General features: G+C 35.3%; 2 protein-coding genes across 3 annotated transcripts; one reads left to right on the forward strand and one right to left on the reverse strand.

Annotated features, from left to right (window-relative positions):
- The first annotated feature begins 1,871 nt into the window (after nucleotides 1-1,871).
- Nucleotides 1,872-46,196, forward strand: LOC122051435 (ferredoxin-dependent glutamate synthase, chloroplastic). Of its 2 annotated transcripts, none has more exons than XM_042612579.1 (33): nucleotides 1,872-2,616; nucleotides 5,043-5,355; nucleotides 5,768-6,210; nucleotides 6,294-6,425; nucleotides 10,022-10,120; nucleotides 10,278-10,348; nucleotides 11,115-11,211; nucleotides 14,996-15,088; nucleotides 17,494-17,639; nucleotides 21,205-21,364; nucleotides 23,762-23,872; nucleotides 23,943-24,158; nucleotides 28,442-28,599; nucleotides 29,780-29,909; nucleotides 32,926-32,984; nucleotides 33,098-33,203; nucleotides 35,765-35,861; nucleotides 36,434-36,549; nucleotides 37,058-37,255; nucleotides 37,343-37,453; nucleotides 38,585-38,824; nucleotides 38,933-39,031; nucleotides 42,107-42,202; nucleotides 42,283-42,480; nucleotides 42,585-42,659; nucleotides 42,830-42,958; nucleotides 43,032-43,130; nucleotides 43,906-44,048; nucleotides 44,131-44,224; nucleotides 44,304-44,542; nucleotides 44,616-44,694; nucleotides 45,465-45,548; nucleotides 45,653-46,196. In XM_042612579.1, exons 1-33 carry the CDS (start codon nucleotides 2,335-2,337, stop codon nucleotides 45,815-45,817), a joined length of 4,878 nt encoding a protein of 1,625 aa, XP_042468513.1. In that variant the 5' UTR covers nucleotides 1,872-2,334; the 3' UTR covers nucleotides 45,818-46,196. The 2 variants fall into 2 exon arrangements, with proteins under 2 accessions (XP_042468513.1, XP_042468514.1); XM_042612580.1 differs by having other exon boundaries at nucleotides 1,874-2,616; nucleotides 10,022-10,158.
- Nucleotides 46,197-46,481: 285 nt separating this feature from the next.
- On the reverse strand, nucleotides 46,482-51,896 carry LOC122051437 (probable glycosyltransferase STELLO1). The gene is made up of 3 exons (XM_042612581.1): nucleotides 49,771-51,896; nucleotides 47,423-47,549; nucleotides 46,482-47,345 (listed from the first exon to the last, which is right to left on the reverse strand). The coding sequence occupies exons 1-3, from the start codon at nucleotides 51,504-51,506 to the stop codon at nucleotides 46,869-46,871; spliced, it is 2,340 nt and encodes a 779-aa protein (XP_042468515.1). The 5' UTR covers nucleotides 51,507-51,896; the 3' UTR covers nucleotides 46,482-46,868.
- Nucleotides 51,897-56,638: the final 4,742 nt, after the last annotated feature.

Genomic DNA, 56,638 nt, shown 5'->3' on the forward strand with positions numbered 1-56,638 from the left:
AATAATTTTAAAAAATTCATAAATGGTCAAAGTTGCATATTTTTTTTTAAAAATAAATATATTTGATATGTTAAAAAAATACAAATGACTATAATTAAATTAAAATTCATGTTAATTAAATATTAAATAAAGATTATAAATTAAATTAAATTAGAAATAATAAATTTATTAATTATAAATTATCAATGAATTAAATTAAAGATCATAATTAATTAAAATATTAAGTAAAAATTATATAAAAATATTAAATGAAAAAATAATACATAAAGCTATGTGATTTAGAATCGAAGTGAGATTTTTCAATTGGGGAAAGAATAGTAATTTTTTTAAATTTTTTATATGATATTAGTATGACGTATTAGAAACTATAATAAAAAAAATTATAAAGAAATTTAACTATTAAAGATGCTCCTTAGCGTAAGGATAAATTGACGAAACTCTAAAAACAAATAAATCACCATTTTTACCGTTAGACAGGGGCAAAGGCCATTAGACCAGAGTCGCCATCAAAATTATGCTAGCGTAATTGATTTGAAATGAATATTCCAAAACCGACACAGCATTGCCACCCATGATCATTCTTTCACGCATGTGACTTATTTTGTCCATAGTTTCAGGTGCCTTCGCCAACCATACAGCTGGTACACCGCGGAGTACACCTTGATGAAACTGCTTGCCAGAATCCTCCTCCTTCCCTTATCCGACGTCATCCCAGACGTCTAGCTTTCTAGTCAACTCATAATAGTATATAGGTAGAGCGGTTGTCATTTTTGTCTAATTCTTTATCGGCTTAGCGTTCTCAATTTGAGTTCCTGAGTATTTTATGGCAAAATTTCGTCAACACCCTCATTGCTTTTTATAAACTTTTTAATTTCTCTCTCTTCTAGATTCTAGAATCGGAATCGACCAGCCCTCGTGTTATAGAATATTTAAATTATCATTCAGACATTCACGATTTAAATCATGAAATTATAAAAATTTTTCTTTCAAATGTGATACATAATTAAAAGATGTTGAGCTTCTGAGTTACTCATTGCGAGCGCTTTCTGATTTACCTTGATGGTCGATGAAAAATTTTCATGAAACTAAACTGATAACCACAGACTCGATATTACTTAACCTAATTAATCATTTTTCTTATAATTGAAACCGACCAAAGGTGCATTCAAAATTTAAAACATACAATAATTATTATGATATAATTTTTAAAAATTAACATCATAATTTAATTATATTAGTTTTTTTTTTGATGATTTGAATACTAGAGACTCGAATTATATTTTAACTGAATTTTTTAATATTATTTTAACACTTTTGGGTAGATCGAAATAAATAATGAACTTAAAAATTAGTTCAATCACATTTATTTATGTCCATTAATGAGTTTTAAATAAAAAATGACTTATGAGCATAAATAAATATGATCGAATTCATTTCAAGTTATGTGACTTTCTGGGATGGCAAAGAGTTTATTAAAATGTTATTATAAAAATTAGTTAGAATAAGATCCTATTCTCCCCAAAAATCAGGTCCACGTCGTAATACAAACTAGCACGAGTGCTAATGCAATTAAGTTTAAAAATCAGAGCACCATAATAATTATGTATACATGTAAAAAAAAAATTTAGGAGTGCAGAGAGTAAGAGAAATAATCCTATTTGATAAAGGAATAAAATGAAAAAAATACGCATTTTCAAATTTTGAGGCATTTTTTTGGATAAATCTAAATGTTAGGTGCGTTGTTTAGGCAATTCCCGTTTTAAAATTATTACCAAATGCGGTGTATTTTTGTAAGGGCCGAACCGAAAAGTCGGTCCAGCGCAGCGTGCAAAAAGGAATTTTTAATAATACACTTGTAATTTATGTAAGGGAGTCGGATTCGGGTCGCATCAGGGAGGTGGCACGGCCAGCGTGACGATCTCCTTCGCTGCATCTCTCCCTCCCTCTCTCCTTGGCAGTGGGGCGATTCGAGGGGGCGGTTCGAGGTCAACCAGAGCAAAGGGTTTTGTATTTTTGCCTGCGCAGCCACAAGTCTTTATTGGACGCCCCGATTCCTTCCCCGGCCCCGAGCCCATCCCCTGTCGTTTCCTCCTCCATTCGCCACCTCCGCGGAGAGAGACGTGAGGGGGAGCCTTTTTTCCTCTTCTCCGACCTCTCTCTCGCTATCCTCTCCCCTTCCACACACTCGCTCCTCCATCCTCATCTTATTGCCTCCACACGATCCCTCCCTCCCTTGTCTCCCCCTCCTTCCCCTCTCTCTCTCTCTTCGCCTCGCACCCGGCGAGTGGTTTAGTCGGCGGTGAGTGGAGGGTTTGCGAGATTTCTCGATCGCGAATGGCGATTCCCGCCGGTCACTTGGCCGCGCCGTCCGAGATCCTCCTCCGTTCCTCGCACTCGAATCCGCTCTTTCTCTCCTCCACCCGGAACTTGGTCTTCCGCGGTGACTCGGCTCATCTCGGGCAGCGCCAGCGGCGCCGCCGGGCCGCGGCCCTCCGATCGGGGGCCGGTGGCAGGGGGTGGTCGTCTTCGTGCGCGGTTAGGGCGGTGCTCGAGCGCCAAGGAGCTGCGCTCGCGGCGTCGGAGGTGAAGCGTAGCCGGTCGGATGATCGGCCTAAGGTAAATGCTTTCTTTCGTTATGTGGAGGTGAGATTCAATGATTCGTGGTTGATTGGGTGATCCGTGCTTCTCTAGTAATAATCTTTTCGTTTTTTTATTTATTGTTGTTGAACTACTGTACATCGACGTTCGAATGGCCATGAGTTAGCTCTTATGTGAATGGATTAATGAATTTGATTGCTTAAGGTCTGTTGAGTTTTCCTTCTTTGGTTAATTAGGAAAACTATTTTAGATTAATACACGTACTTATTCTCCTCTGCGGACAGCGAGTGTTTGTGCATAAGCTTTGTGCTTGGCTCACAATGAATTGGTGCTGAAGTATTGGCTATCTTGTATGGGGCTTTGCTTTGACTCTGTTAGTTTTTGTTCTCTATAGAATGATGGAGGGTATTTGGTAGACTGCAGCTTAGATAATAATTGACACCCCTTTTAAGGAAAATCATTTCCAATTTGCACTTGTTTTTGATCATTAAAGGACTTCTCTGAACTTTTTAAAGAATCTGTGACCATTTACTCATATTCATTTACTAAAAGCAATCTTAATTTATAGATTAAATTGATTATATCAAGGATTAAATCAAATTTTAAATTACAATTGCATTAAATCAGATTTTAGCTTGATTAAATTAATTTATTCATCAGATTTTTAAATCATTGATTAATTTAATAAATCAAAATTATTTTAATTAATCAAACTAATTTGAATTAAGTTAGTAATTTTTTAAATTGATTAAAATTATTATTTTATTCTTTCCATAATTATTTTTGTGTTTTTAAATTTTGTATATATATATATTTTTATCGATTTCAATCCTACTGACCCTAGCAATTCAGTTTGGCTGGTTCTTAATTTTTTGAAATTTTTGATACTGATATTGATATCACTGGCCCTGACAGATAGTTATCTCGTTATTGCCTTACCTTACCATAGATTATGACGATACAACACAATACTCATCTACGAACAACTGTGTGGTTTGGATCTCCAGTGTTGTGGGGGGAGAGAACATGGGTTAAGGAAGGTGGGCTAGGCTGTGGAGAGAATCTGTGGTTGGGTAGGTTAGGTTTTAAGATTAGAAAGTTGTGTGATTGGGAGGAGGTGGCGGGGTGAAGCAGCTAATTTTTTTTCCTGATGGAGGAGGAAGTGTGTCTACTCAACAAGAATTGTGGCGAACAACATTTTTTTTTCATTTCTATATTTTTTATTTGCTTTTCCTTTTTCCATATAATTCAATGCCTTGACAGCCGGACACTACGTTTGTTGCCTCCTTTGGTTTCTTTTATCATAAGTTGCATCACTTTCTGCTTTTCTTCACGTGGAACTTTAGAAATTTACTTGTAGTGCTAACAGATAGATAAATCTCAAGCATAAAGAATTGATTTAGTTTCCTAGAATATTATCTCCTGAAAATATACACAGAAGTTACTTTTTTTCATGAAAGAGAACAAATTATATTTTGGATAACAAATTATATTTTGAATTTTGTATTATGTATGGAGATTGTAGCGGGAATATGTTCAAAAATATGTGTTCTTATATTCTTATATATGATTTTGTAATGAACTTGTAAAATTTTATCTCGAAAAAATGAAATATATATTGTTAAGTAATAGATAACTAGTTTTATTATGAATATGACATATGACTTGGAGGAATTTTAGACTAAGACATTACAACTTCTGTTGTCTAACCGTTCAGATACAAGAAAGATGAAAAATCATTTTTGAATCTTGTATTACGTTTGGAGATTGTAGTGGGCGTATGTTGAAAAATATCCATTCTTATAAGATCAAATATCCATTAAGTAATAAATAACTAATTTGACATAAATGTGTCATATGACTTGGAAAACTTTTGGACTATGACATTACAACTTCTGTTGTCTAATTTTAAATTTAATCCATTCAAAAACAAGTAATTGTATTAAAAAGTTTTAGCAAGCATTTAAAGCGGCAATTGTTTTAAATAGGTTCATTTAAAACTACAATAACCACATAACGAAGTAATATATCTCCCTAACCAACATAGAAATCCATCAAGTTTTTGAGATTGATATGCTATAAAAGGAAACTCGTATTTGCATAAAATCTCAGCATCCCAAGATCACCTGGGAGGGTTTTGTACTTCCACAGATCCACTTAATTCTATGTATAGAATTCGACTATTCTACTGAATAGGTCTACAAAACATTGGGTTTTGGACACTCCCACAAAATCCCGTGCCACAAAAATCAAAATCCACTAACCAAATATTACTTTAAGCATTTTAGTTAGGTCTTTACTTTTCAGGTAGATGAATCATGAGAATAGTGTTCAAACCTGTATCACATTTACTTCTCAAATGTCTATCCTTAGAGAACCACAAGGCATTGCCAATGTTCCACTTCTGATATTCCATTTGCAATAAACCACTGGTTTGCTATCAGGTTGCGAGTTTGAATGATATCATCTCAGAAAGAGGAGCTTGTGGTGTTGGTTTCATTGCAAACTTGAAAAATGAACCTTCTCATAAGATTGTGAATGATGCCCTTATAGCGCTTGGCTGCATGGAACATCGTGGAGGCTGTGGGGCTGATAATGACTCTGGTGATGGGGCTGGTCTAATGACATCTATTCCCTGGGATTTGTATAACAACTGGGCTGTGAAGCAAGGACTTGCTTCTTTGGATAGGTCAAAAACTGGTGTTGGAATGATTTTTCTCCCAAAAGATGAAAATTTTGAGAAAGGAGCCAAGTCAGGTATTTCTACAGAAAATGTTTTATTTCTTTGCTGCTTATCCTTTTAATGTTGCTTCAAGTATGTAAGTAGAGAAGTTACTGTTATGTCTGTAGCTTATTACTGTATTATAGCTATATTTTTTTTAGCTACCTAACTTGATTTTGTTGCTTATATACATGGATTCTTTAATATAGTGCTGAAATATGTTATGTGATAAATACTGGTAATTTAACTGCATCACAAGTTATATCCACTTCTTCAATTAGGTAATTTTGTTGTTTTTTGTCGCCTTTAAGTTAAACCTAGATGAATTTCTTAATTTTTATTTTGATTTTCTCTTCATGCTGTTGAATTTTTTTCTGCTTCTGTTCTCTTCAATTTTCTTTATATGAACTATATTATTTTAAATTTTGTGATATTTTTTCACCGCAGTTATAACAAAGATATTCTTAGAGGAGGGTTTGGAGGTCATTGGTTGGAGACCTGTTCCTGTAAACACATCAGTGGTTGGCTACTATGCCAAGGAAACAATGCCCAACATACAACAAGTGTTTGTCAAAGTCCTTAAAGAGGAAAAGGTTGATGATATTGAGAGGGAATTGTATATTTGTAGAAAGCTGATTGAAAGGGCTGCAAAATCTGAAGAATGGAAAGATGATCTATACTTTTGCTCTTTGTCAAATCGGACTGTAGTTTATAAGGGGATGCTTCGCTCAGAAGCTCTTGGACAATTTTATTTGGATGTTCAGAATGAACTTTACACATCTTCGTTTGCAATCTACCATCGAAGGTACAGCACTAATACTAGCCCTAGATGGCCTCTTGCACAACCAATGAGGATACTTGGACATAATGGAGAGATCAATACTATACAGGTTATTTTGTCTCTAAATTAGCTGCTGAGTATTTAGCATCCATAACAGTGATTTCCTGATTATTTAAATTTTTCTGGTTGAAGGGAAATTTGAATTGGATGCAATCACGGGAAGCAACACTCAAGTCCCCTGTTTGGAGAGGCCGTGAGAATGAAATTCGGCCATTTGGGAATCCAAAAGCATCTGATTCAGCAAATCTTGATAGTACAGCTGAAGTATGTCTTCTCATTTAGATTAGCTTCCTTCAACTTTGCAATAACTGTTATCCATCGTGAGCTTGGTTATATTTATTGTATTTTTTTTTTTGGCTTTGTATGTTTTCTCATTTATATTAGCTTCCTTCAACTTTGCATTAACTGTTATCCATCAGAAGCTTGGTTATATTTATTGTTCTTTTTGGCTTTGTATTCTATTGAGTGCTCTAGACAGACATGTTTCCTTCTGAGCTAAATTAGCTACCATTGGTTTCACTTTAAGAACATGGTATCTTGGCATACATAGGTACTGTGATTTTGGATCTTTTCAATATTATTCTTCATTGAATATGTTAACTGATTATCTTTATTGAAACTTTCAAAAAGGTGTTTTTTTTCCCTTCAATCATAAAGAATTGAGCTGGTGCATGTATTTTAAGTTTATATCAATATCATGCTTACAATGCTATGCAGTCAGTCTTCACACACATCATAGTTGAAGATGGAATTCTAGATAATATGAAGAATAATTTCAAATTTATGTTGATTAGAAATGTGACAATTTGCAGACTACTCGAATTAATTGTGTTGTTTAAGATATTATATATCATGCTTGATGAAGCTGATCTTGATTTTGGAGATTTATGATTTACTGAGCTAATAATAAGGCAGCAAAAACATTTTTTGAGAGGATTTTATTTCAAATTTATGTGGATATATCTCAACTTTTATAAATTAGGTGGGCTTGAATTGAATTCTGTATTTTTCATGTTGATCTTGGTTCTTAACAACATCTTCAAAGTCAAAGCACTCGAACAAATATTTCTGCTCTGATGCCTCATAATATCAAACCTATCCTCAAAAACTGGAACATTAGCTGAATTACTTTTCCAACATATTGATGGCATTAAAATCCCTTATTTTGTTCAACTTGATTTACTTATAAGATGTTTCAGAAATATGTTTTGTAAAGTATTTAAACATTGCAAATTCTAGTCTATTGCCTAATAATGCCAAATTTATCCTAAAAAAACTGGAACATAAGGTGAATTACTTTTCCAACACAGTGATGACATTCAAATCCCTTAATTTTGTTCAATTTAATTTACTTAGTTTTTTTAGAAATATTTTTTTAAGGATTTAAACTTTTCAAATTTTATTTTGTTGAAACTGATCTTATAATTTGGTCCTTTGGAATGGTTTGTGACAGCATTCAGAATTATTTTGGATAGTTCACAAACAACTTGAACTGGAATCTACCAATCTGTTCTAGTTTATGTTTAGTACAGCTTGATTTATGAGTTGATTTGACTGACTTTATATACATGCTCATGCTCGTCTTTACACGACAATTGGATTAACCTATATTTTAAGTCACTGCTGGAATATCAGATTTATCAGTATGATAATTTTTTATACTGAAATGTTAGTTAAGGCAAATTTATAGTCAAATACGAGTTTTTGTTATGTATTCACTTAAGGCATATTAGTTATCATATATGAGTTTCTATCATGCATCAACTAGAAGATTATTAACTTTAATAATCATATGCTACCGACATGACTTGGTAGTTGGTATCAGTGTTCAAAATTTCGTTTCGTGTTAGGCGGAACAGGCGAAACTTTTCGTTTTCCCGCACACTGAAACCGGCACCGGAAGAACGACGGTTTCGTTGTGCGTCATTGAGAGCGTCACGCGACAAAGGAAGGAATCGCGCGCGCTTGTCATCCCAGGCGCCTCGCACGCCTCGTAGGCAGCGCCGGAGGAGTCGCGGGACTCTTCTGGCTCTGCTGGACAGTCTCGGGCTCCTCGTAGGCGTTGCAGGAGTCGCGAGACTCCTCCGGCAGTGCGGAACTCTTCCAGCGGTGCGGGACTCCCGGTGGCGCCTAGAGGCTTGTCCTGCGTGCTCTGTGAAATCACTGTTAGAAATTAAATATTTTAATTTAATTAATTCAAATATTTTCCAACTTAAATGTGATATCTCGAAGAGGATTTAATAAATCCTAATTAAATTATCCTAATAAAATATAAATGTATTTAAAAATTTTAAAAATAATAAATTTTATTAATTTATATTTAAAAAAATAATTTTATTGATTTAAATTTTATTTAAAAATTTAAAAATCTCTAATAAATCATTAATAATCTGATTTTTTAAAATTAATTTTACTGTAAATATATTTAAAATTTTAAAAAAATTATTAAATTTTATTTATTAACATTTTAAAAATTAATTTTACTGATTTAAATTTTATTTAAAAATTCTAAACAAAATTAAAAAATTCTAATAAATCAGATTAATAATCTGATATTTTTTTAATTATTTTATATTTGTTCATGGTAAATATATCTAAAATTTTTAAAAAATTAATAAATTTTATAAATTAATATTTTGAAAATTAATTTTACTGATTTAAATTTTAGTTAAAAATTTTTAAAAATTCTAAGAATTTTTTAAAACAATTCTAATAGATCAGATTAAAATAAAAATATATCTTATTTTTAAATTATACATAATAAATATATTTATCTAATAATTACTATATATAAATAAAAAAAATACCGAAATCGTATCGGTACGGCACGATACAATACCGAAACTGTATCGTTCCGATCTAGGACCGAAACCTTGGCACGGGTCGAGATTTTAAACCTTGGTGGTACCATATAAAACATTTGTCTTCCTCGTAAATACCCCATTCTTGTACCAAAAGGAACATTTTTCTTTATTCAGAGCTACTTGTTGTTGGAGGCAACACCATCTAGAACCTAGAATAATAGTGTTTCTCCGCATCCATATTTGTAAAAGTCGTGGTTGGTATCAGTTTGGTTTACGAGGAACAATGTTCATTGAGTTTTAACGTGTATAAGTTACTTGTGGTAACTGTTAAAAATTGTCATGTTGGCTGTTAAGAACTAATATTCTAGCATTCATACTGTCATACCAAATTCTGGCCTTTGACATCCATCCATTTCAGCTATTATTAGAATTTACAAACTCAATTCATTCAAATATAGCTTTGCATAAAACTCAATGGAGGAAAAGATTTATGTACCTATCCCAAATAATTGGTGCAAACATGCCTTGACAACTGTTACATCACAATTCATTCAACTAGGTTATATGGATATCTCAGAACATGAGTATCAACAAAACAATTACTTTGCATGCTAAGCAGTATAAGTTGGTGGCAAACCATTCTGTCTTGTAGCAGTGCTGTTGTAACTAGCACGCACATGCAGTTGGTGGAATGTGGTTATTGGTAGGATTTTGGGACATTAAAGTTTGACCACCACTGGCAGCCAAACAAATTTTGGATTTCCAGATTCACAACCATGGACATTCTTCAAGCTTTTCTTTTTATTATCATAGGAGAATTTACCTTTTTGACATTTTTGCTGCAACATTGCAACTCGTGGGTCTTGGGATCTTGACTATCCTAAGATACTTTTTTCCCTGTCTTTTAGTTGATTATTCAGTGAGAAAGTTCTCTGCATGTTCCACTGCAGCAATTGGTTGCCTATAGCAGCAGGAATACCAATTCCTCATTTTTTTGAACTATATGTGATTTTTTCTTGTAATTTGACCCATAACATTCATGTTTTCCTTGATCAGTTATTGTTGAGAAGTGGTCGGACTCCAGCAGAAGCTCTTATGATTCTTGTTCCTGAGGCATATAAGAATCATCCAACATTGACCATAAAATACCCAGAGGTGATTTTTTGCGCAAACTATATCATCAGGAAACATTCGTGAGTTTGTTCCTTCTTTGGTTTCAGAATGAATGCCTCTCTTTGAATAAAATAGTTTTCTGCTTTTGTCTTCCCTTTTGCATCCTTATCTAAAATAAAATAGTTTATACTCATGTTAGGTTGTTAATTTTTATGACTACTACAAGGGACAAATGGAAGCTTGGGATGGACCTGCATTACTTTTATTCAGGTATCATATATCAACTTTATCAGTGTTGTAGGCATATACATTCTAAATGTGGCTTTTTGACTCCATTAATGGTTTTGAAGTTATTTACTGCTTAGTTAGGGTTCAACTCTTTTTCATATATACATACAATACATGGAAAGTGCAGGTGCAATTTTTTATTTCTCGATCAATTTGTTTTCAGAACTTTGTATCCATCTTTCTTAAATATTCCACAACTATGTTTGTCTCTCTCCATCATTAGTTCCTCTATGTTAGCAAGCAAACCTAATGTGAGTTGACATCCTATCAGCTGGCCAAACACTAGTAGTCTTTTAGCATATTAGTATTGCTTAAGTTACATATTGGAATTTTGATTGGCACATCAAGGTTGTATCATATTGGTCAATCTAGTAACCACTAGTTTTGGAAGAGTTTGGTGTGTGCACATGTACTGCTATTTAGAGTCTAGGACTGATTTATTATAGGACAAAATTATTCTTTGAGTAGCAACTGCTTGACAAATTCTTTGGAATTGTTCTTGTTACAGTGCACCCATATGCATTAACCAGGAGTTTTACAGATGAAAATTTGTTTAGTAGTGAATTAGGTAATTTACCTAGAATTTCCAAAACTTTAGCTATAATCATTATGTATTTGTCGTGTTCCTCAATCCTCTTGATTCTTTAGAAAAACAGATAATAAAATGTCACTGTGATCAAGAATATCTTCCAAGTACTCTTATTGATATTTTCCACCCTAAATTAAGTGCTTATTTTAATTGCCATAGTGATGGAACGACTGTTGGAGCTTGTCTGGATCGAAATGGTCTTCGACCTGCTCGATATTGGAGAACAGTGGATGACATGGTTTATGTTGCATCTGAGGTACCTGATATTTAATTCAAGAAGGATGAGTTTTTATGATACACAGTATTTGTAATTTACATTGTCACCATTAATATATCTATCATGTGGATCTTGAGAAGATAATAAATTGAGTCAGTACAGACAATTATGAAGACCAGAAGCACTATACAATTTGTAATAATTTAGCTATTTGTTCTAGAAAAATTTCATTTGATGTAGTGGATGTCAAATAATGGTGTAACACGAGGGAAAATGAGGTTGTCTCTCAACTTCACGACAATTTCATTTGTCACGGAGGTCTATAGCATAGTTTAAAAAGGTTGTCCATGTGGAGGGCCTGGAGGCATATGGAGCCACGTATATCCTTCAGCATGTCACATCCCTGCATATGTATATATGACAATGTTTTTTTTTTCAGCTTCAGTTGATTCATCATTTTATTTTTCTTATTGGTTCAATTGAATTTTAATCTATTCAAGAATAAACTTGAGGAGACATGATGGATTTAGTATTTCTTTAGTTTACTATATATATAGAGAAGCTATGAATGAGAATGGAAGCCCCTTTAAAGGAATTATTATTTGATAGTAGTTATAATTTATGATCACACTAACATAACACTTTGTTGGGTGCAAGTTTTTATTTCCAAAGTCTACATATAAGGGGGCGTTTGGTTTAGGGGAATAGGAGTGGGGAATGAGAATGAGAATCATTGATTGTCATTGTTAATGTTTGGATTATAGGAATATGAATGCAAATAAGGGAATGAATTCTTGAAATTGGGTAATAACTCATTCCCATGTACCTCCTCTTCAATGAGTCATTACCCTATTTTCATCAATCAAAATATTCCCTTATTCCAAAAATACCCTTGACGTAAAACTAAAATTTTCTCCCTTAATATCAAATATCAAAATATATTTATTTATTTTTTCTTTCATATCACTTCTCTCCCCTTGTTCTCTCTCATCATTTTATCACACACTTTCTCTCTCCTTAATCTCTCCTATCACACTCTCTTTCCTCTTTTTTTTCTCATCACACATTCTCTCTCATCATACTTTCTCTCTCCTCAATCTCTTCCATCGCACTCTCTTCCTTCTTTTTCTCTCATCATACTTTCTCTCTCCTCAATCTCTCTTGTCACACTCCTTCCTTTTTTTCCCTCAACACACTTTTCTCTCTCATCATACTTTCTCTCTATTCAATCTCTCCCATCACACTCACTGTTTTCTTTTTTTTTCTCATCACATTTTCTCTCTCACCATACTTTCTCCTCAATCTCTCTCATCACATACTCTCTCCTCATTTTTCTCATTACATTTTCTCTCTCTTCATCCTCTCCCATCATACTCTCTCTCACATCATATTTTCTCTCTCATCTTCTCTATCATGCTCTCTCCTATCACACTCTCTTTTCTCATTTTCTCTCACACTTTCTCTCTCTTCATTTTTTCTCACCACACTTTCTCTCTCATGAGACTTTCTCTCTCATCATTCTCTTTCATCATATTTTTCTCTCACACTCATCTTTCTCTCACATCTAATTTTTTCTCTTATTTTCTTTAAAGGGTAAAAAAGGAAATTTTGATTTATTCCGATAGAAAATATGCAACTAACCAAACATTGCTTTTAAGAGTGATATCCATGCTCATACCCATTCCCATTCCACAATACAATGATTCCCATTCCGATTCCTATTCCTAGGAAAGAACCAAACGCCCCCTAAAATCACATTTTGTTTCAAACGATGGTAGAAAGGAATACTATGATTACAAGCAACATGGTAATGATTTTCTTTTGCTAAAATGGTTTCCAACATTTCCATATCAATTTTAAATATTTTCATCATGAGCATTATGCATAAATAGTTTTTTACTTATCATTATGACCTAGATGCAAAATATTTTCAATGGCTTGTTTATTTTGATAAAGTTCTTAGTAACTGCTATTTATTTAATTTTTTTTTTTGTGTGTGATCACACTTAAATCTTAAAAAAAAGTTCATGGAAACTACATAAATTTGGTTTGTAATTTGTCCCTGAATGATAACTTCGTAGCCTTCAGACTGATCTTGACTAGTAAACAAGCTGCTAAGGTATATATTTTCTTTTGTGAGTCGAGGAAGGAATTATTTCAAAATTTCAAAGTACCTAAAAAATCGGCATCAAGAGAAATCCATTATAGAAATATTCAAGTTCTAGTTAAAATCCACAAGCCAATCCATTTTTTAAAAAGAGCAGACTATATCTTATCATTTAGAAATGATATATATTTTAGTTATTTATCTTTATTGTTCAATCTATCAGTTCTTCACTCGGAGTAAATCTGGAAATTATTGAATGCTGTTAACCATTTTCACTTTTCTCACTAAATATTAGACACTGTCTAATAGTAGATACTTTTGGTTCTACATGAGGGGATAACTAATAATGCTTCTTTATCACTTTCTATGACTATGTATTAACAATGAATAGCATGGATCTTACAAGGGAATTGTTTATAACTTTATATGTGAATTTCCTGAGTTATCAGATCTTACATGTCAAATTTAGTTGGTTTTTGCAAATTGAAGGGCAACCTGCACATGCTGGGGCAACTTAAGTGAAAGCATAGTATTTCATGTGGGATTTTCTTTGCTGGATGATGGAATTTTGTTTTTGAGTGTACGCACATTTGTGAATATATAAACAGACATGTCTCATCTTCCATGTTTATGTTGAAGATAGAATTCAAAGAGATTCATAAAATAAGAAAACAAAAGAAGCCAACAAGATAACCTATCCAACCAGGTCCTATTTGATCATGTATCATGGATTCTGATCTTATTAGGAATTTTTAATATTTTCTTAACATGGCATGATTTTAGTAGATGTTGCATCTTTTTTCATGCAGAAATAGGCAGTATCTAATTTGTAAAATGTAAAATAATAAGACAGGATGCAGAAAGACCCAAAAAATAAAAGGAAAACTGGAGGCTACAAAAGACAAAATGGTGCATGTATGGAAAGTGCAACAGTTATAGATGAAGTCTAGAGTCTATAAGGAATTTAAGTTCGTGATGGGTCCTTTGGCTAGAAGATAGAAGCTGGAAGATAGTGTTGTTTATATCTAGCTAGATCCTCCACATGAATAACTTGACAAAAGAAAGTTGCCATAGCCAGTGGGCTGTGCCGCCTGTTCATAATCTTTCCAGTTGGTGCATGTAGTGGGTGGAATTTGATGTGAGAGTTTAAATCACACAGAATTGTGGCAAGTGTTTAGAATACGAGTCTCATTTCAATGTCAGTGAGTTTTAGGATTGGCACTTACTGGGTACTGGACTAGTCTGACTGTATTGACCATAAACATAGAAATGGATCACAGGCAATTATTTTATAGTATACATCTGTAAGGTGTTGTGCTTGCTTGCAGTAGCAATATAGAAAATATTGTTTACTGTAGTCCACTAACGATCCTTGTCTATTTCATAAATATTGGCCATACTAGTAGGTGGAACCAATATTTCGAACCCTAGTGCTGATTTAACTCCAGAATGGATGTCCTTAGTTTTCTGGCCTGACTTTTCAAAAAGCACATCGAGTAAAAATTTGAAGTCCCATAGCAAGACAAGCGCATCATTGTGGGTAATGGTTGACTTGAGAATATTGGAATTTCTAAATTGAATTAGCCTATAGAACACTAATGCCCTTTCCAAAGGATGAGGGTGAATATGAAGACCCTTGTGGTCATCTGGGTAATTGTTTGCTTGAAAACTTCGAAGTATGTTTTGTTTATCATTGTTGCTGCTAACTGTTTTCAGGTAGGGGTTCTGCCGATGGATGAGTCAAAGGTTATATCAAAAGGGCGATTAGGTCCAGGAATGATGATAACTGTAGATCTACAGAGTGGTGAGGTGAGCACGCCTTTTTCTTTCCTCATTTCTTATAGCTAGAGTATGTTATAAAAGGAATTAATATCTTTTCATGATTATAGTTGAACACATGCAATATGATTTGCCATCATATGCCTATTTATTTGGGCAAGTCTATTCTGATTTAACATGAAAAACTGATATGTAATTAGAAACTGTATGTACATAGCTAGAACCGAGTTTCACTGAAATTTTGTGACTAGCTTTCAAATTGTAAGACTAGTGTCACACGGATCAACTTGTACTGATAAGTACCAGTTAATGGTCTCGGTATGATGTTGCTTGATTAGTATTCAATTTTGAGATTAGGTTACTTTAATCTGTCTAGTTGGTAACCAAGTTTAATTGTTTTAATAAGTGTTGTTAAGGAATGGAATATAAATGGATTTTTATTTGAAATGGCATGTCAAACAGAACAGTAATACAAACATTGGGTATCTATTTAGAAATTATTGGGAGCTTTGTATACATCATCATTTTCTTCACCATTGTCATGCCGTGTTGGTCTGAAGAACTATTTTGGAACATTTACATAGGTCTTATTTTTCTACAAAATTTGATGTGAGGCTATAGCATTAGTAATATTTGCACAATCAAATTACTTTTTATTTCTCAATTAGAGTTTTCTGTAGTCTTCTTTTACCTCTTCTATTTTCAACTTTAATGATTCACCTTGGCTACCTATAGAGTGTATTGGTTCCTTTCAAAATGTAGATATCATCTCAATATGTTTTTATATGAGTTGTTTCCTACCTATTCGTCAGGCACACCACAATTTCAATAAAATTTCCTGGTCTAAAGGGCACATGACAATCACATAAGATTTGAAAAGTTTCTCCCATTTCAACCATCCACTTTATCGTGAATGTTTCTTTTTTTTGAGTGGTATATTCAACTCTATCACTCTTATAGAAATCTCATGTCTATCCATGTTAACTAGTCCTTTGATTCTTTCTTATTAGTAAAAGTCTGTTTCATTATTATTCAGTTTTTATTATGTCCTGTTTAATCAATCTACCGGCGTGACATTGCTTGGATGCACTCCTAATTTCGACTCCAATTATTATTGCTAGAGCATACATGTTAAGTGACCATACCTTCAGTTGTAACCGCTAATTTTGAAAACCTAGGGCAATCAACCAACATTTTTTGCTGAAATAAGAGGTAACGAGGGTCATAGTAAAATACAATGTAAGAAATAAACAAATCTGAATGCATTTGAGGAATCCAATAGTCATGAGTACTAAGAACATTCCTCATATGAGTACTAAGAGCACTCCGACCATGATCTACTATTTTTTCTATCCAATCAGAGTGTGTTTGGATTTTGGTCCAGGTTGGGTTTCCTCGCACATTCCCACCAATGATCAAAGAAGTGGTACCAGGTGCCTGCTCTAACATGGGGATGTCTACTGAACAACCAGATATTTGAAACAGTTTTCCATCCAACACACTGCTTCCACCAAGTAATGTGCATACTGGAATACTCGTGAGGATTACTTGATGAGCCATGAACTATGTGCAATGTTGTCCATAGCCTCAGCCTTAGTCATCGGACATATTACTATGTGTTAATATGGATGCCAATCAACATTACGTTGGTTACTTAGTATGAGATAACAGCAGTAATCATTGTTTTCAACATTAATCACACAATTGATATCATCTAGTTATATGATTTCAACTATACAGTGATAATAATAATTTAAATTTGCATGTGTAAAACTAAACATCAGCAATATCTCTAGTATGCCAATGATGACGACTGAAGGATAAAAAAAGCTAAAAACATATAATACGATTGAAGAAAGCATCAGGAGTTTCAGAGGGAGGAGAGTGGTGCAAATCAAGTGGTGTTTGAAACAAGTTGCATGGATCTTTAAATATTAGAGGATGAGGGATAGGATCCTATGTCCAATTGCAGTACTTTCACTAGAATGGAAGCACATCTTTGATCCAAACATAATTTGTTGTCACTTATCACTCTCATTTGCACAGCTCAATGCAGTTCAGTTTGACAATAGGCCAACCCACAATATAAATGAATCATTTTTAATCACTTGAAAAGGGAAAATCTTACTATAGATATATCAAGTCCAAATTGATTGCCTCAGCATTTTCACCTGTCGTCAGCTAGCATCATTTAGCTTAGAAAAATTCATTAAAACTATGAATTTAAATTTTAGATCAAACTGAAGCTCAATTCATTTCAATTAGACCAGTCTAGTTAAATTCCAAGTCATACTAAATTCCCTATTTTTCTCATTTTTTTTTTTATTATGGGTGATAAAGTTTTGTGACCAAATAGTTGAATTGTGTCACATTTTAGCTTCTTCCAACTTTTAATTCATGTTTTTATTGCTATTCTTGTTTATTACTTTTTTTAGGTTTATGAGAATACTGAAGTTAAGAAGAGAGTTGCTTCAGCTCAGCCTTATGGTGACTGGTTACGTGAAAAAATGCGCAATATGAAACCAGGGAACTTCCTTTCTTCTGTTATCATGGATAATGAAACAACCTTGAGACATCAGCAGTAAGGATCTATCACCTTTTACCTAATTTTCTGTTATGTATGCACTTCATAATGTAAGTCTGGGAAGCGTTAATTATTGAAATGCGGGCTTAGTTTAACAAAATCAGAATGTTTGCTCTTTAAACTTTCGCCTTGTGTTGCAGCATTTCTGGCAACCACCCAACTTAGTTGTAGTAACTTGACATTGCCTCTCAGCTGCATATTTTATATTCGTCAAGATGGTTGTCCTTGATGATTTCCAAGGTTTTCCATGTATAAATTACAGATTGTGGAATTATTTTTATTGTGATTTGTGCAAGGTTTAAAATATTTTTCTGGCTCAAAGTTTCAATCATTGACTGAAATATTATAGGTTTAATACCTTGTCATGCCAACACTTAGCACACTTGCATTCTTCAAAGTGTACTGAGATCAACTTAAAGGTGCTGCAAGACTATATTCTTTCCACTTAACTTGTTTTCCTCCAAATATAACCTTATCACAATTAAAAAGTCTATTTAATTAAAATTTTAGAGCATCAAGTGCAAACATATAATAAGCATTTTGACTATTGATATTACCGTATTAATAACTACATGAGTATTGTGTATTGGATGAGAGCATAAGCTTTTTAAAATCCTAGAGATCAATCATAATTTTTTGAGATTTAGATGAGATAATGCTCTTAGAACATTTGATATTAAAATTGGTTTCTCGGCATGTCTATAAATATATCCTGGTTAATTAGTGGTAATGAGACTTGAACTAACACAATTAAAACTAAATATAGACTCATACAAAATTTGAACTCATCTCAATTTCTTCTAATTTTAGCATCACTCCTTTGTTGCTATTAGTGCTTCTCCTCTCCCCCGGCCCCTTTCCTGTTCTTTTTAGTGTACCTAGATCATGTTTGTTAGAATTCCATTATGGTTGGTATGATGGTTTCACTTGTAGCGTTGGACCAGTATACATGGTAATATGGTAAAACATTTTCACTGTTAACATTATAACATAATTAAACCAAAACACTGAACATTTATTGAAACAAATTGTTGAAGCCAGAGCGCTTCATGCCCTTAGTACCACATGATCTGGCATTTTGGTAAATGCATGGTTTTAAATGTCATTTGATGTCAATAAGCATGACTGAAGTGATGTTAATACTAAGACGTGTAAATGCACCTGTGCTACTCATGTTGACATGATTTTCATCGCTTGCAACCAAGACAAGACACGTCTGAACCTGTTTCACAGCAGGTTTTTTATGGTGCTTACCAAGAATGTGCTTTCTTGGTTAGTATAGTTTGGAAATAGCTGTTACTGCACCCATAACTCATCTTTGATTTGATTCCTTCTGGTGATCCAAGGTTGGAGTACTAGAAGGAGAGTGGATGAGAAGAGAGAGTGGGGAAGAGACAATAAGATTCTACTCATGATTCATGCCTCAATTTCATCTACTGGTCATGAAAAATTGAAGTGGAAGGGACAAGGAGATGCACCAATCAGAGCACTCTTGTTGCAAAGAAATTGAGATGAATCTCCTTCAGTTTTAATTGAGACAATTGAAGTCTTCCTATATCCTATGTTTTAGGACCATTATTTAATATGAATCTACATATATTGAGAAATGAATTCCTATATCCTGTCTTAGGACCATTATTTAATATGAACCTTAGAAATTATCAAATTAATCCTACTAGGTTACTACAAGAACTAATCCTCCCATCCAATACTCAATACTCATTTTGGTTTTAGGAAGCTATAATCATTACTCAAAATGCTTTTATATTTTTGATAATTTATTGCTTCAGAATAATCCAATTAATTTTATAATTAGTATAGGCTTAGAGGTATAAGTGATGAGGATTATAGGGTTAAAATTGAGTTGATCACAGAATACTTTGAAGTGTATCGAGAGTCATCTCAGCACTGTATTGAAGTTGTTTGCAGTTGAAAGACTAAGGGCATGTTTGGTTCAGGGATATCACTGATAACCAAGGTTATCCGCTCACGGTAAGCTAGGATGCCCGTGTTTGGTATGAGGTTTTTCTAGATTTCAAAGTTTTTCTCGATTTCGAAACGTTAGCAAACATCATCAATCTCGGCATCGAACCTGGAATAAGAAAACCATGGGTCACCCAAGGTTTTTCTCGATTTCCGAGGTTATGCAATTTTTTTTTTCCGAAGTTACCCTCGGAAGGATCAGAGCCGTCGAGCGAGCTGTGCGGTGCTGGATCGGCAACAGGATGGTGCGGAGATGGCAACAAGCAGATCGCCGTGAAGCTTCATGTGGCGTGCGGAGGAGCGGTGGCCGGAGGTGGCAGCGACAGGAGGGAGCAGTGGGCGGTGCTGGATCAGCAACGGGGTGGTGTGGAGGTGGCAACATGCAGCGGCAGCAGCGGAACATTCCTTCACGTGTGCAGATTGCCGCGAAGCTTCCTGTGGTGGCCGGAGGTGGCAGCAGGCAGCGGCTGCAGCGCAACATTCCTTTACGCGTGCAGATTGCCGTGAAGCTTCCTGTGGTGGCCAGAGGTGGCAGCAGCTACACTGGGCTGTGGAGGTGGCAGCAGCGGCACTGGGTGGCGGAGGTGGCAGCAGCGTGCAGCGGTGGGCAGCGGCGGTAGCGCAGTGGCAGGCGTCAAGATGTGTCAGGCGGTGGGCGGCGGCAGCGGAGGAAATATGACGATGTTTTTTTTTTTTTTTTTAACTTAGGTATTTGATTAAAACTTTGGCTAATTAAATCAATCAACTCCTAGCTATAGTTGGAATAAATTAAATAGACAATCTAAATCCCAATAAAATTATCTAAAAAATTCTAAAATAATAAAAAAAATTATCCAATTTTATTTATTTATATATATCACTATTAATAATAGTATTATCATTATTAAACCAAGGATAATAAGGTAAAGTTATGTTTTATTCCTATAACCAAGGTTATGTGATTGCTAGCCAAGGTTATGTATGATAATTTAAACCAAACGCACCCTTAAAGTTTAGCATGAAACAGTTTTTTAAACTGTGAAATGATGTGTAATAAATTCAAATGAGGATGAATAGCTCCATTGTGAAATCAAATTGGATAAGGATAAATTTGTTAAGATTGGATGGTTAGCATAGATTTTGTTAAACTAGTAACATTTTGTAACCGACTGTACTAGTTAATAACTACCTTATGTAGATTATAACGTATGTGAGATCCATGATATCAAATGTGTTTTATAATCTCGTTCCACACTGAGATATGGGTGCTAACAAGATGGCTCCTGTACCTATTGATTTACCTCAAAGCTGTGTTGGTTCCAGTCATTTATCAGAATGGTTTTCTCCCCGCTTTGAGCAGTATTGAATGATATTTTAAACTATGGTACCAAGTTATTAAAAATCCATTTTCTTGCACAGCAGTTTTTTTTTTTAATTCTTAATTTTGAATTTTGAATATTTTCATCTTTTATTCTAATATAAATATTTCCATAGGAAATTATGGATCTATGCTATAATTCTGATATATGATGATTATGGTAAGAGATGTTTTATTTGTTTTTTTTTCAAAATGTTGTTCCTTGCTTTCTGTTTGGATCAGGGCATTTGGCTATTCAAGTGAAGATGTCCAAATGGTCATTGAAACAATGGCTTCACAAGGAAAGGAGCCAACATTTTGCATGGGAGATGACATTCCATTGGCAGTATTATCTCGGAAGCCACATATGCTTTTTGACTACTTCAAACAACGCTTTGCTCAGGTTGGTTGGTCTAAGTTGTAAGTTTGGTGTAAATGTAATGTGATTATCTTTCTTATTTGGGAAATTAGTTATAAAGTAGCAAGTTATTCATGCATCTCCAACATGGCATTTTATGATTTGTTTATTACATATTTCTATTAAGTGATCACATACCTTTAACTTGATAAATATTTAAAATCTTTTGAAATTTTATTTATTGAAAACTGAATTATTTATCCCTTTAAATCATTTTAAAAACCCAAAATTGACATCACAAATCAATTTCATTCATTTTTGATCCTTTTAGATCATATATATTGTTATGGTTAAACATTTTGTTTCGTGAGATTTATGTTATTTTCAGAGATATTATATTGAGGTATTAGATTCTAGATACTGCATTATACTCATTTCTTAGAAAAATTTAATATCGTTCAATATCATCAATTTCTCTTAGAGAAGTTGCTTTATATTTATACTGATAGATCCCTTGTCTTATCTTTTTCTTGGAAGTATGCAAATTGAGATAAGGCCCTCTCTCACAGAGTCACAGTCAACTTCTCTTCGCACTAAAATAGTTAGAAAATTATTGTGAGATCCAAGTTGAGTCCTTTTGGAGAGTTGTGGACCAATAAAAGGGATTTGTAAATGTCAAGAGATCAAGGCAACTGATTTATTAATTTTCTAGGATCAACTAGGGGTGTAAACGAATTGAATCGAGCCGAATATGCAGAAAAATCTAAGGCTCGAATTCAGCTCAAAATAGGTATATTCGAGTTCAAGCTCGATTCGAAGTTTGAAAAATTCAAATTTTTGGTTCGAGTTCGGTTCGAATTAGGGCTCAGGTTCGAGTTCGGCTCGAAAGATTTGAATATGTTCGCGAACTATTCGAATTATTGCTTGAAAATAGGTACTCAAAAGACTCAAAATTTATTTATTTAATATATATTTAACTTATATTAAAAAAATATTAAGGCTTGTGAATTATTGAACAATATAATTTGGGCTCGAGTTCGGCTCGAAAAAAAGTTCGAACATGTTCGAGTTCGGCTCCAATTCGATAAATTCGAATATGAATCAAATATTTTTTGAGCGGGCTCAAAAAGCTCGCAAGCGGGCTCGATTCGTTTGCACCCCTAGGATCAACTGTTGACCAAATACTAAATAATTTGCTGATGTAATCCTATGAACCCCTTAATTTCTCCACAATCTACATATGAGCCTAAAATTAAGTGCCATAAGCTATGTGCTTCAACTCAGGCTGCTTCAGCTTATGCATTTCATATCTAGGTATAGGTTCTATTTGGTGCTTTTGTATTAGTTTTAGCCAGTGTCAAATGAATTATTATGTTTAATAAGAAATTAGAAATTTCTGCAGAAAATTCAGACTAATGAGACTGTGAGTCTTCTCATTCATGTTCTTCTGTTTTACACATTCGTAAATTTTGAGCTACGTAATGCTCATATTGCTGAATTTTGAGATGGATGACATTTGATCCTTGGTTACTAAATTACTTATGTTTCCAAGTAGACATTTATTCAAATTTAATTAAGCCTGCAAACAATCCTTTTTAATGAACATTTTATATTAGGAATTTCAGCATACAACAACAACTACCAAGCCTTTTCCCACTAGGTGGGGTCGGCTGTATGAATCCTTTTACGCCATTGAGCCCTATCTCCTATTATATCATCAGCTATATTTAAATAAATTTTATCTTGTTTTATTGTTGCTAACCAAGTCTTTTTTGGTCGTCCTCTTCCTCGTTTGATATGCATGTTTATCAGAGTTTCACATCGCTTAACTGGAGCATTTATTGGTCTTCTAAGTACATGTCCGTACCATCTTAAACGTGTCTCTCAGAGTTTGTCCTCAATAGATGCAACTCCAACTTTCTCTCTAATGTTCTCATTCCTTATTTTGTCCATCTTCGTATGCTCACACATCCACCTTAATATCCTCATCTCTGCAACTCTCATCTTATGCTCATGTGCTCGAGTCATAGCCCTCTGTGTAGAGTGTAAACATTCATCTTGAAGTTCCATCCACTGCATGTTATCTAAACATGATTAGATCCTAGATTATGCTTAACATTCGTTTTTTCTTCAACACCTAAAATATATTAGGCACTCTCACAAACAAGCTTTGTAAACTGTTTTATGCCATGTAAAATGGTGACTATCCTTCTACATTAATTTAGTCTGTAGAATACTTGCATCATTCCCATTTTCCATATGTTGAATTTCTGTCATCTGAACTCCTATCAACACAAATTCAGATGATTGTTTTGTTTTGACTAGTTCAGTTTGATGTGTCCTCATCCCTGTTTTCTTCTTCATACATTGACTTCAAATTTATGTTGATTCAGTAGCTGTTTTTCCTTCTTTGTATGTTGCTGATCATGGTCGTCTCCACAGGTCACAAATCCTGCAATTGATCCACTTAGAGAAGGCCTAGTGATGTCTCTTGAGGTCAATCTTGGCAAGCGTAGAAACATTTTAGAAGTTGGTCCAGAAAATGCATCTCAGGTCTGTGTTATTGATTCATCTTTTGTAAACTTTGTAAGCTATTTGGAATTTATTAATACGTCTTTTCCAGGTTATTTTGTCAAATCCTGTTCTGAATGAAGGAGAACTTGATTCACTGATGAAGGACCCAAATTTAAATGCTCAAGTATTGTCCACATATTTTGATATTCGAAAAGGTTTGGATGGTTCAATGGAGAAAACATTGCAGAAGCTCTGTGAAGAAGCTGATGAAGCAGTTCGGGATGGTTGCCAACTTCTTGTTCTTTCTGACCGTTCAGAGGAGCTGGTGAGTATTTGGCTACTGCATCTTTCTTCTTTGTTAACATAAGTCTTAGGTTATTACATTAATTCTTTCAATAAACAAGCATGAAATAAAATGTTTTATTGTATCTTATTGTTTCAATATCTAAAGGTGTTCTATATCTTTGATCTCATGTGTTCCTAATCATACCACAATGAAATGGATAAGTACATAAATAAATTTGCCAAACCATTCTCTTGGAGATTGTTTCAATCTATAAAAGACTTCTTTAATTTGCACACAACAGGAGCAACAAACTTAGGTTACTCCATGTGACCTCCACCTCCAGATTACCATAGAAGAAAACATACTCGATACTTAATTGATGTAGAGTCCACTAAAAGATGTAGAGTCCACTAAATTACAACTGCTATTGTAAGGAAGAAGCAAACTAATGCAAGCTTAGTCACTAGTGGCAATGTGGTCCATCCCATATGCTTTTTCCTTCACCATTTATTGAGCTTCAAATTTGTCAATAGAGCCATCAAAAGATATCTTAATAGTAACACAACCATTTGAAGCCAATAGTAGACTTACCAAAGGAAGGAGTGCCAAGGTTCTTGTATTCTTAGAATGTAATGTAGTCATCTGATTGTTATTGTCTGTCTTGACTTTGAATAAATAGAACTTCTGGGATAATCTGAGGAGTCATTACAGAATCTAAAGCAGAGATAAAAGAATACTGTGGAGACGAGCAAGCATAAAATATGTAACGATAAAGAGGATGTATAATTGTTGCACTTTCAGCTACTCTTTGGGAAATACGAAGGTCATTGTCTGAGGTAGTATCCAGATCCAAAGAAGTTTATGGTTGGGCAGTGGAGTCTGCCAAAGCAGCTACAACTTGCTCAGTACGTGGTTGTCTGATGTTTGTCTATACTAGTTGAGTCTCTGGTATCATTTGCTCTTTAGTAAAGGATGGTTGAATAGATGAAGCACACATAAAAGAAGATGGTGGAATATACTAAGTAGTAGGCATAAGAAACATCTGAGCTTGTTTCATGTATGGTAGGAGGGATGAAGTATATTAGCAGAAACAAGAGCTGGATGTTAACTTATGACGATAACAAAAATAGTCTTTCCCATATTTAGAACACCCAAGAAAATACACAATAAATTGGGGTGAAATAACATCATCCCAAAATTGCAAGCGAACCAAGCAACAAGGTTCTTGCTGTCTCAATTGAATGCCCACTCTTCCTTTTTACATTACCATCCTATTATGCGTATGGAAATTAGATGACTGATGAAGAATACCCTAACTAGAGAAGAAAGATTGAAAGACACTTAAGAAGTATTCTTTAGCATTGTCATTTCTAAGTACAATAGTAGGGATTCCAAATTAAAGACAATGGGGAAAGCTTCAAAACTTTCTTCTTTTTCAAAAAAGTCATGCATGACTAATCAACAACGAAGGTTCTTTTCTAAGTACAATAGTAGGGATTCCAAATTAAAGACAATGGGGAAAGCTTCAAAACTTTCTTCTTTTTCAAAAAAGTCATGCATGACTAATCAACAACGAAGGTTCTAAAGTACTTAAAAAGCAAGTTTTGAAGGGATGGCTAGGGTCCCAATTATCAATATGGACTAAAGAAAAAGGTGCAAAAGTATGGTCATGGACATCGTAGAAGTGACAATCAGACATGCTCTCCTAAATGACACTGCACACATTCAAGAACATGTTTGATTGAGCAAGTTAAGAACTGTCTTTTGGAACTTTTTTTACAGACATAGATGCCTCAGACAACTGTGGGTTTGAAGTGGAGAAATATTGGTCACTAGACTAGATGTATGTATAGTCATTGTCAGTTTATATATTTCTTCAAATTCGTGAATCTTGAATGTTTACAAGTCAACATTAAAGGTTACTGAGAATTTAGCAACTCAGTAAGTTTTTCCTTACAGTACATTTGGAGGAAATTTAGGCAATTGAGAACTGATGAAAGTGGTATAGATGCTGTAGGATCTGAGCAACACCCTTGACAGATGAGAGGGGCCTATCTACTAGAGTGACATGAATAGGATGAGATGTTGGTGTAAGGCCGGACAAGAGAGACAACTCTTGAATTTGTCATCCAAGTGTTGGACTTAGATACATGTGTCATACAAGAACTAGAGACATTGTCTTCATGGACTAAAAATGTCAAGAGAGTGAGATTATGCACTCTGAAATGCACCACTGAAGGTGATTATACTTCTCAGTTGGTATATCAATAGTAGAGAGCTGCCATGAATATCTTCTTGACTGTAGTTATTATTCTTGACACAAATTGAATACACAGCACTCACACTACTAATATTTTTCTTGTTTTTGCTTTTGGGTGAGGTTAACTCCACCTATGATGAATAAACTCCGCGATGGCCGGCCCTAAGCCTGGATAAAAGAAGAGAGTTGCGTTATTTTGTCGGTCAATGTCAAACAAAGGCAAATGTTTTGTCTGGATCCATCCAACTGTTATTTGTTGTGCGAGGTTCAAATTGGTTTGGGTGCACCATCCTCTCCTACTCTTAACCGAACCTTCCACATGCAATTCTAACAGAAAATTCTGCCATACCCTTGTTCACACACATTAAATAAATAATACCATCAGTGTGAAAATATGGATGATAGATGTGAAAATCTCATTATCAATTACTTTGATACATAGATCAATAAGAGCTAAAATTGACAGTTTAGTTGGGTTGGAATGTTTACTGATAGACTACTACCTGATTTACTAGAAAAGAGCAGCACAAACAAATTACCATCAAGAATATTACCAACTCACAACATGCATATTAACTCATTTCATTTCATCCCATGTTTAGAAGGTCTATGACAATTTAGGATCATGATGAAAGCACAAGTTAAATCTACAAGTGCCTAGGACCGAATTGTATGACATGACAAAACTTGATAGTTGAAGTTCCTTATTCTTAACGGTCAATTAGATCCAAACTTATTCTTTAACTTTTAGCTGATAGGAATATTTGGACTTGTATGTCATGACAATCACTAACAAGCACAATTTGCCTAAATGAAGCTTGTTGGAGCCCCTTTGAAATTCTAGCAAAGTGTCCAATTCAACTTAGAGTGATTATTTGAGCCACATGTTGAAAATGACATGATCTTTGGATTGAAATAAAACTTGTTCCCTTGTGATTTAAGGATTAATTGTACATCGTGGATAAAATTTTAAAGACTGGTCATTACTGTCAGAAAATATAGATGCTAGTTTGTGCAATCTACAAATGCATTGTGAGGGTAAGAACCTGCACTTAATCATATTGGTTAATGTTCATATATATAGAATCAAATGTTTCAAGTTGTTTGCATTTGATTCACTGAAGATGTCTATGGTAAGGTGGTATAGATGGAACAAAATATTTCCAGGTTCTCTACATTCAAGTGCACATTCCCTAAGAATGAAAATACACTACCATAGTTTCAAATGTGGTAGACAAATCGACACCGCTGCTCCTGTATTCTTTGTCTAATTAGATGCGAACTCCCATGTTGTCACATAGAATTTAAATAAGTACAGAAATTGCTAACTTTATCCCAACTGAAGGCCATGACATTTGATGTTTTTATTGTCGCAATAAGTGTCTAGTCTTAAAATGTCAACATCGAGTATTAGGCTTGTAGCCATTGAACTCAAACATAGAGATTCTGAGAATCCATATGGCAAACAAGTGGTTAAACCTTTAAACGAACCACTAGAAGAGGGGGAAGATAAACAAGAAATAATGAGACTTCATGTGGTATGTATTTCATCTACACCGACACTAGATAATATGTGTATGTGTGTGCGCACACATGCATGTGTGCATGTTTGTGTGTGTATTATTGAAAAAATAGGTATAAAAATCCATAAGCACTCACATTTTGGTGAAGGCGGTTTTTGAACCCAAGACCTTTGACAATAAACCCTCACCATTCTTGGTAGTTGGCACCCTCAACAGTAGATGATATATGGAAACACAATAATGTTTCTGATAGATTGTGAGGCATAGATATAAAATATGCAAGATTGTCTTAGATTGTGGAAATTGTTTGAATGTAATCCCCCCAACACAAGAAATAACTCCCATTTAAGTCTCTCTTACCCATATAAAGATGCTGGTGCAAATCTCTTCAAACCTCTTTATTAGTCAAAGAGGTGTTTAATCCCCTCCAAATCTGAGACCACAGCATAAATGTAGTTTATTTTGTGTCTAACACAGCATTCTGAAACTGATATTTGCCATTAACCTTTCCTTTTTCTTTTCCTTATAATTTTGAATAGATACCTACTCGTCCTGCCATTCCTATACTGTTAGCTGTTGGTGCTGTCCACCAACATCTGATTCAAAATGGGTTGAGGATGTCCGCTTCAATTGTTGCTGATACTGCACAATGTTTCAGCACCCATCATTTTGCATGTCTAGTTGGATATGGAGCAAGGTATGATTCATCTTGTTAGTCATGCATATGTTCTTGTGTAAAACTTCATACTTACAATCTGTTCTGCTATCCAGATTGTTCAGTTTCTTAAGTTATTTCAATGAGGCTTGCATTCTTTTATTTTATACCACTTGAAGTCTGTGAGCTAGAAATCAATGGACATCATGATGAATATCCATATGTGATCCAATTACATGCTGCCCTACTGTATCTTCCCCTTTGGCCAGTCATATCAACATGTCAGGGTGCGCCAATCTGAGGATTTGCTAGCTGTTGATTGTTTTAAGCATGGAGCCACTATTATCATTATAAACCATAGGTTTTTGGATCCATTCATTGACTACTATATTGATAATTGGACTCGATCAGAATCTTGTGATTGTATTTCCTACTGCCTGCAGTTTGGTAATCTTTGATGGACTCTCACTACTTGTTGATCATTGATTCTAATTTTTTTTACTCCTAAGCATAATTTTCAGTCAATACAATACAAATTTTAGTAAGAAGTGGGGCATGTGCGAGTGTCTCTATTGTTCAATGCATCATATACAACAATTTTCACATTGAAGTTGCACAAGTCTGATGGGAGTAATATTATATGACTAACAACGCTCTCTTTTTTTCAACTAAGCCTATCACTTCTCCCATATGATGCTGCGGAACCAAACCATTTAGTGTTTTACTATTTGATACTCCTTTATATTGGAATGAGTTAAAAATGTTTTGACGTTTTCTTGTGGGGGATAAAGAAATATAATTTAGCTTTTAAGGTTTATCCTTTGTAGTAATCATATGTCTCAGATAATGATGATAACTTGGGGTATCAACATGATGATCTCTCAAGGTGGGTTTGTATTATTGAACCATAGCAATTTTGTAGCTTGCTATACTGTTGAAAAGATCTGGGATGATGTGATTAAAAATAAAAAATCTATTAATTAAGTTGTGATGTACTGTTATTGTGTCCTACCATCATCATCAAGTTTGTCGTAACTATTTAATGTCTGCTAAATAAACCTTATCTCTCCATTGAGCACTATGCATGGCTATATTGTTAGAAAATTTCAAATTCTAGGTTGTAGCAACAGAAGTTGTACCAACTATATCATTTTTCATTGTTGTCTCATAAAGTTGTAAATTCTGGGTATCAAGTTGATACCATTAAAAATGTGCTTCTCAGTGCGATATGCCCCTATTTGGCACTAGAGACGTGTCGCCAATGGAGACTCAGTACCAAAGTTGTTAACTTGATGCGAACTGGAAAGATGCCTACAGTGACAATAGAGCAAGCACAAAGGAATTTCTGCAAGGTACACATTTATTGCAGCTAGCATACTTATTGGGGTAGTGTAAGTTTCATTTTGGACCACATTTAGCTTGGTCAATGGATATAATACGTCTGTGAATTCTCAAGTATCTTTCTTTAAGAATTCTGATTATAGCATTTGAAGCAGGTATTGAAATTTGCAAGTTTACATGTTAATTCGAATGATACATTTACACTCAGGTATATCTATGGCTTGTAATCAAGTTGGTCAAAACTTCCATAAAGCTTAAACTCGTCATATCCTGTATATAATGTTGTCAAGACAACTCGATATTCACAAGTTTCAAAATCCTTGAATACCTAGACATTGCAAACCTCAAATAACTTTGGGCTGCTCATCTTGGAATATGAAATATAAACAATAGTTAAATGTTACTACAAGTTCTGCATCAAATTATTTCAATGTTACGTAGTTGGGTGAGTGCTCACCCTAACGTCTGAACTATTATTAAAAGGCTATATCGGTATCAGTATCTTGATTGCGCTTATTGGAGAACTAATTATTGTCTTGTTACATTCATCTAGGGTAAACCTACAGTGCACGTACACACGTAACCTTGATCTGCACAATTACTGCCTGTGTCTCGATCAAGTGCCGCAACACGTCTCGGAAATCTAGCATAACGAATTCGGTCCTAGACCGGAACGATGTGATTTCGGTATTGTATCGTGCCGTGCCGATATAATTTCGGTATTTTTTAAATATAAAATATATTAATTAAAAACTAAAATATTTAACATAAATATTTAAAAAATAAACAAGATAAAAAATAATTTTTTTTAAAAAAAGGAAAAGATATGAAAATAGATAAATAAATAAATAAAAATTTTATTATAATTTTTAAATTGAAATAAATGAAATATAAAATTAATTAGATAATTTTATTAGGGTTTAATAAAGTCTCTTTAGATTATCTCTATCATAGTTAGGAGTTGATTAAAATAATTAACCTAAGTTTAATTAAAAAAATTTGAAATCGTCGAGCGGAACGAGACGTTTCGCCCGTTTCGACCATTTCGGCACGACACTTTAAACCATGAGTATGTTTAATATTTCACTCTAGAACCAGGCCTAGTTGACTTGTTGGAACAAAATGTTTTTGGTGCTGATCAATGTCCCTTGTGTCAGTACTGTCAATCAACACTTATTATAAGAATATGATTATGGAGTACTGGAGAAGGGACAAGAATAAGAGTAAGAGGAAAAGGAAAGACAAATAAGAAGATTAGGAAGACTTAGCTGCTACTTAAACAATACACAAACCAGACGCAAACTTCCTGATGCCCTCAAAAAATCTTACGTTTATAAAAACAAATTGATACAATTTAATAAATAGGCATGTAAAATTCAATTTGACATTTTATTCTTTTTAGCTAACTCAGTATTAGTTTTCACGGCCTTTAAAAGACCAGATTATCGTGAGTCTTATAAAAGAGGCTCCTTTTAATAAATATTTTAGCACTACAATACTCTTCTCTCTTGCATGAGATCATAGATCAAGGCACTCAGCTGTGTGAGCTGACTAAGACTAGCAATACTAGGATTCGACAAAACCCTTTCCTGTACCCATTTTGGAATGACACAGCATGGGGGCAATTGAGAAAAATGAGCCTGTTGGTTTCATCAGATGAATTGAGCAGATGAACAATGGAAGTGAGGGATGGAAGTAAACAAGGAAGAGAAAAAATGTGTAAGAAGAAAAGGGGAAGTAGTGAAGGCGTTACTCTTGTTTCCATATCTCCAAGGAAGAAGATTCTGGTGATTGCTGCTTGAACTTAAGAATGTGAGGGGATTTGGTGGAGATCTTTTTCTCATAAAAGAAGGGGAGAACATCTACTGCTCGGAGATGCCAAAGATGGCTAGCTCTCATAGAAAGTAATTAGAAGAGGAGAGTTTGCGAGGGGAGGAATTGCAATATTGATAAAAGAATGAGACAAGATCTCGAGTAAAAGCATACTTCTAAGGCAAGGCTGTGAGGACCGAGATCCAACCTAGGAATAGATCCGAGTGTAGGTTTGAATGATTCTAAATTTTTTTGTTAAAACATTTTTGAAGCATGGTCGACAAGTTAAGACATGTATTATTAGCTTTGGATATATAATATTAATATGAAAATTTTAAACAGTTGATTCTAATAGATGAAGTATTATTAAAATTATTGGTATCTATGTGTATTCAAAATACAATATAATTCTTAAGGTGTTCCATCTTTATATAGCAAGTCGCAGCTTCTATAAGAAAATTTATAATTAAAATTGATGTCAATGCCAATAGTTAAAACATATTCTTTGGATATATAATATTAAATGAAAATTTTAAACAGTTCATTCTAATAGATGAAGTATAATTAAAATTATTGATATACTATGTGTATTCAAAATACAATATAATTCTTAAGGTGGTCTATCTTTATATAGCAAGTAGCAGCTTCTATAAGATAATTTATTATTAAAATTGACGGCAATACCAATAGTTAAAAGTTAAAAAATATTCTAGTCTAGGTAGTGGGGTCTGAGATCCTACCTAGGAACAATTAGGACATGTTGGATCAGGAATGTAACATCCTAACCCAATTGAAATCTTATTTTGGTTTTGGAATCTAGATATTGTCTTATGGAATACTATACTTAGATATCTAAAACTATTACTTTGTATGAATTTCATGGCCATCCATTTGAAATTATTTTCTCAAATCTTTTCTTATTACATGTTTCATATATTCAATATTATTTCTACATGAAACCAGTTTTGAGGAATATGATGCTAAATTTGATTGTTAACTAGTTATCCTTAATATGGAAGCTTTTAGAAGGGGTCAAAGTACATTTTTTTTTTACTTTGTTGATATTCCTCATTTAATATGCACTGCAATTTATCATTCAATTTTAGATTATGTTGTCTATAACTATGGAGTCTTATAAATTGAGAGATTTCATTTGGTACTTTTCCATCTCTTTTTGGGCTAATTGTAATGGTTATCAATTCCAAAATTTCCCAGGCTGTTCAATCTGGACTTCTCAAAATATTGTCAAAGATGGGAATCTCATTGCTCTCTAGGTATGTGCAAAAGAAGATGATGCATGAAAAATATAGATTGGAATCTGAAATGGAAATGTTATATAATGATCTTTTCTTACCCAATTGTCTTTGGTTGGTTCCTCTCAAACCAGTTATTGTGGGGCACAGATATTTGAGATATATGGACTTGATCAGGACGTTGTTGATGTTGCATTTTGTGGAAGTGTGTCAAAGATAGGCGGATTAACTCTTGATGAGGTAAGACACTTCAAAGAAGGCATCTCTATATCTGTTTATGTTAAACAAGTATCAAGTGTCTCTCTCTTAGACATCTTTTCACCAATACTATTTTCATGGAAAGGTTAAAATGTTCTCATGAAAACAGTGAAGTGTCCGGAAAATCACAGAAATTTAGATATGGTAGCTTGGTCTGTCTTGGCAGATAGAAATAATGAGATAGTATACAAGAAGGCTATGAAATGATGATTGTTTGCTTGGTGTATATGTCAATTCCAGTGATGGGTGAAAGATAATTTGGTTAGCATTTTGACATGTAATTTTACCTTGAATAACTATGCACTTCAAATTTTTTAGCACATCAGACTTGATGGCTTCCTTGTTCATTATTCTAGTATAGCCTTTTGAACTGACGCAATTTTGTTAACATGGATAGCAAAATACACCCTCCAGTCAACTCTGACTTTATGCAGTATGAATACATTATTATAGGATGAATATATGATCATAATAATCATGTTGATGAGTATAGTTTTAGTTCTATGTAGAATATTTGTTGGATATGTTGGTAGATTCCACGTTTGTGTTAGTGTCAATGTAATTATTATCTTTTGATCATAATCAGTGTTGAGAGAAAAATTAGGATTTCTCCTTCCCAAGAACCTTATGTAGTTATCCCTACTTTTATATTATTGATGGTGGTATTATAAATAATTCTTAACTCTTACGTATCTGTGCTACTCCTTTACTACAGAGAGTACTAGTTACAAATATATCCAATTGATGTCCATGGAATGAACACATGGAGAGAAAATAGATCCAACTTGAAATTTCTACTGAATGGTGCACGTAGAGAGAGGACTTATTTGGTTTGAGGTCCACAAAATGAAATTCACAGAGACATGAGGATCAATTTGACTTCATGTGTGAGGAATTTTGCACACGGAGGGAAGAAGATTGATCCAACTTGAGATCTCCATGGAATGGTGCACAAGAAGAGTTGGGAGATCCATGGAATGATGCACGTAAAGAGCGAGAAGCGAACGTTGGCTTGGGATCTGTCGAATGACATGCTGAGAAATGGAAACTAATCCAACTTGAGAGCTCCATGAAGTAATTCATGCACAGAGAAGGGAGATCTGTTGAATGATGCACACAAATAGAGAACACATGTCGACTTGAGATTGGAGGTAGAAAAATCGGGTGACAAAGATACATAGCCATTGGAAAATGAAATGATGATAAACGAAGCAATGATGTGGTGGAATTAGGTGATGAGCCTCGAGGTCATTTGGGACTCGCATGAAGGGTGAAGTGAGTCTAGGAGTCATTTGGTACTCATGCCAAGGATAACATTGTCTGAGAATCATGCAAAGGACCTTGCATGAAGGAGAAAGACATCGCGTGTTACACATGGAGGAGGTTGGGGAAGACATGCCATGTGTAGAGGTAGAGGGTTGGCATTAAGGGTTAAAATTTTGTATTGTGTCAGGCGAAATGGACAAAATTTGCCATTCTATTTACAACCTAGCACACACAGTGGGCTTCCGGGGGATTGTGGTGACCTTTACCAGGTCACGGAGGCATCGCGATCCTGTGGCGACCTCCGTAAGGTCGCGGAGGCTATCACTATTCCCCAACGACTTTCGCGGGGTCAATCCCGCAATTTTTTTTAAAAAAAACTATTTTGGTTTTTTTTTAATTTTTAAAAATTTATATATTTTTTAAAATTTAATTAATATATTTTATATTTAAAAAATATCAAAATCATATCGGCTCCGAAATGGGTCGATATTATAAACCATGGTTAGCGCCCACATAAAGATGCATTGCATGTGTGTGAAGGTTGGGGAAAACGTTTTGTGCATGGACACAAATTGTTGACACAAAAGATGCATCACAAAGGACACGGAAGATGCACTATGGTAGCCAATCGGGGAAGATGACTCGTGTTCATGGGAAGGGTTGTTATGCGAAAACTTGCTCATCTATGTTATATTATTCTTAATCCTTGTCTTATGTTCTCCAATCGAGAAGTTGAAACTTGCTGCATGGGTTACATGGTGGAGATAACCATAGCACAGAAGACGCTGTATAAATAATAACTTGTATCTAGTGCTTGATAGATTTTGATGCTTGAAAACATTCAGGTTAAAAGGCATAACAATCAACCATTTTGTATGTAATTGGGTGAAATTTTGGTTGATTGATTAAAGTTTTATAATATTTTTATGTCAACCATTTATTTCCTATTTTCCCATTCTAATTTACATTATATCCCTCCAGTAATAGTACATTTTCTAATCTGGTGGCATGCCCTTTGCACTTACTTGGTACCAATTGTTTTTTCCTTCTTTCACCCTCGAAATACTAATCTGTTTATTTGGCTCTAAATTTCCATCAGAAGGTTATTCTTAGTTTTTTAAGAATGTGCTGAGTTACATATCATGTGCATGCATTATGTGTGAGAATAATTGCAACCTCATTTATTCTGGAAGTTTTGTTTCATTCTCTATTTTGTTCCTCATTTCAAGGGAATATTTTTTTGCTTCCTCTGACGGTCTTCTTTTCCATTTTCAAAGTTAGCAAGAGAAACATTGTCCTTCTGGGTGAAAGCATTCTCAGAGGATACAGCTAAGAGACTAGAAAATTTCGGATTCATTCAATTCAGACCCGGAGGTATAATTATATTCTCTTAAATCTAGACACATAATACTTGGAAAAATGTGTAATACAATTACTGATAATTTGATGATTGGATTATTTGGCAAATTGTCTCCATTAGATAATCTGTCACCATATATTTGTGCATCAACAAACACACCTTCATATCTTTTATTCATCTGGTTGTCATTTGGCATGCCTCAGAAAATACATCTTTTATTGGCTTTCTAGTTTATTGTGGTTATTTTCTTGTATACTATTGAAAATGACTATTAATTCATTTAGGCTTCGTGGTTGTCATTTATTCTATACGAGCACTTTTGGATTTACTGAAAGATGGTCTTGGGCTGCTTCTCCTTTGTGATGTATATGCCGCTAAATCTTTTAAAGCTGAATGCTATCTTTGCATTTTTTCTTTTACTCATCCAACAATTGTTATGCAAGCATAATAGAGAGATTCTTTGTTGTTTGACATGCCAGCATATATTTGTCAACATTATAGAGAATCTAATCATTCAATCTACTGGCTGATGGTAAATGTATAATGATCATAACTGCTGATGTATATTCCTCTTGTTCAAAATCAGGTGAATACCATGGAAATAATCCAGAGATGTCGAAATTGCTACACAAAGCAGTTCGTCAAAAGAGTGAAAATGCATATTCTATTTACCAACAGCACCTTGCAAATCGTCCTGTCAATGTGAGTTTGAAATCTGCATTCATTTTTGATGCCTGTTTTATCTGTGACTTGAATCAAGAAGCTAATTGGAAAAACCAATAAGTACTTCCTAAGCATCGCTATTGAAAATTGGAACATACACCTATGCACTGCATGCTATACTGCATTTGTTGTTTCCTGAAATAAGATCAAATATTCAGGTGTACATGTCAAAATAACACTTGTTATCTTAATATCATTGTGGTATCATAGGTGGATTAATTGTGATTGGTGTTAATTAAATAGTTGTATCCATGGTTTATCTTCTGGTTCTGGCATTGATTCTAGATTAGGCTTGATGTGTGCATTGAGTAGTATACTGATATATGCCTTCCAAACACAATGGTTCATACTACATAGAAAACCTATATATATCTATTGTTTGAGAATTAAAACTGTGTATATAAAAACATGACATATTTGAAGCTTTATAAAGTTTACCGATCAACTCTTTCTGTGTGCGTCAATGATAATGACTTCACTTTCTTAGGTTCTCCGTGATCTTCTTGAGATTAAGGGTGATAGAGAGCCTATACCAATTGGACGAGTCGAATCTGCATCATCCATTGCTCAGCGTTTCTGCACTGGTGGAATGTCTCTCGGAGCTATTTCAAGGGAAACACATGAAGCAATTGCAATTGCAATGAATCGATTAGGAGGGAAGTCAAATTCTGGAGAAGGTGGTGAGGTCAGTTTATGGTGAAGAATCATTCTCCAATTTAATTTAATTTCATTTGAAGAAAATATTTTAATTAAATTATCAACTATTTTCCAGGATCCCATTCGATGGAGCCCTCTAACTGATGTCATTGATGGGTATTCTCCAACACTTCCTCATCTTAAGGGCCTTCAAAATGGAGATACTGCTACTAGTGCAATCAAACAGGTAAAAATATTTATATCCAACCTTCTTGACCTTTTAGTTATGATGATAAATCTCGATTTTTTTTTAAAAAAAAATATAAGATAGGGATTTTTGAGTCTTTGTTTTCAAAGCAGAATGTTTCTTGTATCATTTGAAGGAAATTTTACTGCCATTTTTAAATTCACTATTTTCTTATGGCATTTATATCAACCCATGCTTTGAAATTTCATGTCATGCTGGGCTGCATGATTGGAATTTCACTTAAATTTTATATTAATCAATGCAAATAATCTCTCGTTACTACTGTGTTGATCATGCTAATGAGCATCATGTCATACTGACATTGGACCTACTTTGTTACAATTTGTCATGTGTAAAGATGGAACTCATCTCTCATGTACTATCATAGTGATCATGCTAATGAGCATCATGTCATGTCGACATTTTGGACCCACTTTGTTACAATTTGTTATGCATAAAGATGAATTCCAATTATGCCTATTTGTAGCTTATTTCTCCAAAAATTCTAATTCAATCGAATATTTAATTGCTATAGTCATTTTCAAAAACTAGTGGGAGAAAGAAGATTATAAACATAAAATGTAAATTCATCTCAAGGCATTGAAGTTAAAAAAAAAAAAAAAAACTCAACTATCTAAATGATATAGTGCTATTAAAAGTATAAAATGCAAGTGAAAGGGGATTAATTGAGTAAAATTTATTTGAATTTATCCTACACACTTGAGCACATGTCAAAGCTTGTCGAGTATGAATATAACATAGTACAACAAAGATGTAGTTGTTTCTCTATTTTCTAGCTTTTTTTAGCAGATAAATTAAGTGAAAGAAAGTGTTTTAAAAATGTAAAATTCATTTAAATTTATCTCAGCATATGCTAGATGCTCGGCACAACACGGTACTAAAACCTTACAATTATGACTGATGACTGAAGCTCCAGAATGGAACTGCTATTTTAAACCTTGCATCTATCCACAAAATATATACAAATAGAAGGTTACTGAAGTGGTACATAAGAAAAAGAGATTATGATTTGCAAGTTCGCTTACTGATTGTTCTGCAACATGTTTCATGCTGTTTAATTATTTCCAATGTGTCATTTGCATGGTGGATTAAATATGGAAACACTTACAGGTTGCTTCAGGTAGATTTGGTGTCACTCCAACATTTCTGGTTAATGCCGACCAATTGGAAATTAAAATTGCACAAGGTGCTAAGCCTGGTGAGGGGGGGCAGTTGCCTGGGAAGAAAGTCAGTGCTTATATTGCTCGGTTAAGAAACTCTAAACCAGGAGTTCCACTGATTTCTCCACCTCCACACCATGACATTTATTCAATTGAGGATCTCGCTCAGTTAATTTATGATCTTCATCAGGTAAAATTTTGTTTCTAAAAGGAAATCAGTGTTAGACAAATTGTCTTTGGATTCTTTCATTTTATGCTTGACTTATGACTGCATACGGGGACATTTATATATTATCAGGTCAACCCTAGAGCCAAGGTATCTGTCAAACTTGTGGCAGAAGCTGGAATTGGCACTGTTGCTTCTGGTGTAGCTAAGGGCAACGCTGATATCATACAGGTATTTAATATTTACCAAAATGATAGTACCGCTGCATATCTTTTCTTCCAATACGGATTTTCCTGTGATGATTGAAAATCAGTATAACTTGCTCTAATAGGACTAAAATTATTTATTCGAATAGGAACTGTGATTGGTGCTGGTCCCGCCATTTTAGAACAATGATTAATATGTAATTTTTTTCAATAAGTTAATAAACTAAATTTTTTGTTCCCCAACTCTTATTTGTTGGCATTCTCATTAATCCTCGTATGCTGGAGAAGAGCGTTTGAAGCACATAACAACACTCTACCCCACCCCACTTGTATTTAGTTTACGTGCGCATTAGCATGTATTTGTCATTTTTTTGCTAATTTTTACATCTTTTATGAGTGTCAAAACCTTTGCTATTTTGTTGCAATTTTTTTACATCTTTTATTAGTTGCAAAACCTTTGTTATTTTCTCGATTTTTTTACCTCATTTGTTAGTGGCAAAACCTTTGTCATTTTCTAGCTATGTTTAACATCTTTTATTAGTAGCAAAACCTTCTATAGGTTCGAATGACAGACTAAAGAGGAATAGTCGGTGAATTGAAAATAATTGTGTTTTGTTGTTCATGTCAACGGTGTAAGCACGACAGGAATAAAAGATGTAAACACAATGCTAATTGTAAGAGTTTATGTAGTTTGAAATCCCCCCTCATACTCCACTGCCTAGCAATTCATTTAGCGACTCACTGTCAAAATAAGCATGATATAAAAAAGCAATGATACTTAACAAAGCTTGAAATCTTTGAAAGACATAGAGCCTTGATGATTCCTAAATTTTTTTAAAAGCCAAATAACTTTCAAATTGTATTTAAAAAAGCTCTAATGACTCTTTCCTCCATGCTTCCAGTTGACTGGGAACATCCCCAGTTGACTGATCATGCAAAAATAGTCATTATATAGCCAATAGTTAGTTAGGCAATTGACTAGAAAACTTGTTCAAATGAGTGCTCATGCATCTATTTGACTGGATCTAGAATAGTTTCGATCTCAAGCTGAAACAAAAGCATTATGTTCTATGGATAGAGAGTTTTTAGTCAACTTTCAAGTTGGCTAATCGACTATGGATGTTCTTTAGTAAACTGAATTTGCTTGGAGCCTGAACAAAAACTTTTGGTTCTCTGAATATAGAGTTTTGAATAGACTACTGAGTCAACTAAACACTCCATTCAATTGAGGTTACCTTCAGTCAAGTGAATTTGATCAGAGATTTCTATTTCAAATTGCTTATGCTTCATAAACGTATGCAACACTCAAGATTGAATTTAACTGCCTTTTACGACCCAGAACAAATTGTTCCATGATCGAAGAGTTTTTATAGTCACTGGATATCATCTCAAAAGCATAAACCCAAAATTACAATCTCTCTTACATAATCTCTCATAGCTCACATAGCTTTTACGTCTTCAACCTCACATTATCCCTCAATGATGTTGCCTAAATACTTGCTCTCTAGGTCTTCAACTGCTTCATTCTAGGACACTACTTCACTAGAAATTCTCGATCCCTTAGATACCATATCCCTTCTGTAATCACTCCAAGTTCACCTTGCTACATACCTTTGAGCCATCAATCACAAACCATCCATCTTTACTACGTCAAGTCAATCATAACAACTTGACTGTGTCAAGCTATGAACTTTGTGATCTCCATATGTACTCAATTAAGCCCCTATTTACTTAATTTGACCCTTTTCCAAACACATCAAAACAACTTGGTTGACTCGACCACTAAGGAGCATTGTTGCACCAAACCTTGCCTGCCTAATAAGAAATCAGAGATTTTGCTTTTACTTATCAGAATGCATATCGAGAGAACCACATTTCTTCCATGAGAGAACCACATTTCTTCCATGGTGACTTTAATCCAGTCCATTGAGACTCAAAGAAGATGGTCACTGTGTAGGGTTTGCTCATCTCTGAAATCCTCATGTTGGTGTTTGACCACGAGGTGTCTCTCCGCACCACATAGCATGTGATATACTCCTTATTTGAAGTGGGAGTGATAAGCTCAAACCCTTCCTAATAATGCAGCTATACAGATTCAAATTCCCAACCTTTAGCTGGAAGCCTTTTGGCTGCTCATTTTGTAAATTTGTGTCAGCTTTTAATTGTTGGATTCAGAGATTGAAATTGTTCTGTGCTGCACAACACACAACACAGAGGAAACATTCATTCCACTTACTGACCTATTCATCCTTTTGCTAACTGATGAGCATGAAGTTGCAAAGTGGAGGTCACCAAACAGAAGATGGAAGATAGGGGTTCTCTTTTTTCCATGGAGGCCCACATCTTGTCCGGCAGCTTTTTTTCTCTTCTCCATGGATCTATTGACCTACACTCTTCTTGTGGTGACCACAAAGTCACAGGATGAGGTCTTTTAGCAGAAATTGGATTACAATGATTTATCTCTTCCTCTTTTGATGGAGGCTTGCAGCTTGTCCATCCATCATTTTCTCTTCTCTTCAGACTTGTAGACAAACTGAAATCAGCAACCTCATATCCGACCAGCAGATGGATGTCCACAGCTTGTTTGGTCCATGTTCCCTTGCCTCAACAGGCCAAGCAACATCATCATCCTAACTGTTGTCGATCTGCACATGGTTTAATCATTGCTTTATTTTATAATGAAAAAAATTATTCATCATCAACAGGCAAGTGCTATAGAATGCTTACTTTTATGAAAATGATTACTGAATTTAATGCTTACAAATGCCTGTTTTTGACCTTCAAAAGATAATACCAAATTAATTGGACAAATTTGTGGCTTGAGATCTTTCCTGTGAATACTGTTATCTCATTTTTGTTCCACTGGATTCTTTATGCTTTGATCAGTATAAAAATTTGTCTATGTTCATAGACCACTAGTGCACAAATTAATTGGAAAAATTTGTGGCTTGTGATCTTTCCTATGGATATTGTAATCTCATTTTTTCCCACTGGATTCTTTCATTGAATGTTATGATTACAAAAATTTGTTTGTGTAAAACCACTAGTGCATAAATTGTATCCAGAAAATGATTAAAGCAAAGTTGTTTTCTTGACAAAGATTTCTGGACATGATGGGGGAACTGGAGCAAGCCCTATAAGCTCAATTAAACATGCTGGAGGACCCTGGGAACTTGGTTTAACTGAAACCCATCAGGTTTTCAAATACTTCTGCACTAGGTCCTTAAAGTGTTTTGTTCTGTTTTCTCCATGTGATCAACAAATGATATCTTCCAGACACTTATTCAAAATGGTCTGCGAGAAAGAGTCATCCTTAGAGTTGATGGTGGATTTAAGAGTGGAATTGATGTTCTCATGGCTGCTGCCATGGGTGCTGATGAGTATGGTTTTGGGTCTGTGGCTATGATTGCTACTGGCTGTGTCATGGCACGTATTTGCCACACTAACAATTGTCCTGTTGGTGTTGCTAGTCAGGTAATAACAATATTCTTATTTTTTATATTTTTTGTTTGAACATTTCCCTTTAAATTTCATTGTTGCTTGTCTATACATGAAAAATATACTGCTAAACATTTCAGAGAGAAGAGCTTCGGGCTCGTTTTCCTGGGGTTCCGGGAGATCTTGTGAACTACTTCTTGTATGTTGCAGAAGAGGTAAATTTCCTTTTAGTTAAGCTTGAAAATGTATTTCCACATAACTTGTAAGTAATCATTCATTGAGGTACTTGCAAATTTGGTTTCTATAAATTCGTAGTTTTATTTATTTGTTTGTTTTTTCTTGCAATTCCTAGTTCAATTCTTTTTTCCCTAAAATTTTTGGCCAGGTCAGGGGCGTTTTGGCACAACTTGGATATGAGAAGTTAGATGACATTATTGGACGAACAGATTTGTTAAGGCCGAGACATATCTCTTTGACAAAAACACAACATCTTGATCCCAGTTACTTCCTTTCAGTATGTAATGAACTCCAGTGTCAATTAAACTTGTTGTTTTATTTCCTATCAATCCCTAAATTTAATTTTGCAGAATGTTGGTGTACCTAAATGGAGCAGTTCTGAGATAAGAAATCAAGCTGTTCATACAAATGGACCTGTTCTTGATGAAATCATACTTTCTGATACTGAGGTAAAGAATGAAGTTGTTTAACTTTTTTATTTGCCTAAAAATTCAAATAACATCAATGCTATGGTTCATAAGCTTGGATGCCAAATTTTCATTTGTCTTAACAAATTCTATAGTATGTTTCACTATACAAAAACACAAATTTTCATTTGCCTTAGACTAATCGTATGTATTTAATCAGCTACTAAAGCACACAAGCCTTAAAAGTATTTTTGTTACAAATAGTTGTCTAATGTTTTTTTCACAAACATATCTCCCTATTTGTCATTATGCTGCTATCTTATATGATTTGTCCCAATATCTTATCCTTAGCCATATAACCCTCTATTACTTAGACTCATCATTATTCCCACTCATACCCCTGTATTTTTAATTTTTTAAATATTTAGATTATTTTTTTTATTTTAATTAATAATATTTTATATTAAAACAATACCAGCACCGCATGATATGGTATCGAAACCATATGGTTCCAGTCATTAACTGAAACTTTGAAACGGGTCAATAATTTAAATCATGTGTATACTTCTTTAGCACCTAGTTGCTATTGCATGTAGCATCATGTGTGTGGGCTTGAGTGTGTGTTATGAATCCTTGTTCTCATGTCCCGAGCTTCAAGAACATGTAAATGATGTTGACAAACATAATTTCACTTCTAATTCTAGTTCCTAATGGCATCGAGATACTACCTTGTGCATGAATCTTAAAGCCTTGCAGTGATGGTACATTTGGTGTAGTTCCTTTAGATGCAAAAGTTGTACTAAAAGTACTCTTGCAGATTTCTGATGCCATCCAGCATGAAAAGGTGGTCAACAAAATTTTTAAGATATATAACATTGATCGAGCTGTTTGTGGTCGCATTGCTGGTGTTGTTGCAAAGAAATATGGAGATGTTGGTTTTGCAGGACAGCTTAACATCACGTATGTTGTATGATTTCTATGTATATGTATTGGCAGTTAACATTGACTGAAATACAGAGTAATAGGATGTTATTATGCCCAGATTTACTGGAAGTGCTGGACAATCTTTTGCATGTTTCCTTACTCCTGGAATGAATATTCAACTAATTGGAGAATCTAACGACTATGTAGGAAAGGTGCAGCACTCTCTAGCCCCAAGTGAACTTGCTTTTTTCCTTTTGTTGATTGAGATGTTCCATAACTATGCTTTTTTAGAGTATGGCTGGTGGGGAGCTGGTTGTAAAACCTGTTGAAGGTACTGGCTTCATCCCGGAGGATGCTACAATTGTAGGTAACACCTGCCTATATGGTGCAACTGGTGGTCAAGTTTTCATTAGAGGCAAAGCTGGTGAACGGTTTGCAGTTAGAAATTCTCTTGCTGAAGCTGTAGTTGAGGGCACTGGAGATCATTGTTGTGAGTACATGACTGGTGGTTGTGTGGTGGTACTGGGAAAGTGAGTATTTCTTCTCCCTAGTTCCATGTTTCACATAGATGACTAGTCTAATAATAGAAACATGTTAATCCAGAGTGGGTCGAAATGTTGCCGCTGGCATGACTGGTGGTTTAGCATATATACTTGACGAGGATGACACTCTTATTCCCAAGGTTTGTACAAAATTTTCTACTTTCTTGACAAGTTGTCACTTCTCTGCTTTATAAGGACCTTAAAACGTCAAGACTAATAAAAAGCTTTAAGCGCCTGTTGCAACCTAGATCAGGATTAAATAGAATTTGAAATGAAATGGATGTTCAACAGTGATTGCAAGCAATGGAAAATGTATATAACTGGACACTGTGGTATTAAGTTATGCCAAATATTTCTTGATTCTCTCAATGTGCTCAACTCTCAATATCATTCTGTCTTGCTATTGGAAAACATACAATTTCTTTACATGGCTATCCTTCTTAGATTCTTCTAATCACACAAACAGAAATTTCACCAGTCTAGTGTCATTAGCAATGCGTGCTAGTTTTGCCAGTCTTGCATTTGAATGCATGCATAATTAGTTTTGAGTTTGAACATTGTGGCAAAAGGCAAATACGCTCGCTCCCAGTACCTCCGCCAATCCGTCCTAAGACCAACACGGAGGAGGTAAATCACGGGTGACTACTAGCTTTTGGAATAGCGACTAGCAAGTTTTGAGTTTGAACATGACATTACTATACATGGTTATCCTCCTTAGATGCTTCTAATCACACAAACAGAAATTTCACCTGTCTAGTGTCATTAACAATGCGTGCTAGTGTTTCCAATCTTGCATTGGAATGCATGCATAATTAGTTTTCTATTTGAACATTACAAATAAGCATTTGGATTCCATTCTCTATTCCATGTATTACAATCAGGTATGTATATAGTTATCCTTTTGTGACAGGTCAACAAGGAGATAGTAAAGATTCAAAGGGTTAATGCACCTGCTGGACAAATGCAGCTGAAAAGCTTGATTGAAGCTCATGTTGTAAGAATGAACACATCATTGTGCTCTAAAAAAAAGGAAAAAAAAAAAATATATATATATATATATATATAGTGAAGTCTAATTTTTCAACTTAACTTTGCCAGGAAAAAACTGGTAGCAGTAAAGGTTCTGCAATTTTGAGCGAGTGGGAGGCTTATCTTCCTCTCTTCTGGCAACTTGTACCTCCAAGTGAAGAAGAGACACCAGAGGCATGTACTGAGTTTGAGAAAATAAAAGCAAAAAGAGGAATGTCGCTGCAATCTGCTTGAACAATGTCGTAAAAATCGAGTTCAAGGTATTTCAAGTGGCAGAATAAGACTCCTTAGTTGCTACAGTGCTATCGACGACCTACATTGTCTGTGGTCAATGCAACTAAATCAAGAATGCACAACAAGACAGAAGAAGCAGCACTTGTACAGCTACCATATGCGCTTTTTCTATCTTCTCATGTATGCTTTTCAACACGGTGAGATACAAGTGGTGTGCAACCCATTGTTCTGTACATCATGTTTGCTTTAACAAGGAGTCATAATTTGGCATAAGTTGATCCCAGTGTACTCCAAACGTCCTATTTAGATGTTCACAATGTGATCCCTATAATTGGCAGGTGTTCGTTCTGTTTAAGATATTGAGTGTGGTTCCTATTCATAGTGTGGTTCAACATTGTGGGTGTTAAACAATTGATGTGCACTTGCACAAACCATATTTAGTTTCCTTGATTTTATAGTCATTTATTGGAGGTAAATTAGAAAATCGAAATAGATCTCCATATGAGAGGGTATGATTATGTGATTTTTATCGGGATTCGACTTTGCTTACAACAGCCATTGGACGATATGGTAATCAGCTTGACTATGGTTCTGACGCATCATCTGCTAATTTCAGTCTGCTATCAACATTCTATATACATGTTTCAAGACTAGCAACTTCTCATGATCTCAAACAAACATTGCTGCTTTGCCATGTTCGACTAATGGCCCAGTGTCTGCATTTAGAGCAGGCCACATCTCAACGTGATATCATTTACAACATTTTTAAATTGAAAAAATCGCTAAAAGATCACTCGTCTGCAAGCGAATAACATTACAACATACAAAAAATAAAATTGAAAATAGGAATGAAGACTATGAGGTACAGAGGCAGCACGAGCCGGGCTCTAACTGAACGTGGTGAAACATGGAAAATCACTTTGGCCATTCTTTGATGTGCCTCACTCATACCAGCTCCAGCAAAAGGGGATCCCCTGAAGCCATCGCTCTTATTAGTTTGATAAAATCTTCACATGGAAAATCACTTTGGCCATTCTTTGATGTGCCTCACTCATACCAGCTCCAGCAAAAGGGGATCCCCTGAAGCCATCGCTCTTATTAGTTTGATAAAATCATACTCGTTGCGCACCTTCAGCGGATAGACGGCAGGAGCTTGGGCGGTGTAAGAGCTCATAAATGAATCGTTTGCCTGTGGTCGTGTCCTATAAACAACTGTTGCCAGAGCTTTGGAATCAAAATTTTCTTGTGAATCCATTGCGAGGAAAAACACTGGCATGGCAATCCGGTGATGAATATGGAGATCTCCGACGATGCCCACAAGGTCGGAGAAGTCAGTAACAAATCTTTGGGGAATGTAGAATATCTCACTGCTGCAAATGAGTAGCTTCCCCTCGGTCACACTTTCTTTATAACTTGTCTGAAGATGAACTGGGAAATTGTCTGCAATTTTCTTAACTAAATTTGTTTGACTGACATGCCAATCTGTATCATTTCCATCAGTAGAAATTGAAACCCATGATTCAGGAACCTGAATTAAGCAAATGGTCAGACTGCTTGATGTATACCGTATGAATAAAGCAACAAAAGAAGGAAACTAGGTAATACCTTGTTTGTTATCCATAGCTTCGTCTTGTCGGCTTGAAGCAAGTTCCAATAATTAAGAATCATATCATCTTGAAGGAAGAGAAATCCTTCTGCTTCTTGAAATTTGTTGAAGACCTTCGGCAAATACCTATTCCATGACATTATAGAATAAAATTATGACCAAAAGCAAAGCACAGCACCAAATTAAAACTTCCCCATGCAGAAGAAAATCAGCATCATAAAACAAGCACTTGGGTTGTATTACTAGACAGACTGAAATGCAAGTCAGAAGAGTGGATTCAGCTAAACACCTAACAGAATGGATATTAGTACATATTTATATAATCACTAACAGAATGGATATTAGTACATATTTATATAATCACTCATAACAATAGAAATCTAGCTATGGAATTTTTCTGGACATCCAAGAGAATGAGATATCTCATTTTTATGACCAAACTTGTGTGGAATCGGATATCTTTCTAATATATGACTCAGCAAGTCATATAGTTTTTGATCAAAAAAACATCAATTTCATGAAACAATTCATCAACGAAAATAAACCAGGCACAATGGTACTTCTGACAAAACTCAACCTGAGGTAAACTGGTAAACTAGCTCGTTGGCTTGATAGACGTCCATTGACATATGAAACCAAATTAATGGGCATACTCATAAAAGCCTGAAACCATCTTCAAGAACCACTTCCAAAGTAAGACAATTTATTGTGACATAATTTCTCTGCTTAAACCTTGACATCCTCATCAATGTGCACTTCTAACCACAAAACTATTCACACTCGACATCAAATGTGACTCAATATTGGCTTCACCATAATGGTCAGCCACTAATTACTGGATCACCTCGCCAGGCATGCAACGATCAAATGTGACCAATTATCTTGATAAGGTTGAGCCATTGGACCAAATTGCTTAAGCTTACTACTAACAGATCCTTCAGAGTCATATAAATCTTCTTAATTAACACAACTTTAAACGTTGAACTAAGCCTGGAGTATCACGATTAGTTTAGGATTGTAATGAGAGAATTTGATCAAGTTATTCAAACTAAACAACAAAACATAATTCACAATGGTTAGAATTTATGAAACTAGAAGAGGCTTTTGAATATTTGAATCATGGAAAATTCATCAATTATGGACTCATCAAAATTACATATATGATTAGATATCTAAATCCATTGTAAACCCAAAATTTTCAACTGAAACCACAGTTTGTGTTGTAGACCCAAGTAGCCTCCGAGGAAGACAAAAGTAAATGATCACCTGAAGCCGAACTGATTGATTACAGTTTGAGGTTAGTTGTAGGTTGCAAAATGATTTAATATCCATGAGTTGATCATCAAATGTTTTGGGTAACATTTGATTCTTTTCTTTTGGCATCCACTTCTTCGTCTTCATCTGATTAAATCCGATTTGTTCCAACTATTTGAGACCAATTATATAAATCTCATTCCTCCATTGACCTCTTTGCAATATTCAGATTAATTTAAACTATATTATATCAATTGTTCTAAAAATTAATATTTTTTTATCCTTTCTAGTAAGATCATACATTCAACCTAGCATTCTTGTTTTTGCTAGATTTACTTCTTCTTTTTTTTGCCTACAGTCCAATAATTCAACCCATCACCACAGGAAAAAAAGCAGCAGAGTGATAAGTTAGAGTATTATGATAGTGTTGCCAAAGCAATTCCATTATAACTAACCTAATCCTTCAGTTTTTATATATATAAAAAAAATTATCATAGCATCCAATTTTCAGGTATTTTCAACAGTAAACTAAAGCCTAAATAATTCATAAAGACATCAGAAGGAAGATATCAAATTAGGATTCTCTTTGTTCTGTTAGACTTTTCATAAAACTAAAGAGATAAATTGGTTTCTCTCCATGTCAGCTACTCATACACCAGACATAAATAAATGATAGATAAAAAATTCTCAATTCTCAAGGAATAATGGTATTAGATTGTATCATAAGCAAACTAAGCTGGTAACCTATATCCCTTCTAAGTCATTCATCATTGAGTCATTTAATACAATGAAAAACATTAAAATTCAAAACATTAACATACCAATATAGTTGGCCAATGTACAGCTATTAAACATTTCTAAGAATGAATGCTACTACAATTTATATCTGAATAGTTATGAACATAAACAAGCCATAAGCATAGAAAAATGTAGGAACTAACAGTCACAACATCCAATGTAAAGGTAGAAAAGAAACAAATCAAGCTGCAAAAGGCTGCATCCAAAGTAAAGGTTGCCAACAAGAAATTGCATAAGTTTGAAATAACCATTGGTAATAAGAACATAAGAAAACCATTAGTCTGGAAGGACTTACTTGTATGCTTCAGAGATTTGCCCATATTCCACAGCAAGACCTGGGTCACTCTGTTCTGAAAGAATTACCACTGTTTTGAATATCCTTCCATAGAGCAGTCTCCACTCTAGGGCAATTCGATCCACAGGCACACTGCAATACATGATAAGAACAACATTTCCAAAATATTTTCTCCACCTTATGAGATTGCCAATCTCATAATTAACTGTCCCGACCTCCTCCACTCCAAGGTGCACTGAAGGTAGTTTCTTAGGAATGAACTTCCTGGTATCTCCCTCTCCGATGTTTGCTCGAGGTCGGTCCAATTCCAATGACATAAGCCTTGGTTGCTGATACCCGATGGCAAGCAAGTCCTGCAACCAGGCAGCTGTGAACTGCACGTCCTGCAATGTCCAGAACCCTTCTTCTGCCATTGCATAACTCAAATGCAAGATCCTCTCAAACAGTGTGCGCTTGTTTGATCTCCAGGATACCAAAAACTTGATCAGACGATCAACATTAACATGGAGGTCCTTCTCTTCTATGAAAGGATACCCCTCAGCCGTGTCTACCCGGTGGATGGTTGGTGGATAGACAGCCATAAACCCACCAATCTCCCATAGGATTCTTTGTGCCCAATAGCCCCTTAGCACATCCGATGCCATCGAGCTCACAGAGACAGGTAGCATGAGGCCCCAGAATGCTTGTGTGTGGAAGATAGTATTGAATGAGTTGACGGGCGCCATTAGACCCTGAGGCAAAGCTACCTTGGGTGCTTCCTCGTCAAAATGAATGTCGAATATCTCCAAGCCCGAAGACTTGCGGGTGAAGTAGAAGACAGAATCCACATCAGGAAGGCCATTGGAGAGGCCCTGTTGGATGAATTGTCGGCCACCAAACACCATTGTGTAGAACTCTTCATGCCCAACTTCTCCAACACTCTCCAATGGTAGTCCTCTCGGCCACACTGATCGCTGCCCAAAGTGAATGTAAGGGTTTACGACAGTCCGGTTAGGGTCGGCATGGCTGTACTGCAGGAGGACAGGGTGCTTGGTTGCTGTCTCCTCGCCCGCAAGGTCCACATCAAAGTGGTGGGCAAGATCGGCGCCAAGGACCTCGGCGCGGTCGTCCGCGTCAAAGATCACTTTGGCACCATGCTGAATGGCGAACAGGTAGCCGATGCTCTTCCGAACATAAGAGTGGTAGGGGAGGAAGTCGACGGTGCGGAAGCCAAGACCGGCCTGCTGATCCAGGGAGAGAAAGATTGCACCTTTGAGGGACCAATCAGCCGGCGTGGCGGAGTTTCCCACGGCGAGGAGCTGCCACCCCTTGATCCTGGTCAGCGCGCGGAGGGAGTCGGTTGGATAGTCGGAAACTGACACAACGATCCACCGATCGGAACGGAATGAAGCGAAGGACGCGGCGGAGAGGTCAAGCGGCTTGATGGGGGGAACGGACAACCAGGAGACCTCTGGGTAAGGGATCCGCGAAGACACCGACGAAGCGGAGCCAGAGGATTTCTCGAAGCAGAGGAGTGCGGCGACGTCGCCGGAGCTTCGGAGGAAGAAGATAGAGACCACGGTAAGGGCCAGGAAGCAGACAAAGAGGATCTTGTAGAGGTTTTCGGAGGCCCAGGTGGAAAAATCGAGGCTTTTCGCCGGGCTAAAGCGGCGGCCATGGGCGACAGCGTAGGGTAGTCCAGAAGCAGGCAAAGAAGCAGGCTTGGAAGAAGGCGGAGACCGATCTTGGACTAACATTGTCTCCCTCAAGAATTCACAGTCAACAATCAGAAATCGAGTAGAAATCGGTGAATTGCTTGCTCACCGGTACGAATCGGAAGGGGAACCGCCCCAGATCTGGGCTGACAGTACCGCCACCGACTGTGTCTGCCTCCCTTTCCTAGTTGTTGATGAAGACGAGGACCAGAGCAATGCAGGGGACGGTTGGTGGTGCCGACACAAGCAAAGGAAGGAAGGAAGAAACAAAAGATTGCAGTTGACGTTTCGCAATCGGCGCAGTGGATCGGAGCATGCCAAAATCGAAGCACGCTTGATCAACTCGCGTCGCGGGTGGTTGGGAACGAAGCTTCTTCCATGGCCAAGCCGTCGCCTTGGGTCGCTTGTGCTTTGCGTTTACTAGAGAGAGTCGACTGCAAAATTTAACTCTGCAATTTCCTTTTTATAGTAATTCGCCGGAAATTTTGAGAAACTTCAACTTCACTCTCATAAGTATATATATTCTTCCAAATACCCTTCAAACTTTCAATCTAATCATCCCCCAGTCTACCCCTTTATCATTCCTTTAGTACGGAAAAAATTTATATCCATTCACATAACCTACCCACCTTCATCACAAGTAGCAATAAAATAAAAAAATATATAAATTATATTACAAATTTATTCGGTAGACTAATAGTCTAGTCGATTATATAAAAAGATAGAAATGGTTTTACGTCCTGATTTTCTTAAATTCTTTATATTTACTAGCTATTGTGTATGTAATACAATACATGAATTCATGTAAATTATATAAAATAAATATTTATTATTAAATAATTAAATAATATTATTTAATGTTAGTATGATTTATTTTATAAAAATCTTAATCTAAAAATAAAATAAAAATTATGTTATTATTCATACTTCAAATTATGTAGCGAGAATATTTTAAGAAATGCAAAAGAGAGAGGTGGGGAGAGAACGATGAAAAATCAATAAGGATTGAGACGATGACTAAAAAAATGATACATATATATATATATATATATATATATATATATATATATATATATATATATATATATATATATAAAAGGATAAGAAATTAAAATTACTAAATTTTAAATTATTTTAAAAGAAAAAAGAATTTAATTTTGAATTTGAAAATAAAATGTTTAACCAAGCTAGGTAACGTTGAGTCTGAGATGATCGATCTAGTCCCATGAAAATTTTCCATCGATCATCAGGATAAATTAAGAAGCGCTCATAACGACCAACCCAGGAGTTTTATATTTTTTTAATTACATATCCCATTTAATAATCTAGATGTTCTATCACTACATCATAAATCCAGAAGCTGAATTTGAATTCGAACCAATCAATTGAGAGTGGTTGTTAAAGAGTAAAGACTCATATTTTTTTTAATTAAATAGTATGATATAATACTTTTATCCAAAATTACTACATAAATTTATATAATTTAAATTTCATAAATAAACACCTTTGAATCTCATAATCACGTGTGTATAGTAATTTGTCACGAGATTATAAATAAATTGTGTAAAATAATAATAATTATTCAATGCTTAAAAACTAATCGGGTCGAGTTATTTTTACTCAATCTAAAGTTCTAAATTACATCATTCCTTTTCACTCATCGTGCTATTGTTCATAACTATAAGATTTTAAAATATTATTTATTATCCATAACTTTAATTAATAAATTATATTATAAATGCTTAATGCAAATACAAATAAAAATATTGGAATTAATTTTTCTAAAATAATTTAGATATCTAAACTTCACTCACTCGATTAATCCTAAAGACAAGTACATTAATATTATTAATCTATAATTTAGTGGTAGTGAATTAAAAGGATAGGTGACAAGAACATATCGCCCCACAAGAAAATTAATTTGTCAAGCGAAAATCATGTTCCACCAAAAGAGTTGCAAAGTCCTTTTTGGATTTAAAGTATAGAAGATGGGTGTCACAAATCACAATCTCCTCAATCAGTATCCACAATTATTAAGGGGCAATTTCTTTTCTTTTTTTAGAAAAAACGTCTTTTATTAACAGTCGAACTTAAATTAAATTAAAATTTAAAACTCAATGACATATGTAAATATAAATGAGCTAAGCTAAAATCAAACTCAAATCAAATTGGTCGAGCAACTATTTTACTAATTTGATTAATTTTAGATTTAATTTAATTTGTGTAAAAAATCAAAAAAAGGTCCAAGTTAGGAGAAAAATTCCATGGACGTCTCTGTTTCTTTTAAAAAAATAAATAAATGGGCGCCCTCGTATTTAATTTTGAAAATATCGTTTGATTAAGTATTATTACAGAAGTTATCCAGTGACCAGTAATTTTTACATATTTAAAGTGGATTTAAGATTTAGGATTTAGGATTTAGGATGTAGGATGTAAAAGTTATTCAGTAGTTGGTACAATGTGTTTAGAGTTTATGATTTAGGACTGATACGGTGAATAAGGTGAGCCCCTAGGTCGGGTCAAAGTCAAGAAGGTCGGTCAATGTGGCATTCAAAATCAAGAACGAGTCAATACTCGAGGCCAGCGCGATCATTCATCTCGGCATAATGGTCATCCGATCGGACTCTTGGGTCGGTCAGATACTAAGCCCCTCAGTATCGATGAAACTCCGAGTTGTGTTAGCGTCATTCATAGACGAGTCCTCTTCCTCACTTGGAGATTGCACAATCAACTATTTATTTTGATTGAGTGATCTAACAGATTGGACCTAGGGTTCTATCGGACATGATGAACACACGACCCGACCAGACTCTTTTTGGCCAAATGGAAAGGCCAAGCAAAGACTAAGCCCCTGATGACATGCCAGAAATCCGACCTGGCCGCTCCTATAAGTAACATCTGATCAGATTACAAAAGGAACTCAGCCAGTTTACTAGGTTTGCCAACTAAGTATATTATTGATCTCTTAACTCAATGATTCAACATTCAACATTCCTTTTTAGCGTCTTATACAAAAAGATGTCAAAGAATAAGGGAATATTCCCTATACAAGTTATACACTAAAAACTTCTACTCTATAAAATATAAGGATTGTGGATCCATTTTGGAAAACGTGTCAAACTATCATTATTATCTATCCTTTTTTGACAATGTATTAAGATTCGTGTAGAGAAGAAAAGTAATACTATATAAAGGAATCTCAAACGACAGGTGCAGGTGCGCGATGCTACAGAAACCTTACACATTCCATTGTTCATTAGGACTATTCGTTGCATGTTGCCTCTCGATCATTCACTGACTTGAGTGTCGAAGTGCCTGTGTCGGAGACCCCTCATTGGCTCGATTGTTGACATTTTCCCCCTCCGCTTTATGTTTTTGGCACGTAGGAGCGCTACGTCACTTTGCTCCCACGGTGTTCGCACAGTCAACATCAAAGCCACATTAGAGTCGCGTGCCTAGTACTTTATCTCTTCTAATTTCAGACATGATCAAATTTGGTGTCATATGTGAGAATCTTCGCCTGAATCTGAAACACAGAAATAGAAGAGATTGGACGACTCATCATTGTTACTTTTTATCGTGAGAAGATTTAGAAGTGATAATAGCTGCCCAAGAGCATAGGTTGGTACAATAGCAACAAGCAGTAGTCAGTTGTCCTTTGCTGAATGACTCGCCTGTGTCAATGACAAGCCCTCACGCCGAGCGAATGACCCGAGTGAAAGGACCAACCGAGTTCTAGCTAGTTCCTCCTCCTTCGTTTGGCTTCGTACAAGTGCCTGCACAGCCGATTAGCTTGCATCTCGCCCCCTCCAGTCACCTACCACAGGGCATTACTTCACATGCCATTCAAGGATATGGGCCTAGTGGAAAGGCCCCAGGTATCATCTTCGGGAGATGCGCCCGATCGAGATCTCTGAAAGGGGAAAGTATCGATGGCCAGTAGTTCCCCCAAACTGATAAGTTTGTCGTTCTCCCATGAAATTTTAGAGGACAAACTGCTAAGTCACTACCGTTAGTGATTGGAGAGTATAGAGGAGTGACCGACCTGAAAGAACATTTACTTAAATTTGAAAATGCATTCATCTTTCATTAATACATAGATGACATTAAGTGTCGAGTGTTCCTTACCATTCTTTCCGGCTCGACATAGAGATGGTTCAACCGGCTTCCTGCTGAGTCCATTTGTTGCTTCAAGGATTTTCATAAGACATTCCTCCATTACTTCGCTAATAGCCATCGATATCACAAGACCACTCTGAGTTTATTTTTCCTCAAGCAAGGGCCTATGGAGACGTTGAGGGCGTACATCAAAAGATTCAACCAGGTGGTTATGGGCATCCCCTCAGCTGCTCTAGAGATTCTAGTGAATGTCTTCTCCCAAGGGCTCACAGACGGAGATTTCTTCTACTCTCTAGTTAAAAAAAAAAACCCCAAGAGACTTCGATCACTTACTCATAAGGGCAACAAAATACATCAATATGGAGGAAGCACGATTCGCTTGGAAGAAGGAAGTGTCTGCGCCTGCTCCAGTATATGCTCCCGAGCATCAAACTCCTCTTCTCCCGCCTCTACTTCACAAAGGCCCCCGACCGGGACCCCAACCACACCACCATGAGCAAAGGCCTAACACTATACAACACATGGAGGTCAAACACACATGTTTCTCAAGCCCTTTGGCGGACCTTACCATTCTGCACTTATCATTGATCGAGCACCCATAATATTAAAAATTGTTATCAATATAATCAAGGGATACGTCGATTGGCTAACTAGGGGTTCAGACAATGATCACCATCCCCCAAAAAATAGGCATTATCAATGACCAAATGGATTACCTAGATGAGGTTGTTGAGACATCGATCGGCCATCAACGTCGCAACAGCAAGAGAATAGGTCTCCGATCCCCGTTTGAGTCGAACAAGAGCGTCCCCAGACTAGACAAGAAGAAAATTGTAGCAACGCGGCTTGGGAAGACATTCATATGATCGTGGGCGAGCCCACCGATGGAGACTCCAATCGGGATAGAAACTCATATGCTCGCCTATGCAGTTAAAAAGCAAGCGTAATAGCCTAAAATCAACTTTGTGCCCAAGGATTTAGAGGAGGTGGAAGTACCCATGATGACTCTCTAATTATTAAAGTTGTTATAGCTAACTATAATATGCATTGTACTT

The sequence above is a fragment of the Zingiber officinale genome, chromosome 3A (genome assembly GCF_018446385.1).
Source record: "Zingiber officinale cultivar Zhangliang chromosome 3A, Zo_v1.1, whole genome shotgun sequence".
Lineage (NCBI taxonomy): Eukaryota > Viridiplantae > Streptophyta > Magnoliopsida > Zingiberales > Zingiberaceae > Zingiber > Zingiber officinale.

What these genes read in the sequence shown, in the direction of transcription:
- LOC122051435 (XM_042612579.1), top strand. Translation starts at nt 2,335, where the DNA reads ATGGCGATTCCCGCCGGTCACTTGGCCGCGCCGTCCGAGATCCTCCTC. An exon ending in GGTCGGATGATCGGCCTAAG is followed by an intron (nt 2,617 to 5,042) that starts GTAAATGCTTTC and finishes GTTTGCTATCAG; the next exon opens with GTTGCGAGTTTGAATGATAT. An exon ending in TGTGTGGTGGTACTGGGAAA is followed by an intron (nt 44,543 to 44,615) that starts GTGAGTATTTCT and finishes ATGTTAATCCAG; the next exon opens with AGTGGGTCGAAATGTTGCCG.
- LOC122051437 (XM_042612581.1), bottom strand. Translation starts at nt 51,506, where the DNA reads ATGTTAGTCCAAGATCGGTCTCCGCCTTCTTCCAAGCCTGCTTCTTTG. An exon ending in CAAATCTCTGAAGCATACAA is followed by an intron (nt 47,550 to 49,770) that starts GTAAGTCCTTCC and finishes GTCATGGAATAG; the next exon opens with GTATTTGCCGAAGGTCTTCA. An exon ending in AGCTATGGATAACAAACAAG is followed by an intron (nt 47,346 to 47,422) that starts GTATTACCTAGT and finishes TGCTTAATTCAG; the next exon opens with GTTCCTGAATCATGGGTTTC.